Source organism: Equus asinus, chromosome 28 (assembly GCF_041296235.1).
Source record: "Equus asinus isolate D_3611 breed Donkey chromosome 28, EquAss-T2T_v2, whole genome shotgun sequence".
In the NCBI taxonomy this organism is placed as follows: domain Eukaryota; kingdom Metazoa; phylum Chordata; class Mammalia; order Perissodactyla; family Equidae; genus Equus; species Equus asinus.
In genome coordinates this window covers 37,147,286-37,208,233 of record NC_091817.1, presented here as the reverse complement: position 1 = coordinate 37,208,233, position 60,948 = coordinate 37,147,286, and the positions used below count along the sequence as shown (strand labels likewise).

Below are 60,948 nucleotides of genomic sequence, written 5' to 3'. Positions count from 1 at the left end.
CCCCTTATCTTGACTTGATCCTGATATTCTCCTCCACCCCTAAGGAACATTAACAGTCTCTTCAAACAACCCACTCTTCTGTTACTGAGACATACTTGTCACAGACCTTACCTCTGATTTCTATAGAGCAATACTGTGATGGCTGGAACATGGGCTCTGAAACCAGGCTGCCTGTATTGAATCCCTACTCTGCTACTTCCCATGTCCTCGGGCAACCTAATTAATCCTTCCTCAACTGTAACATGGAGCTAAGTACAGCACCTGCTTCATACAGTAGTTGTATTGAGTATGTGCAGTGATTAGGAGAGCTCAGCATACGGCGAGTGTCAAAAAATACTGCTGTGACGATCATTTATTAAAAGGCAGCTGATGCAGCAACATGTGAAACTAAGTCCCTGACCTTGGTTACTCTAACCAGTTTTTTTTTTTTCCTGAGTGACTTGTAGATTTTCTGCAGTCAAAATGATCCCTCTGGAAATAACTCAAATGCCCATCAACAGTAGGCAGTAAACTGTGGTATATTCATGTAATGGAATACCACGCAGCAATAATTAATCTATGCTGATGATTCCATTTACGTAAACCTGTGGTGATGGAATTTAGAATAGAGGGTACCATGAGAGAGAAGTAATGAGTGGAGTGGAGCACAGGGAGACTTACAGGATGCTGGTACATTCTATCTCCTGATCTTGGTACTGATTATAAGGCTATGTTCTTTGTAAAAATTCAAGTTGTACAACTATGACTTTGCATTTTTCTGTGTGTATATTATACTTCAATTAAAAAAGTTTACTTAAAAAGCTATCCCTGACGCCAGCCCAGTGGCTGAGTGGTTAAAATTCCATGCATTCCTCTTTGGTGCCTGGGTTTGCAGGTTTGGATCCTGGGCATGGACCTACTCCACTCATCAGCCATGCTGTGGAGGCATCCCACATGCAAAGTAGAGAAGGACTGACACAGATATTAGCTCAGGACTAGTCTTCTTCAAGCAAAAAAAAAAAAAAAAAAAGGAAGATTGGCAATGAATCTTAGCTCAGGGTGACTCCTACTCGCCAAAAAATGAAAAAATAAAAAGCTATCCCCCAGCTTATTATTCATTGATTGGTCCAAGCACATGATAGAACTGCTCATCCAACTAATGACAAGTAAGGAAGAGGTGGTGAAGCCACCAAGGTGCTAGGTTTCAAGGAGCAGGATTTCATGGAGCAGCTAGTCTGGAATTAGGAAGGGAGCCTGCCACACTGATTGGCAGCAGAAAGGCACATGGGAGAAAAGAGGGTGCATCCATCATCCAAAGAAAAGGGCCAGCTCTTTGTTTTCCTATTGAGACATCTCAGCAGTCTCTCTTATGAGAACCAGAGCATTTCCTTAACCCACTAACCAGATCAAAGGGCTGGGGGGGTGGGGGGGACACGACACATGCTATTCTAGACATTAAATAGGCAAATGCCAAGCTATAAAAGCTACCACAGCCTGGCATTTACCAGTTTAATGCCTAGAATAGCATCCATTCCAAACGAAAACTGAGTCAACAGAAAATGAAAGCTTTAAGAGTGATGGCTTTTGGTTTCATAGGTGAGACTTCTCTTGAGAATGGATTCAATGATGCAGACATACTAACACCAACTTTTGTTCTGTTCACTGGCATTCTGATGTAGCCTGGGCTCAAGTATTACAATGGGTTTCCCATTCTCTTCAGTCATGGGGTTTGGGGACTGCCAGGACTATAGCTAAAAACCTTCCCACACATCATACAAACAAAACATTTCTCCTTCATCAGGTCTGTTATCCCTGAAGACTTAAAATAACTGTTACACTGATAAGGTTCTGCATAAGTCAAGACTCTGTTCCAAGGAAAGAAAACCTAACTCAACTTCCTTGAGCAAAAAACCAAAACAAAAACAAAACTCGAATTTATTGGTTACTGGAATTCTAAAACCCAGATGTATTTCTAGGTTCAGATATGGTTTAATGTGGTTGTTCAAGCAGAATCTTCAAGGTTTGATTATTCTCCAACTCTGCTATCTCTTTTGCTGTGCTGACTATTCTCAGCCTCCACAAGAATCCAGGAGTTCCTATCAGCTTTAAGACCAAGGGGAAAAAAAGAGAGTATGTCTTCCTGTTAACTCTTGCCAAGTCCTGGGACTCTAAATGGACCATCTTGATTCACCTACTGACATGTGAACCAACAGCCATGGCTTGCGGGAAGGAATCTGCAGCTGAGCCAGGCCTGTGTCACACATTCCACTCCTGAGCAGAAGATGGAATCCAACAGGAAATTTAGTGTACTATCACCAGTAAAAGAGGGTAAAAAATTCTGGGAGGCCAAAACGACAAATGTCCAGCACAGGCTTCTCTCCAGGATGGACATGACCTGGCTGGGAAGAAGTCCTGAAGGCTTTTTCATACTTCACACACTCATAGGGTTTCTCTCTAGTATAGATTCTTTGATGCTGAAGATTTCTTTTCCTAGTGAAGACTTTTCCACACTTACCACATACATAGGAAGACTCCTGAATATGGATTCGTAGATGCCTTTTCAATTGTTCCTTAGCACTAAAGGCTTTTCCACAACCTACACAGTCAAAGGGTTTCTCCTCGCTGTGGACTCTCTGATGCCGAGTTAATTTTGTATGAAAATTGAAGGCTTGCCCACATATTTCACAAGTATAAGGCTTTTCCCCTGTGTGAATACGCTGATGTTGGCTAAGATGGGAATTCCTTCTGAAGCTTTTGCCACACTCATTACATTCATAGGGTTTCTCTCCAGTGTGGATTTTCTGATGTCGAAGTAGTGGTGAATTACGAACAAAAGCTTTTCCACACTCGTTACACTCGTAAGGTTTCTCTCCAGTGTGGATTCTCTGATGTATCACAAATTCAGAACTACTGGTGAAACTATTTCCACACTCTGTGCAGAGATAGGGTCTGTCCCCACTATGGATTCTCTGATGCCTGATGAGATTTGCATTATCATTGAAGGCTCTCCCACACTCCTCACACTGATAGGGTTTCTCTCCAGTGTGGATTCTCTGATGCCGAATTAATGAAGAATTGCCATTAAAGGCTTTTCCACACTCATTGCACTCAAAGGATTTCTCCCCAGTGTGGATTCGCTGGTGTCTAACATAGTAAGAAAGAAAGCTGAAGCATCTCCCACACTCCTGACATCTGAAGGGTTTCCTATCACAGTGGATTCTTGGAACCTTTCCTCTAATATTTTTCACTGTGGGGATTTCCTGGTGCTTCTCCAGCTTACATGTTTCTAGGAAGTTGGTTCTCTGAAGAACACTCTTCTGCAGACCATGTGACAACATCATGTCTCTTTCTTCAGAAATTCCCTGGGTTGATGTGGACTCATTGTCAATGTTGGCCTCAGTATCTGACATAATAGAGAGAAAATACAAATGTCACCTGAGAATTATACTAGAAACAAAAGAGCACCAAAATTATAGGGCTTTTAGAGATTACTATTACAACCTCCACATCGGCCTGCTAGCAAGACAAGGCTATTAAAATGAAAGTGCCAAACATCACAGACAGAGAATAGTTGAGGTGGAACAACGTATTAGTGTACACATCGCACATCACATTGCTTCCTAAGCTTTTCCAGACTCTATATTTGAATGACTTCTCCCCGGTATGTTCTAGTATCTTTTGACCTTACGGTATTTACAGTTCTACAAAATACCAAAGAAGGCAAGGCTTTAAGAGCAAGTAGTGACACTGGGGCTGGCAAGACTCAGAGTCTGAAAGTAAAACAGAACGTCAGAATGTAAAGGCAATGAATGAATTGTTGTTCTTTTAAAAAATTCATACCCAGCAGATGTCCCAAAGACTGGAGACACTGGGCATTAAGGACACTAGGCTGTGGCAAGACAGAAAAGAAAATCACAGAGGCACTTAGAGGACATCACCCCCAAAGGTTCTTAACTGCAGCTCCACAGATGATGAGTGAACACCCTAAAATCGTTGGCAATTGCTGTCTTGTCATCACTCTTGAAAAAGTCTGAACCTCAGACATGCAGAAACTACTGTCCTAGCTCTCTTCCTGTTTGGAAAGAGAAGAACACAATTTACTTAGATACACCAAGACTGCAGAGTGTTCCTTCTCATATTAGCAAAAAGGAGACAAACAGTCACCCGGAAAATGGCATTTGCTCAGACTCTGGAGCAGGCCTTCTCAGTGGCCTGCTCTAGCCATCCACTTACACATTCTAAAGGAAACTCAGACTCTGCAGTTAGATCGGAATTCATATGAATTCGAAAAGCTCCTCCTATGTCATGACTTCCCAGTGTTATCTGACTTACCTCTCCATTTTTATGGCTGAGTTTTGATAAGATCTGGTCAATTCAAGCTCCACACACTCATTCCAATTCCATGTTCGCATTACCACTATCCCCTACCCAATTCACTCACTCAAAAGTCATTGCCTGATATATAATAACAGTTTAACAGAATTTTATGCCTTCAGTTTCCTTCAGACTGATGAAACCACATACTAAGTTGAGTTAATATTTTGCAAACAGACAATTATGGGCCTATGTCACTAGTAGCAAGGTCACTGTGGCAGGGGTTGCTGCTCTTGCTCCAACTTCTGTTTCGTCTGCTCTCTCATTTCCTGTTCCCATGCTGTAAGTTCTTTAGGATAGAGCCCTTAGGTCTACCACAAACTCTGCATTCTAGATTTTACACATGAGGCTGGGTGAGTAAGCTGTACCAACTATATTCATCTACACTGCTAGCTAGGTTAAGGAGATCAGGGTACACTGCAGACTCTGCCAGCCGCAGATTTGAGAAGTCAAGAATAGGAAGTCTTGCCAGCCCGGTGGCATAGTGGTTAAGTGCATGTGCTCCACTTTGGCGGCCAAGTTGCATGGGTTCAGATCCCAGGCGCAGACCTACACCACTCATCAAACCATGCTGTGGCAGCGTCCCACATACAAAGTGGAGGAAGACTGGCCCAGATGTTAGCTAAGGGACAATCTTCCTCAAGCAAAAAGAGGAAGATTGGCAACAGATGTTAGCTCAGGGCCAATTTTCCTCACCAAAAAAAAGAATAGGAAGTCTTGCTTGGGCTTTGAGTCCTAAGTCTCATGCTCTTGCACTGCTTACTACAAAAGACAGAAGAATACTTGCAGGTGGGCTCCAGAAATAACCATTTTTAAATATGCTCCCCAGGTGATTCTCCTGCACATTAAACTGCAAAGTTCTTCACAATGATTTATGGACCCTCTATTCCCTTCCTCAGGTCAGAAAATCTACCTTCTCTTTCTCCACATGAAATCCACTGTAATTTGTCAAATTTGGAGCTCACGGCCTGCCACTGAGCTTCTAAATAGGAACTCCTCTCACCCCTCTTTCTGTCGTGCTCCCACAGCCCACTGCCTATATACCAACAATAGCAATTAACACATTTTTATTTTTAGCTCCTTACATCTGTCTCCATAACTTGTATCCTCCAGAGCTTCTTCAACAAAGCTTGGAACATGGCAAGTGCTGAAAAACTGCTCCTGAATAAATCCATCCCGCCCAAGGAAGGAGGGCCACTGAAGCAGGCAATGCTGAAACTCAGAAAGGAGCAATGGATTCAAGAATTGCATATGAGATCTATTAAGTGGAAATATGTTATCTTGATAAGAGTTAAAACTGGTGGGAAAGGTTTCATATTTTACCTATTAGGAGAAATCATCTATTTTATTTAAATCCTTCTCAGCATGGTTCATTTTAAAATACACTGCTCTGTAAAGTTCTAGAGTTGCCAGTTCTAAACCTGCCTCGCTTACCTTTACAGATGTCTGTGGTCCTCTCGGCAGGTGGGTCATCCTGTGCCTCCAGGCCCCAGGACAAATCCCCTCCCTCCAGAAGTGAGATCAGGGCAGGTGTGGGAATTGGGTATCCTGAAGGGGGGAGAAAATGGCACCTTTCAGCCCTGGTCTGCTGGGTCAGAAGAAGGAAAACCCCAAGAGCCTCAGTAAAAATAACACCCACAGAAGCGGGCTCAGAACTGGGGACAGACAAGGATATTTTGATCAAGAAGAAACTGAGCATTTGTGACCTTTTGCTCATTAAGATTAGGTAAGAAAGATCCTGCAAGACATGTGTAAACACAGGGAAAGGGTCACACCCATCCCTAGACCATATGGGGAGAGCAACTTGGCTCTGCAACAGAAACTACTTATTCCTTACTGTGCAGGGGCCTTAGGAGGATGAGGCACACTCTTACCAGGGGACAGCCATACCCTACACTGGGACCAAACCGACCCAAGACCTCTCCCTACCCAGCAAACTCTGAAGTGGTTCGTTTGGCCTCAGCCCTGGAGCCACGCAGCAGAGGATACTAGAGACAACCCCTCCCTCTCCACACTGCACCCCCAGCCTATAAGGAGAAAAGAAAGAAAAAAAAGGGAAAGCACAGATCTGCGTCCCGGGAGGAAAGTGGCCTTACCCAGGGATGTCAAGTTCCCATAATTCTCCAACATCACACTTCTGTATAAGGCCCTCTGTGCGGGAGAAAGGCCAGCCCATTCTGCCTGGGTGAAGTACACAGCCACGTCCTCGAAGGTCATCACCTCCTAAAACAAGAGTTTCCTGTTGCCCCAAAGCCAATTCTCTGACTCAGGACCTGAGTGTGGGGTACAGGAGACAGTATGAGGAAGGGGTCCTATTAGGGATGGCTAATGAGAAAAGGTGAAACAACTCGGTGTTAGATCATTAAATGACTATTTCTACAACCAAAAATCTGGAACATCTTTCACTACCAGAAGACCTTCCACTACGACATAAAATTTAGTGTTATGAAACATGATAAAAACATCTCAAAAATCTTGGAAAGTCTCCCATTAATTAACCTTCCTAGAGAAAAATCTCTTTTATTTTGTAAATACTTCGTCTTTTACTGTTACACCTACAAGTGGACAATTAGCTTCAATCTGTGCAGATACCCACACTCATAGGTAGCATCTCAGGACCTACCTGTCCCCCTTCACTGCCCAGCCAATCCATTGGCTTCCCACATGTGCTCAGTCTGCCCTAAACCTCAAGCCCACATAACAAGAGCAGAGTCACAGGTTGCCCTGAGGAGCCCATCTCATCCATCGCCCACCTGTTGCTTGAAGGGCTGTGCTGCCTGCGCTCAAGAACGTCCAGCAGAGGGAGCTCAGTGCTGCCTGGGGCAGTCTATTCTGCTTCCTGATGGGTGTTCCTGGGAGAATATGCTTCTGGAAATCAAATCGCTGCTGGGTAGCTGTTTTAGCTGCTTTTCTTTATACCTCGAAGACCATCTGTAATGGCTTCTGCCATCCAAGCCTCATATTTTTGCAATAGCCACCCTTTCCCCTCCCTGACGGCCTCAGCTCTGCCTTCCTAGAAAGTTCCAGCATCTGGTGTAGACCCTCTACTCACTCCTTAGACTTTGGTGTGGAACTTGGCTACCTGAACAGGCAGTGACTATCCTCCCACCTTCTAACGCTCAACCAATTCTGCAGATCTCCACCTTCCACCGGTCCCAGCACTGCTGGGTGACCCAACACGTCTGACCCACCACCTCACACCAAACTCACCTTCCCCCCACGCTGGCTCCCTTCCTAATTCGTACAAACTAATTCGCACGGTGAGTGACAATCCTATTTCCCTGTCTCAGTGAATAGTGCCAATCTCAGCCCAGTCTCCTCTACTAGAAACTTGAGAGTCATCCTAGACTAACTCTCCAGCCGCTGCTCATTTCTCACATGCAGCCAGTGATCAAAGCCTACCGATTTTATTGCCTAATTATTTCTGGAATCAGACTCTTTACTACGGTATAATCAGTACACTAGTTCAACAGCTGGGGACACTTAAACAGCTCCAGTTCCAGGCACCCTGCACCGATCCATCCTCTGCTAGCATATACAATGGTCCATTTAAAATGACAACCTGACCCAGTCAACTGAATGACTTACTGAGTCACCACTAACTACAACAGCACTTCTGAAAGCGTGGTCCCCACAGCAGCAGCAGCATCACCTGAGAACTTGTTGGAAAGACAAACTGGTAGGCCCCACCTCAGAGCAATCTGTGCTTTAATGAGCCCTCCCGGTGATTCTGATGCACACCAGTTTGAGAACCCTGGACTAGAGGGTAAAATCCAAGCTCAGGGGGAGGCACAAGACTGTACGGGTTTAGGAATGAAAGGGAAGACTGGACACAGTAGCTTTAAGGCAATGTTTTGCAAACATCTTTTTACTAAAGTCATGTACCACATAACAGTGTTTCGGTCGACAGACCACATATATGACAGTGGTCCCATAAGGTTAGTACCATATAGCCTCGGTGTGTAATAGTCTTTACCATCTAGGTTCGTGTAAGTACACTCTATGTTCGCCCAACAACAAAATCGCCTAACGATGCCTTTCTCAGAACGCATCCCTGTCATTAAGCGACCCATGACTGTACAGAGAAACTAGCTGGGAAGCTCTGAAACAAAATTCCAGAGAAGGAATGACAAGCCCTGAATGAGGGCAATATAAAATACGGGACAAGTGGAAGAGATCGTAGGCAGAAGCAATCAGACTTGCTAACCCTCTGGAAGTGGTATCAACGGAGACCAGAGACAACAATTCCTCAGCAATCTAGAGACTGAGTGGTCAGGACTGCATATGGTGATACCAGTGACTTACCAATACGTACAGAAGATCATAAGAGGTAGGAACTATAAGGAAGACAACGTATCGGTGAAATAGGTAGAGGGACTTGCCAGATGTCAGAAATCTGGGATGGGACGTGGGATTTGGTTCATGGATGCTAAGTTACTAGATAAATAACTCCCAGAAAGAAGGAAATGGTAAAGCAACACCTAGCAATGGATGAGTCTCAAAAGTGCAACACCACTCAAGAAATCAATTTCTGGGGCCGGCTCCGTGGCCGAGTGGTTAAGTTTGCGCACTCCGCCGCGGTGGCCCACGGTTCGGATCCTGGGCGCGGACATGGCACCGCTCATCAGGCCACGTTGAGGCGGCATCCCATATCCCACAACTAGAAGGACCTGCAACTAAGATATACAACTATGCACCAGGGGGGTTTGGGAAATAAAGCAGAAAAAAAAAAAGATTGGCAACAGTTGTTAGCCCAGGTGCCAATCTTTAAAAAAAAAAAATCAATTTCTCTGTTCCACAAACGTAAAGTACTCAATGTTTACTTTACAAAGGAAGTCAGCTAAGATGCAAAAAGGTTAAGTGACTGGCTCAAGGCCACTGAGTCCTGATGGGATCTCTAACTTCAGACGTCCTGTCCTAGAGCGTATTTTTCGTACCATAGGCTGCTGCCTCACCTTAGCCAGCAGCACTCACCTCAAGGAGGATATATTTCCCTGATTCTGAAGCCCAAACTTCTTTCTCTAGGAGAACAAATGGTATAAGCCCCCTTTTTCTTGTCTTCTTCCTGCCATCCCTCTACCCTCACTTCCCAAGAACCTTTCGACCTTGCTGATCTCAGTCACTCCCACTGACACTGGATGCCTACACCACCAGCCTGGGTTCCTCACCCTCACAGATCCCTCTGTGGGGGGAGGTACTGAACCTGGGGACCCTCCAGCTCAGTAGAGATCCTCAGAGTGCAAGAGGGTGCACCTCTGCTCCCCAGGACACCCTCTCCAGCCATTGCTTGCTGGACTTCGGGCTGCTCAGCCCCTCACCACCAGCTTTTCACCCAGCATCCAGTCCTACTGGAGAGAATCAGCAGGGATCTTCCTACTGGTTTGGCTCTAAGACTTTTGCCAGAACCAGCCCTCTCATCCCCCATATCCTTCAAATCAGATCTCTCGAAGGCTGACCTGAGGGATCCAGAGCTCACCTGGTGCCGGGCTTCCAGGGGCATGGCTGCCATCACCTGGGCTCCCTCAGTGAAGGGCAGGGGCTGAGGGAAGAAGCAAAGGAAACCATGAGTGAGCCTGGCCCAATCAAAGGCTCTCCTTGAAACCAACAGACCTGCCAATTACAATAGCAGCAATCATTTACTAAATGCCCACTGGGTAAGAGATGAATAAATATTTCCTCCTTTAATCCACACCATTCCATGAAGTTTGGATGCTGAGGAAACAGATTTTGGAAGGGTGAATAACTTGCCCAAGGGCACCAGAGCCTGTTCTCACCAACATCAAGCAATGCCACCTGTCTTGGGTAAGGCACGAGTGCAGGGGGAACATGACTACACAAAAACCAAAACAAGCAAAAGACACCAAAAAACTTGAAGTAAAACCTAACAAGAGGAAACTCGGACCTTTTTTTTTTTGAGGAAGATTAGCCCTGAGCTAACATCTGCTGCCAATCCTCCTCTTTTTGCTGAGGAAGACTGCCGCTGAGCTAACATCTGTGCCCATCTTCCTCTACTTTATATGTGGGACGCCTGCCACAGCATGGCTTGCTGAGCGGTGCCACGTCCACACCCGGGATCCGAACTGGTGAACCCGGGGCTGCCAAAGCAGAACATGTGAACTTAACTGCTGTGCCACTGGGCCGGCCCCTCAGACCTTTATTTTTAAAAATAAAATTTTACTTCAAAACATAAAAGGGTAAAAAAAAATATGTTTTTGGATGAAAAATACATATCCTTTCACTCAGTCCCTACAAAAATCCTCTGAACCTTTTATTTTCCCCAAATGAGAAAACAAGGCTAAGACAATAATTTTCTCTACCAAGTTCACTCAGCTGGTGGATGGATGAACTTGGACCCCAAACAAGATCTGCCAGACTCCAAAGGTCATGCTTTAAATAACTACACGAAAATGCTTCCAATCATAATCGCAACAGGTTTTCTTGTAGAACTTGATAAAGTGATTCTAAAGTCAATAAGGAAAAATAGATAAGAGTAGCCAGGAAAATTCAGAAAACAAATCTCAAAGTAAGTCTTCCCTTTTTTAGACCTTGGGGCAGACATCTTCTTTGTTTATCACCCCATTCTAGGACCCAGGGATAACGAAAACTATTAGCAATGGACCCTGAAAGGCACCTCAACATGCCAAAATTCTATAATCCTCTACAGACACTTTGTATTCTTGTTAAGCAGTCATATTTTACGAAAAAGCCAGCGTGCTCCCTAAAGAAATTCATGGCATGCTGTAATTTCCTGTGCCACTTTCCTCCCTTCTCTTAGTTTAGCCACTGTGGCCTTCTTTCAGTTTGCTCTACCACACCAGTTCAGGACCTTAGTACCTGCTGTTCTGTCTGTCTGAACCATTCTCCACCCCAAGGACCCTTATAACTGATCCTCTCTGCCTGCAATACTCTCCAGCGGCCTGACCTCTCTCCACCTAGGTAATGGCAGCTCATCTTTCAGATCATCCTCTACAGACCAGGTCAGGTCCCCATGTTACACACTCCACTAGCACAGTATTCCCTTTCCTGTATGCCACACCTCCCAGTCCAAGATTATACACTGATGTATGCTTTTTTCATTCAACAGACATTCATCACATACTTATTTCGTTCCAGGCCAAGTGTGAGATACAGTAGAGTGAGAATAAAAGGTGTGATTTCTTCCATCACGGAACTTAGTCTAGACTCAAGGAAAGACATACGTTAATCATACTCTCATAAATAACTTTAAGATCACAATTGTGATTAGCGCCAAGGAGAATCTATCCTAGATGGGAAGACTTAAGAATAGGAATTAAGGGGCTGGCCCTGTGGCACAGTAGTTAAGTTCCAAGCCTCTGCTTTGGCACCTGGGTTCTGGGTTCAGATCCCAGCTGACTTACACCACTAGCCAGCCATGCTGTAGTGGCGACCCTCGTAGGAAACAGAGGAAAACTGGCGCAGATGTTAACTCAGGGGAATCTTCCTCAGCAAAAAAAAAAAAAAAAAAAAGGAAAAACGGAATTAACTAAAGTAAAAGGAAAAATCTTTACAAAAGTAACAGCAAAGGTAAAAGCATGTTCTAGAAGTGAACGGCCAAGAAGACTGTAGCAGAACCAACGGGAGTGTGCTGCAAACGAGGGGGAAGAAGTTGCAAGAGATCCAGCCACGCAGGTCCTTGTGCACATTGAGAATTTGGTCCTCGACCTAAAAGCAACAGGCCGCAGCTACCCAGTAACGAGCAGGTGGAGTGAAACGATCAGATTTGATTAATACGTGGCTTTCCCATTAAGACTGAAAGCTCCCTGAGGGCCGGGTCTGCGCCCCGTCTCCCTCAAAAGTGCATTCCGGGAACCTAGAACGGCAACGGGCATTTAGCAGCTCAATAAGTAGTTGCTGGCCCAACGAGCAATGGGGCTTGGTGGCTGTGTCAGGACACAGGGCGTCTCCTTTCCATCCACGGCCTACATTTCCCCAAGCGGCCGCCACGGGCTGGGGCGCGCAAAGGCGCACGAGAGAGGGGGGCCAGGACTAACCATGGGCCGCCTCCGACTCCCTCCACCGCGGCACCAGGGACAAAAGCAACAGCCTACTCTACGGTTGAACGGACCGCTCCTGGCAGAGACTCCTGGGCAACAAAACCCAGCACTCACCTCTGTAAAAGTGCAACGTGTGGCGAGACCGGAAATGCGTCACTACGTCGGCGCGTCGCCTAAGCCTCACGTGCTTCTTCTCTAGGATGCCAGAACGCACCTCTCAGTGGTTCTCTGGCTTTACTCCCCAGGGTGGGGCTTTTTAACGTGGGAGCCTCAGAGATCTTGTATAGGAAAGTTTATCGTTGTTTTCGCTAATTTCTAGCTGACATTTAGCATTTTCTTCAATTACGTGTTGGTAGCAAACCACACTACCGTCAGCAGTACCTGTGCCTTTGTCACCAATAGAAATCACAGATATTTTCATATCACATTACAGTTGTCACAGATATCTCAAAATACGGGCTATTCTCGTCGCTAACTGAAAATATTGTTGTTATTAGGCTCACCTTTAGATATTGTCATTTTATTTCATCACATTGGTAAAGATGCGCGTATTTTAATGTATCACAAATTTATTTTTTAAACTACTTAACCGTATTTTAATATAATTGGTTTCGGAGGGGTCCACAGGTGTTGTTACACTGCCAAAGAGGTCGTTGGGCACAAAAAGCTGTCCCCCCTAGAGGTAAAGATCCAGTCACATTAAGAAAGAGCAAGACTGAGAAGGGATATCCTAAAGAACTATTTAGGACGTGAAAACAGTGGACGTTAAAAAAAAAAGATTGAATAAAAGATGTGAAGGGGGAGCACTCTTGGTAGCCATAAAGTATGGATGATCTGATAGATGAAGGTGTCATTAACTGAGGTCAGGAACTCAGGAAGAGGAGCTGGTTTCAGGCAGGAAGATTACAGAATTTGGTTCAAGAAATACTGAATACAATCCCACAACTAGAAGGACATGCAACTAAGATATACAACTGTGTACAGGGTGGGGTTGGGGAGATAAAGCAGAAAAAAAAAAAAAAAAGATTGGCGACAGTTGTTAGGCCAGGTGCCAATCTTGAAAAAAAAAAAGAAAGAAAATGCCATCTTTAAAAAAAAAAGAAATACTGACTACACACACACACTTGCTTTATTAAAATATAATTCACATTCCATATAATTCATCCACTTAATGTGCACAGTTCAGTACTTTTTGGTATATTCACAGAATTGTGCAACCCTCACCACAATCAATTTTAGAACATTTTCATCATCCCCAAAAGAAACCCCATAGCCATCAGCAGTCGCTCCCCATTTTCCCTGCCATGGGCAGAACAATGTTCCCGTCAACGATGTCTATGTCCCAATCTCTGGAACCTGTGAGTATGTTAGGTTACATACCAAAGAGGAATTAATGTTGCAGATAGAGTTAAGGTTGCTAATCTGCTGGTTTTAAAATAAGACTATCCTGGATTATCCAGATGGGCCCAATGTAATCATAACCTTAAAAGTGGAAAACGACATTGAAAGAGAGAACTAGAGAGATGACAGCATGAGAGAAACCTGTCCCAGTGTTGCTGGATTTGAAGCTGGAGGAAGGCAGCCATGAGTCAAGAAAAGTGGGTGGCCTCTAAAAGCTGGAAAAGGCAAGGGAACAGATTCTGTTCTTAGCTACAACTTTGAATTTAGCACATTTCGCACTTCTGACTTCGAGAACTGTAAGATATTAAGTTTGTGTTGCTTTAAGCCACTGTTCGTGGTCATTTGTTACGGCAGCAATAGAAAATTATTACAACCCCTGACTCAGGCCTTCCTCCAAGCCTAGAAAACCACCAGTCTATTTTCTGACTCTACAGACTTGCCTATTCTAGACATTTACGTGATATAAATGTCCATTAAATCTGGACATAAAACAAAAAAAAAGGAGTTTTTATCATTGGTAATTGTATTCGTCTTTGGAATGATGGAAACCTATGTGTTTATTTAGTGGCAAGACTTGGGCTGAGCTTGATGTTTTCCCAGGGGGTAGGGGAGATGCCATACTTTCAATCTGCCAAACTCTCAACAAAAAACACAGGCTACTCCAATAAGAAGAAATGTTTCAATTATCCCTGGTGAATGGCCACTCCAAGCAGAGAAGCAGTGCGATTTGAGTTGTACTTTAGGCAAAGCACACCGTGAACTGCCCTTCAACCCTGGCCACTGTGAGCATTCGCAGATGCCCTCTAGCAAGGTCTGGATTTAGGCACCCTGTTTCTCCATAATTATTTTATTGATTTTTATGCAAGTCTCTTTTTCTTCAAATCATTTAGTAATTCTATCTAGATTATTGTAGCGGGTGACTCATGGGGAGAATTAGAAGTTAAACAGCATTGCTTGTTTCCTGCAGTCATGTTTTTTATGAATCCGTGCATATTCCTCTTTTTCTTTAGATTTAGAAATAAATTCACCCTAGGACTTTGCAATCTGGATTTCCCTGACCAAGACTCTAATCCAATGTCCTTTGGACACTTTGAGTGGGGAAAAGCCCAGGCATCCTGAAATCCTTTTTGCTGAAATGGTTAGTAAGTAATTTCCACTCAAACAGGCAGTCTGGCTTCAGATTCAACTGTATGTCAACCATACAATAAAGCTGGAAAAAAGCAGTGGAGAAACAGGCTGTCTAAACAGCCTACCTGTGAGTCTTCAGGATTATAAATAACAGCTAATTGGCGCTATTCTATGTACTACCTCTAAGAAAAGGTATACTCATACTCTTTTCTAAGGTGATCTTTATCATCAAACATAATTATTTTAAAGCCTCGGCCACTCCTTAGATTCCATTGGGAGCGGCCTTCTCTCCTCCCAGTTACTCCATGACCTGAATGACTACTTCTCCCTCTAATTCCTACGTTATCTATTGAGTTAGATTGTGAGTAATGAAAGATCATGGGACCCATGATGTAGTATGTGATCATGACACATTTGCTGTTATTCCTGACTTGAAAATGGTTGGGAAAATATCACCTTCTCTCCCAGCTCTCTGAAAAGCCTAGCCACAAATGGATTGAAGTTCTGGTGGAACTTAAGTTTCATGCACAAGGTCAGTTTTTCCTTTGCTGCCAAAAAATGTGCAGTTAAACTAAATGTTTTGTTGCAGTAGCTACACTGACATAGGATTTGATGTGATTATCTCCTTGCAGCTGAAAACATACTTAATAGTCATCAACAATGTCTTCCCTCCCAAGACTGGGAACGAGGCAGGTATGTCCACTCTTACCACTACCATTCAACGTCATATTGGGAGTCCTAGCAAGTGCAAGAAGGCCAGAAAAACAAATAAAAGGCACACAGATTGGGAAACTGCTACTATTTGCAGAGGGCATGATTGCCTACATAGAAAATCCCAAAGAATCTACAATCTCCTAGAACTAACAAGTGAGTTTAGCAAGGTCACAGAACTAAAGTCAGAGTACAAAAAAAATCAGTTGTTGGAAACCAAAATTTCCTATGATACAATACAATTTTAATAAGTTTTAAAAAATAGTGCCACTTACAACAGCACAAGAAAACATGAAATACTTAGGTATAAATCTAACAAAATATGTCCAAGATATGCATGCTGAAAACTACAAAATAATGACCAAAGAAATGAAAGAATACCTAAAAAAATGGAGATACTGTGTTCATTGACTGAAAAACAATACGAAGATGTCACTTCTTCCCAAATTGATCTATATATTCAAAGCAATCCAATAAAGACCCAGCAAGACCTTTTGTAGAAATCAATAAGCTGATTCAACTGTATGTCAACCATACAATAAAGCTGGAAAAAAGCAGTGGAGAAAGAAGGGCAATACTGCGTGATGGTTAGAGCATGGGCTCTGAAACCAGACTGCCTGGGTTTGAATCTTTGCTCTTCCACTTACTAGCAGTATTGCTGGGCAACCTACTTAACCTCTCTGTTCCTCAACTTCCTAAACGAAACGAGATAACACTATCTACTTCAAAGGCTGTTGGGAGGATTGAGTTAACGCAAGTGGAGTACCTAGCATAAGTAAGCACTACACAATGTTACTGGTTACTAGTATTTATTACAGAACAGCTATGGCAAATTAAGCCCTATGTTCTGTTGGGGAAGCAACAACTGGAACTAACAAACCTCAGCTCAAGTAACTTCAACCATTTCTTTGCCTGAATCACTTTGGTGTCTGCAGAATTATAAGTCAATTACTAAAAGCGATCCCCCAGTGTCCTCCCCCGGGGTGGATTGCTGTCAAGTAAGGAGGGATTGAAGCCGTCTTCTCAGGGCCCAATTTCAGACAGCAGATTAAGTCTAGAACTGAGAATTATCATGACAGTAGATGACAGTACAAGGCAGCATGGGAAGTAACAAAACACAGATTTCCAGGCATCCAAAGAAGAAAAGGACTTGCTCCTTATTTTTACAAAAACATATCCTCAGTATCTCTTTAGATCAGTGGAGACAATTTTGATTTTCATGACTTGGGGGAGGGGAGAGTGTTACAAATAGTATCTAGTGGGTAGAGGTCAGTGGGTGGACTAAACATCCTCCACTGCACAGGAGAGCCCCAACAAAAAATTATCAGGTTCCAAATGTCGATAGCACTGAGTTTGAAAAACCCTGCATCAGACTGAGAACCAAGGCCATTTCCCTGGTTATGAAAGCCCCCTAGCCAGATCAAAGGTCATGGCAGACATGCTATTCTAGGCCTTACAATGATGAATGTCAAGTTTTTGCATGCCAATATATGAGTAATAAAAACTCTTCATATAGGTGTTGTAGACCAACAAATTTAGGAATGACAAGGGGCATATATTGAAAATATTTTTTTAAAATAGGAAAAATAATCTGGGTATAATGCTTGGCTAATGATTTGTAAATGTCAGTCGTTGTTAGTGTCAGTCAAGTGGATTCAGCCTCCTGGTGACCCTGAGCAGAACCCTGCCCAGTCTTTTTGCACCATCCTCTCACCTTCTGGCGCTACATCAGACAATGCTCTACTGCTATTCACAGGGTCTTCAGGGTCAATTTTTCCAGAAATGGGTGGCCAGGTCCTTCTTCCTAGTCTGTCTTAGTCTGGAAGCTCTGCTGAAACCTGTCCACCATGGGTCACCCTGCTGGTATTTGAAATATCGGTGGCATAGCTTTCAGCATCACAGCAACATACAGCTGTCACAAGATGACGATCAACAGACAGGTGGTGTGGTTCCCTGACCAGGAAATGAACTCAGGCTGTGGCGGTGAGAGCCCTGAATCTTAACCACTAGACCACCAGGGCTGGCCACATGACACTTCCCAATGTTGGTAGGAAATTATAAATTACCACCCTTGGTTCAAGAAGAAATAGACAATGTAATTGATCAATGGCATAGAAGGAATCAATCAAGTCGTCAAAGTTCTACTCTCCTCTACACTACCCCCAGCAAAAGCAACTGGCCCAGGCAGCTTTATAGGTAGACTTTTTTCAAATTTCCAAGGAACATGTAACTGCTAAGCTTCTGAAACTGTTCCAGAGCACAAAGAACAGCCTCCTAACTATTTTTATCCATCTGGTATAATTCAGTTCCCAAATCTTGACAGAGATGGAAAAAATTACAGGACAATCACTTACAAACATAGATGAAAATATCCTAATCATATTAATACTATCCAGCAGGATTTAAAGAAATTCACAACACTGTATCCAACTAAGATTGTGAGCACATAATATGATTCAATGCTAGGAAAAATATTATTTTAATTAATTATATACATTGGTCAAAAAAGAAACATCATCTTGCAAGATCTAAAATAAGATATAAAATTCAGCATCCATTTCTATTAGAAACTGAGTAAGAAATAAACACTTCTTTTAAAGTCTTTCTATTTAATACATTCATCTTCCCTACAGAATATTCATTAATAGAGATTTAGTTTTATAATAACTTGAAATTTTCACCACAGTGCTTAAATTGCTGTAACTCTGTAACTTCCATCCATTTGGAATACCTGAATGTTGACCTGGCTTAACTGAGGGTTAATGGCTTTTCCACCTTCACAATATTTGAGTGTTTGCCTCTGTGTGAACCATCAGAATCATGGCTACAACCTTTCTAACATATCACTCATATGAAAGGTTTCTTCATAGTATGGACTCAAAGATGCCAAATCAAGTTTATGTTAACTCTGAAGGCTTTAAAACATATAAGACATTGCAATGGCTCCATATCAGTAAAGAAAGAAAATCCAACTCAAAACTACTTAAGCAACAAAATGGAATTTATTGATTCATGTCACTGAAAAACCCAGAGGTAGATTTAGTTCTCTCCATTTCTCAGTCTGTCACCTGCAGGGTTGGCTTTCTTCTCAGCCTTCATGATGGATCAAGGCTAACATCTATGTCCAGCAGAAAAGAATGGCACTTCCTGGTAGGTTTTGCAGTGTGAGGGTCCATTCTGATTGGATGAATTGGGTCACCTGAACCCATCATTGTGGCTAGTGGAAGGAATAGCGTAGATGGGCCAGACCAGACCACAAGATCCACCCTAGCACTGGGGAATAGAGTCCCACCTAAACCACATGAACTGTTGAGTGGGGGCAGGTGGCTTTCCAAAAGAGGGTAGGGCAGTAATTACCATGAAATTGGGGTAAAAAATGCTGGGAGGCCAAAAGAACCAAGGTGCAGGACAGGCTTCTCTCTAGGGTGGGCATACTCATGATGATGTAGCTGGGAGGAAGTCCTAAAGGTTTTCCCACACTTGATGCACTCATACAGCTTCTCTCCACCATGGAGTCTCTGATGCCGACTTAATGTTGACTTAACAGTGAAAGCTTTTCCACACTCATTACACTCATAAGGTTTCTCCTCAGTGTGGATTCTCTGATGTACAGCCAACTCAGAACTACTGGGGAAGCCATTTCCACACTCCTTGCAGAGATAGGGTCTAACCCCATGTGGATGCTCTGATGCCTGATCAGATTTGCACTATTATTAAAGGCTCTCCAACATTCCTCACACTGATAGGGTTTCTCTCCAGTGTGGATTCTCTGATGCTGAATTAATGAAGAATTGCCACTAAAGGCTTTTCCACACTCATTGCACTCAAAGGATTTCTCCCCAGTGTGGATTCGCTGGTGTCTAACATAGTAAGAAAGAAAACTGAAGCATCTCCCACACTCCTCACATCTGAAGGGTTTCCTTGCATAGTGGGTTCTCTCATCCTTTCTTTTAACAATTTTCACTGTGGGGATTTCCTGGTACTTCTCCAGTTCACATTTCTGGGAAGTCAGTTTCCTGAAAATCACTCTTTGGCAGCCCACGTGACAATATCACATCTTTTTCTTCAGAAATTCACTGTGTTATGTGGATTCATGGTCAATGTTGATCTCAGCACCTGATATAAGAAATGGAAGACAGATGCCACCTGAGAATTATACTAGAAAAAATGGAGCACTGAAATTATACAGCCTTTAGAGATTACTATTCCAGCCTCCATGTAGCCTGCCAGAAATATAAAGCTATTCAACTGGAAGTGCCAAATATGACAGAGGCAGAAAATAGTAGCGGTGGAACAGAAAATGAGATTTTTGAACCCAGGTCATGATACTTTCCAACACAGATGATTGCTTCCTAAGCTTTCCCAGACCTATGTATCCCTAATAACTTGTGACTTCACAGTACTTAAATGCTTGAAAATGCTCACTGGAGGAAGAGGCACAGGGTCTAAGAGCAAGAGGCAACCCCTGATGGATAACAAGAGTAGAGTGTATGCCCTATAACTGTTAGAAACTGTTGAGTCGACGTGCTGTTGTCAGATTCAAACATGTCTGCTCGACTGCCTAGAAAGGGGAGAGCGTAGTTTGCTGCAACCCCAGGAGACTGCACAGTACCCCTCTGCATGGTGAGGAAAAAGTAGCCTAAGGTGAGAAACAGCCAATAGAAACAGACTGTCCGGTGGCATTTATATTTGCAAAGACTAGATGACATTTTAACTAAGTTTGTTTAAATTCAATTCAGTTTTTTAAAACTTTGAGTTCAATTTCATACTCAAACATTGATCTTTATCAATTTGTACTCTTTTGTTAATTAAACATTTCTATGCTAAAACCAGATATTAACATTTTTATGCTTTTTGCAAAGTAAAACTGTGTGCTCAATATCTGTTTATTTTTCCTTTTCTTTACAAACTAGCTGCCCTTGCTCTTTAACCACTAGAACATAAGCTCCATGAGAACGAGGGCTTGGTTTTCTTTCCTGCTGTATCCTGGGTGTCTTGAACAATTCCTGGCACATGGTAGACACTAAATAAATATGACAAATAAATGATTTAATAATTATTTGTTACTCTGTATAAATGGCATACAACTTATATACTTCAATAATTAAATTATTTGGCTCAAAAATAACTGGATCCGTGTTATAACATCATGGCTGATAGGTTCTATTTTATTTTATTTTATTTATTCTTTTTTATGCTGGGCAAGATTCACCCTGAGCTAACATCTGTTGCCAGTCTTCCTCTTTTTGTTTGTTCCCCAAAGCCCCAGTACATGGTTGTATAGCCTAGTTGTAAGTCCTTCTAGTTCTTCTATGTGAGCCACCATCACAGCATGGCTACTGATAGACAAGTGGTGTGGTTCTGCACCTAGGAACTGAACCCATGCTGCCAAAGCAGAGTGCATTGAACTTTAACCATTAGGCCATCAGGGCTGGCCCAAGTTCTATATTGATAGTGGTGGGGTGTTATCTATTGGGATCTCCATGTGTGAATTAGGAGAGTGGGCTTGTTCAGAAGGAAAGTATTGGGAAACAGGAGCAAGGAGACAGGTGAAATTGTGAGTAAACAGAGTAAATAACAATCTGAAATAGTGACCAGAACAAGGGGGAGCTTGGAATTCAATTCTCATAGATCTTTTTCCTTGCTGTTTGGCAAGAAATATCACAAAATCCAGATTAGAATAATAGATGACAAGAAACCCCTTCTTTCCCTGCTGCCCTATATTCCTATTATTCACATTAATCAGGTTCCCCACGGCAGTTCTTCCAAGCAATTGTCACTTTTCCTAAACCCTCAAATGCCCCCCTCATCAATGGTCCACTCAGGATCACCTCTTCCTTGCTGTGAAAAGCAAGGCTGCCCAACAGGTGCTCCTTAACTCCTCGCTCTCCACTCCCACATGGTAGTATGCCATCTCCCCCCTTCCCTTTAGGGCTCACCCTCTCCTCACCATGATGCCAGCTCACCCATTCCTCCAGGGCGCAGCTCCATCAGGCACATCTCCTCCCTTCTCACCTTTAACTTTCTCTTACATTAGATATTCAGGTCCACTTGAGGATATTTATCTTTTCTATTTTTTTTCTTTTTAATTGTTTGAGAACCACTAGTGAGTCATGAAATAAATGTAGTGGATTGTGAGCAGAAATTTTTTAACAAGTGAAATAAATCAGACTAGATTTGAATAGATAATCAATAGAAAATTCCAGAGGGGAGCAAACAGGAAAGGTAAGCATTGAAACTTTGTTTTCAATTATTTATAGAAGCATATATATTGGGTTGTGACATAAACTGTATTTCTTACTGCGAGTTATAATAAAAAATGTTTGCAAAACATTGCCTTAAAGCTACTAATTTACAGTCTTTCCTTTCATTTTTTTTTTTTTAATGTGTTTTCCCTCTCTCCAAGTATTTCCTCCCCTTGGCTGGTTTGTTTTTTTTTAAGATTTTTATTTTTCCCTTTTCTCCCCAAAGCTCCCAGGTACAAAGCTGTATACTTTTAGTTGTGGGTCCTTCTGGTTGTGGCATGTGGGATGCCACCTCAGCATGGCTTGATGAGTGGTGCCATGTCCGCGCCCAGGATCCGAACTGGTGAAACCCTGGGCTGGCCGAAGCGGAGCACGTGAACTTAACCACCCAGCCACGGGGCTGGCCCTTTTTCCTTTCATTCTTAAACCTCGCAAAAAAAGGGTCTGTAAGTGTTTCCTTAACATGTTCACTTCCCATTTACCCCTCAAATTCTCCACTGCACACCATCTTCCTTGAAAATCTTCCCACCCTTAGCTTCAATTTCACCCATCTCTCTTCTGCTGCACCTGGTCTTAATTATCTCTACTTCCTTCTCCCTCTCTCTTTAACCCTAAGTAGTCCCTAAGATTCTGTTCCCCATCCTCTTCTCTTCTCTACTCAGGGGACATTTTGGCTGCATAGCGTCCTTTATGTAGAGCAAGGTTTCTCAATCTCAGCACTACTGACGTTTGGGGCCAGATAATCCTTCATTGTGGGGGGCTGTCCTGTGCAATGTAGGATATTTAGCACCATTCCTGATAAAGTAGCACCCACTTCCCCAGTCTGCACAACCGAAAATGTCACCAGACATTGCCAATGTCCCCTAGGGGACAAAAGTGACCCCAGGTGAGAACCACTGATGTAGAGGACTCCCACATATCAGGGTGACCATAAAGTCTGGAAACAGATATAATGTGTTTTTTAATAGACTGAAGATGTCCTTGACACCATTATGTATGACTGCCTATGTTTCCAGACTTTGACACCCTGTGTAATTCCAGACCCAACCGCGTCCCAACTTTAAAGAGCTGCATTCTCAACAGCCTGCTATACCCAGGGAGTTGTGTCCCAAAGAAACTCAAACCTCATGGGATAAGTCTAGAGTCATCTTCACCCTAAGAACTGTTTTTCTATCATGACTCTCCTATGTTATCTGACTCATTTATATGTTTACTGCTAAGCTTTGTCAATGCTACCATGACACTCTTCACAATCCTCACAACACTCTGTCCCCATCCTTGTGTAAGCCTTCAAAGTTAATAACTGCAATACAATTTAGAAGAACGTAACAGAGTTTTATGCCTTGTTTCTCCCCTCAGTGCAAACAAGTTACATACTATGTTGAGTGACTATTTCTAAAACATAGCAATTATGGGCTGATGTCACTAAGGGCAAGGTCACTGAGGTTGGGGTCACTGCTCTCTCATTTCCTGTCCCCAGGTTGTAAGTTCCCTAGGACAGAACTCTTCAGATTTCCCATAACCTCTGTGTTCTAGGCTTCGCACACACACTAATGATGGTTGTGCATGGTTGGCTAAGTAAGGTGGCTTAAGGGTAAGCTCTGTAGTAGAGCAAGTGAAAAAGAAAATGGTGAAATTAATTTTAGTAATTTATTTAACCAAATATACCAAATATTATCATTTCAACATGAAATCAACATAAAAATTATTAACGAGATCATTTTTTTTTTGTACTAAGTCTTCAAAAATCTGGTATGTTATCCCTACAGCACATCCCAATTTGAATCAGCCCCACTTCAAGTGCTTGAGAGTTTAATAAGCACATGTAGCTGGTAGCTACTATGTTAACATCACAGAGTAGAGAAAAGAGAGTCCTGCTAGGCTTCCAATCCTAAGCTTCATGTTCTTGAATGCTGACTAAAAAAGACAGAAAAATGAATGCTGGCAGGTGGGCCCCAGATATATCCATTTTAAAATATACTCCCAGGCAATTTTCCTACACACAAACCAAGAAGCTCTTCACAATTACATAGCAATATATATGATTAATGTGTAGTGATATCTCATTGTGGTTTTAAACTGCTTTCCCCTGATGGCTAATGATGTTGAATATCTTTTCATGTGCTTACTTGGAATCTGTGTATTCTCTTTGGTGAAATGTCTGTTCATGCGTTTTGCACATTTTCTAATTGGATTGTTTGTTTTTATCGAGTTTTGAGAGCTGTTTACATGTTCCAGATAGTTGTCTTTTGTTAGATATTATATTATGCAGAAATTATACTCGATCTTTTATTCCCTCCCTCCAGTCAGACTATCTTCCTTTTTTTCCTGTCTGCAATCCATTCTTATCTGTTGAACTCAGAACAAATGGCCTGCCACTGAAGGAGCATTACTGGATCCTCTAAATGGGAACTGTTCTCAGCCCTCCTTCTGGCGTGCTCCCACAGCCCATTGCCTATAAACCAACAACAGCACTTAACACATTCTCTCCTCTTTAGCTCTACATCTGTCTCTAGAGCTAGTATCCTCCAGAGCTTCTTAAACAAAGAAGTGCCGTTTTGGCACATGGCAAGTGCTCAAAAACTCGTAAACCATGTATCTAACAAAGGATTGTGGTTGCTGGTTCTAAACCTGCCTCACTTACCTTTTGAGACATCTGTGGTCCTCTTCACAGGTGGGTCACTCTGTGCCTCCAGGAGCCAAGGCAAATCCCCTCCCTCCAGAAGTGAGATCAGGGCAAGTCTGCAGACTGGGGATCCTGAAAAGGAGGAAGAACATGGCGCTGGAGGGGAGTCTCATGTTAGCATTCCTAGGGCACCTTGTAGCCCTGTGTCTGCACTGTCAGTGTCAGAGGAGGAAACCCCAAAGTAGCTCAGTAAAATATGGCCTGCAGTAGTGGGCTGGAGGATGGGGAAGCCCAAGGAGATTTTAATCAAGAGAAAACTGAGCATTTGTGACCTCTTCCTAAAAGGTCACTTGGAGTTTATTATTGAGATCCTATGACACACACAAGCACAGGGAAGGAATGATGAAAGTCTGCCTTAGACCACTGAGAGAGCTGAAAAAATGTGTAACTTAAACAGCAAGATACTTCTCTCCCACTGTGCCCTGCACAGAGCCCCTTATGGTGGGAAGTGTTCTCACCAGAACAGCTGAACCCACATTAGACCTGAACCAATCTCAGGCTTCTCCCTCCCTCCCTGCCTGATATCCTCTGGGACTGAGGAATTAGGAGTTTTTGCCCCTGGAAATACGCAGAAGGTTATGAAATTCATGCTACATGCCACCCCTACCCTTGTCCTATGAGTCTGAGTCCCAAAGGCAAAGTGGCCTTACCTAGGGAAGTCAAGTTTCCATAATTTGTCAGCATCACTTCCCTGTACAGGACCCTCTGTGCAGGAGAAAGGCCAGCCCATTCTGTCCGGGTGAAGTACACAGCCACATCCTTGAAGGTCACCACCTCCTAAAATAAGAGGTTCCTGCTGCCCCAGAGCCAATCTTCTGGCTCAGTGCCAGAGTGTGGGGCACAGAGGACAGTGTGAGGGCTGAGGAAGGGTCCTGTGACAAGAGGGAAATGAAGAAAGGGTGAACGGACATGGACTTGAAAGCCAGTGAATGACTACACGTATGACCATCAAATCTGACACTCCTTTCACTATCAGAGCAGCTTCTACTTGTACACAAGATTTTCTACTACAAAAGGAAAGGCCACATTATAGAAAAGTTGGAACAGGGAAGGTCTTTCATGAATTCACCTTCTTGAAGCAAACCCTCGTCATTTTTGCATGTGCCCTTCCAGTCTTTGAGACTCTCCATGAACAGATGACTGGCTTCTGACGGCCCTTCTCACTGGTGACATCTCAGGAACTAGCTGCTGCCTGTCCCCACTTCACTGACAAGGGCCTGGCCCATCCATTCTGCTCCCTGCACTAAAAGTAAGCCCTGCTATGTGTCCACATCTACCCGCCCTATCCCACTTACTGAGAACAGAGTCACAGTTTGTCCACATGGGCCTCTATCCCATGAAACCCTCATCTGATGCTTGAACTCTGTTGTGCCACCCGCCACTCCGCCCCAACAAAAGGGGCTGTGCTGCCTCGGCTCGAGCCCCTCCAGCAGAGGAAACTCTACTGCCTGAACCACCTACTCAACTCCAGATGGTCTTCTTAGGAGAAGGTGCTTCCTGATTCTAATGGCTGCTAGCAGCTCTCTGGCTGTGTCTCTTTCCACCTCCCAGATAATCTGTCTTCTGCAAACCAAACCTGCCTGCCAGCCCCAATTCTCCCTTCCCAGAAAGCACTATGATCCAGTCCCTCTCACCAACTTGGTGTCTTCCCTGGGCAGTGATGATCCTCCCGTCTCTTTACTCCAAGGTCTCACATGTTTCTAGCACCATCACATGGATGATCCAGAAGCCCTGGCAACCTTCATGCCAGTTATGTTCCTGACATGACTGAGCCACAATCCAATTCTGAACTCATCTCTCTACTTAAACTGACTCCTTGGCTCCTCCTAATTCATATGAACCTTAGTGCAAGGAGAAACAAATGGTAAGTGCTCAAACCTGATGTTGGCTGTTATTCTGATCCCTGTCTCAGTCAGTAGCACCACTTTCAGCCTGGTCTCCTGTGCTAGAAACCTGATAATCATTCTTACCCATCCCCCTAATCACTGCTCAGTTATGACAAGGAATCAGTAATCAAATCCTGCCAATTTTCTCTCTTGGGCCTTTCTCGGATCTGCCTCCTACTCACTATCATTTTAGGTCACCACATAGCTCAAGTCCTCAGCAACTGTCCTTTGGACCACTACAACAGTCCCTAACTCCAGGCTCATCTTCCAGTCTGCTTTCTGTCCAACACACAGAAAGATCTTTATAAAATGCCAACCTGACCTCAACTCTGTGGGGTAAAGCACATGGATGGTCCCCATACAACAACAAACTTACATCCAAGGACCTGAGCCTGAGCTCTATCAGCAACAAATGTCAGATGACAGGAAGGCCCAAGACTGGAGACAAAGGAAATAGCTGGGAGGCTCTGTTGACAATGTCCCAGAAGAGGGATGATAAAATTAGGAAAGCCATAAAAGGAAGGGGTAAATGGGCACTGAGACAGGAACAAAAGGACTTGGATTGAGGTGTCAAGGAGATTAAAGAGTCAATAATGATTGAGAAATCTAAAACCAGTGACCAGGATGGTGACATGGGGATACCAGCAATTGGTAGGAAGTGCAGGAGCCGGGGTCGGGGAGTGGTGTACAAGGACGACAATAAATTGTGTCTCTGATGTGTTGAGATTAGGCTTCCAAGCAGGGTGATATTAAGGGAGGGGAGTAGAGAGACATTGGACATTCTGAGATTCGTACTTGGGAGAAGATTGTGGATGCTGAGATGCAAGATAGAGAAGCCTCAAGACAGAGCCAAACAAGCAGCACTCAATGACCCAGCAGGCTGCAGAGCTGAAAGGCACTTGGCAAAATCTTTCTCTCTAACCTGGGAATGAACAGTACTGCTGCCATTTGACAGATGAAGTCAGCTGAGGCACAAAGAGGGTAAGTGACTGGCTCAAGGCCACAATATTACTGAGGGCTGATGGGAAATCTAATCTGAAATTAAATTTCCTGCCACCTAGTACCAAGTTTCATATTGCAGGATGCTGTTCCCCTCAACCAGAAGTAATAACTCTCAAAAAAGATATGTATGTACCCTTCCTGGACCAATTCTTTCCCTCATTGACCCTGAGCCCCCAACTTCTGCTCTCTTTTTTGGAAGACAAGTGATATAGGCCCCTTTTTTCTTGTCTTCTTCCTACTGTATCTCTGCCCCCACTTACCAAGAATCTTGTGACCTTGTTGATCTCGATCACTCCCACTGACACTAGATACCTACACCACCAGCCTGAGTCCCTCATCCTCACAGATCCCTCTGTGGGGGGAGCTACTGGACCTGGGGACCCTCCAGCTGAGCAGAGATCCTCAGAGTGCAAGAGGGTGCACCTCTGCTTCCCAGGACACTCTCTCCAGGTGTCACCTCCTGGGCCCTCCAGTCTCTGGCTGCTCAGTCACCATCAGCTCTCTCTCCCCAGCATCCAGTCCCACTGAGGGGGATGAACAGCTGCTTTGGCTCTAAGACTTTTGCCAGAATCACTCCTCTCATCCCCCATTTCCTTCAAATCAGATCTCTCGAAGGCTGACCTGAGGGATCCACAGCTCACCTGGTGCCAAGCTTCCAGGGGCATGGCTGCCATCACCGGGCTCCCTCTCAGTGAAGGGCAGGGGCTGAGGGAAGAAACAAAAACAAAGAGAACCAAGAGTGAGCTTGGCTCAGTCAATGACTTTCCTTTAAACCTGCAAATCTGTATTAACTGCTAATAAAAACAGCTGACATTCATTGAAGGCTTGCACAGTGCCAGCTTCAGAGCTCAGTGCTTTACGTTCATTATAATACTAGGAGATACATACTACTATTGTCCTCATTTTATCACAGCAAGGAAATGAGACTTAGAAAGTTTAAGTAATTATCTTAGGCCACAAGATCTGTATTAATAACCACTAGGCAGTGCTCTCTCTCCTGGGTAAACAATACAGTAGGGCAAAAATATATATAAACAAAAGCAAAATAAAACAAACAAAAAAAACAGGTAATAAATTTAATGAGAAACATACCAAGTCTATATAAAGAAAATTATAAAGTATTACTGAGAAACATAAATGAAAAGGCAAAACATGTTCCTGGATGTAAGGAACCAATATTAAATTTTTTGTTAATGTCGACTTTCCTCCAAACTAATCTACAAATTTAATAGTAATTTCCTTTTATTAAGAGTTTGTGCACGCTCAGCACTACGCTAAATGCTTTATACACATCTTCTCCTTTAGTCCTCACAACATTCCTTTAAACGAGATTTAGGTTTTTACTCCCTCACCCTACTCTCTAAACAGATGAGTAAAACGGAAGCTAAGAGTTTAAGAGACTTCACCAAGTTCACACAATGAGTCGATGGTCAAACTTGGATTTTAAGCCAAACTTGGATTTCAAGCCAAGTTGGCCAGATTCCAAAAGCCATACTCTTAACAAGTAACCAGTATTACTTTCAAGCAAATTCTGAAAAGAATTTACTTAGAAATCTGGTAACATGATTCAAAAGCTTATATGGAAGAATAACTAGTCAAAACAGCCATGAACATTTAAATAAAAAGGGAAAATAGGAAAGAAAAAACTGGCAATGCCAGATGCTAAATGTATAACAAATAAAGCAGACTGGTACAAGAACAGATCACTACAACAATAAAACAGAATCTAAAACCCAGGAGAGACTAAACTATCAAGTACATCATAAAGATGGCATTCCAAACAGGGGGGAAAAGGGACTGATTATTCAATGAATGACACTGGAACAACTGGTTAACTATTTAAGGACAAAATACGTAATTAGATTCTTTATCTCCTACCATACACTGAAATAAATTACATATGCTCTAAAATTTTAAATGTGAAAAACAAAACCAGAGAGAAATTAAAAGAAAACAAAGGTAACAAGTCTCCATCCCAGGGTGCAGAGACATCTAGCAAGAGCAGTTCCAGCCCAGTGGGGAGGCCACAAGCCAAAGGACAAAGAAGCAAAGAGAAAACACTCAGAATGACAAATTACTTTTAAACTCCTGGTTTAAAAGATTATGGAAAACTCAAAGGCAAACTAGGAAACCAAATCTATAACATATGCCAAAAATAGTTAATATCCCAAATCCTTACAAAATCAGTAAGAAAAAGCTGGACACCCTAGGAGAAAATATTATTAATAGGGAATTCACCTATAAATGGCCAATAAACACATGAAAAGCTGTTTACTCTCTAGTATATATAAGATGGCAAATTAAAACAATAAAATGTCATTTTTCTATCTGTCAAATTGGGAACTTAAAAAAATATTCTTTATACTGGAGAAAATATACTTTTAAAATCATACACTCCCAATATCTGCTGGTAGGAGTGTAAATTGTTACATCTTCTCCTGAGCACAAATACCTGCCTAAGTATATTCCTATCTATACCGTTAAGTATAAAATGCCAACTTCCGTTGTACATGATTTGCTCTCATACAGTAGAAAACTGTTACTGGCGGTTACCTCCGGATAATGGACACGAGGGTCCAAATAGAGAGAGATTTCTTTTTTTACCACACAGTCTTAGGTAATTCTTTTTCTTACCACTTACATATAGTTCTGTTTAAATTTGTTTAAGAACTTAAAATTTAAAACCAATTTTCAAAGATTCCAACTTAAGGAATTTATTGGAGACGTGCTCAAAGATTTCTGCTCATAAGCATTCATTGCCATTATTTCTAATATGAAAATGATGCAAACTTAAACATCCAACAGTTTGGTACAAATGAGAAAAAAATAAGGCAGCCATTAAAAATCATGTTGTAGAATGTTTCAAAACACAGGAAAATACTCAAATGCAGTAAGTGAAAAAATGATTATAAAACTACTTGTATTTCAACCTTCAATTACATGAAAATCACGTGTACTTAAAAATACCTACAAAACCACTTACTGGACGTAAATTTTTTAAAACTCAGTATTTATCTCTGAGTGGTAGTCTATTGATGACTTTTACTTTTTCTTTGTGGACATTTTGATATTTCTCCAATTTTCTTACTAGAAATATATTTACTAATTTTTGAATTAGAATAAATGTCACAGGGCAAGTATTAAATGGCTGGCTGGGTCCCAACTCAGGATCCCAGCACCTGCTATTCCCTCTGCCTCTAACAGCCTTTCCCAATTTGCCCCTTCTTTAACTGATTAACTCTTTTTCACCCTTCAGATCTCAAACTAGAAAACACATCCTGGAAGATTCAAGTAAAGTCAGAGTCTCTGTCCTTATACCAGGCAGCTCACACTGTAATTATAAACATATTTGCCTCTTCAGTCAATATTTATTGAGGTATACTCTGCAGGGCAATATGGTTGGCACTAGGGATTCAAACACCGAGGGGAAAAAATTCTTGTTCTCGTGTAATTTGCACTAAAGTAAGTGTGAGGTTACAACTGTGCTCAGTGCTGGAAAGACTTTGTGGTGGTCTGAAAACCCATCAAAAAGTAACCTGTGCCACAGAAAAGGGTGGGGGTGGGGGGGTTGACCTAGTCGAGGAAAACCTAAGAAATGGAATTAACTAGGCCAAAGGAGTATCTTTACCGAAGGAAGCACACGTTCTAGAAACACAATGCCAAGGTGGCTGAAGCAGAGCCAAGGGGAGTGCGCGGCAAGACGAAGGGTCAAGACACTGTAAGACGTCAGGCCTCAGAGGCCCGTGAACGTTTAGGACGTTGGTCTTCTGCCCTAAAACAATGGGTTACTATGTGCAGGGGCCGAGGTATGATCAGACTTGATTGATATCGACTTTCCCATTAGGCTGAAAGTTCCCTGCGTCATTCACAGTTGCATCTCCGTAACTTGCAACAACACTGCACTTAGCAGGCGCTCGATAGGGTAACAGACTAAACTGGGTCACCCGGGGCCACACCTTCCACCGGCGGCCCACATCCTCGGCCCCCACGTCCCAAAGCGGCCGCCCCGGGGGCGTGAAGGAATCTGGGAAGGGCGGGACTCTGCCCCCGGCAGACGGCCTCACTCTCCCGGGCCCCGGGCCGCGTCCCAGGGAGGCCCCAGGAATCAAAGGCGCCGCCCACCTGGGACGCGGAAGCCGGGCCTCCCAGCCCACACTCACCTCCAGCGGGGGCGCGGGGCGCTCCGGAAGTGCGTCACCGCCCGGCGCTCCCCGCGGGGAGCTGCGCGTCCTCTCCCCTAAGCCTCGCGCCCTTCCCCCGTCTTCTGCTCCTGGTCCCTGGCCGACCCCTGCGGGGAGGAGGCTGCCTGCTCTCCGAGGGGCCTACGGCGGCACCGACTTTCAGCCATGGCACGGGGCGGAGAAGGCCACAGGCCACCCTGGACGAGCGCTAGCACTGCGGGATTCTCTTAGGCGACTGCACTCGAGCTGGCTCTGCTCATTCCATCGGGGCAGAGTTCCTTGTGGATTAGTGACGTTGTAACTGCAGTGTGAGGAATGGATTTAAGTTGGGCAAGAGAGCGGTTAGGAGGCTATTCAGAAGGCCCAGTCACGATAGTGAAGATGTGGATCAAGGCGGTACCGTTTATAAGTCTGCCATTAATCTCTCTTACAAGCTTTTCTATAACAGCTGAAACTGTAGGTACGAGCTCATTTATATGAACCACGTATGCACTATTCTGCCTTGTGGATGGTACCGCTCTAGAAATTAATCTTTAAATATTCTTAATTTCCCATTACATGTAACTAGCATCCAAACTGCTTCAAAATCGCCTGTCTTTATTCTGTCTTAGTGCCCTTGGCTTGACAAAGAACAAAATGTTCAGAGATATGCCTTCTTCACTTCAAGATCACTCCATTCTTCCAATGAGGAAACTGAATCCTAGAAAGATGAGACATAGCCCAGATCTCACTGTGATGTAGGAGGCCACCCTTGCACCATGACCCCGGCTTTTATCTCTGTTCTTATTGCCTTGACTCAGTCACTGAGGACCTTAACGTCTCTTGGGGATCTGTGGAGGCTTGCAGTTCCACTTCTGCAGGCACAGATAAGGAACGAGCCCTGACGAAGTTGGACTGTAAGCTCTGTAATTCAGTACAAATTCAGCGAGGTAGGAGAAATACAAAGGAGACTTAGACTCTAGGCAGAATTCTTCTGCCTAGCTTATTGCTCTGGATACAGCCAGAAGGTCTCTCCTGGGGGGCTTCTGGCTGGACAGAGCTTCCATGGAGGCATTGTGGCACTCTGGCTTCCAGGGAAGGGCAGGTAACCTACTCATGTTCTTGGAATCTCAGGAGATGCAGTTGATGAGAAAGTGAAACAATACAGACACAGACTATAGCACAGTTTGACAAAGAGAAGGAAAATATAAGAGAGGCTAAGAAACAGGAAGGATAAAATGAAAATACCCAATATACAGCTAAAAGAGATCCAAAGGAAGAGAACAGTAAGAATGGGAACAAGTGACAAAGACATAGGGAAATGGGGACTCGTTCATTGTTCATGAGAGTGGGAATATACAAACACTTTGGAGAGCAACTGGGCAGCATCACATAAAACTCAAAACGCACATACCTTAGGACCCTGTAGGATATATTCCTATAACCTAATAAACTCTTGCACACATGCACAAGGAGTCATTCTGTGTAAATAAAAAATTATAGCCCCAAAACTTTGATTCAGTTATGGTTAAAACTTTGTTAATACCATAAGTCACAAGTCACAATGATATTTAATGAGAAACCTTGAAAGGTTTCTTATCGATGCTTTTGAGAAATCAATGTGTAAGTTTCTCTAAAGAAAAATTTTAAAATATTTACATACCAAGTCCCTAAAGGCATTAAAAAGGGGAGCATTAGCCAGACGGAAAACCAATCTAGCCTGAGTTCAGTCATCACGCACTCTGTGTGGTAGATACTGTGGAGTGGCTCACTCAACATCTTTTCCAAACTTCTAATGTGTCTTTATGTACTGCAAGGATGGAAAACTAAACACCAACTTTCCCATATTCCCTATGGCTGGGGGCTTCTGGATATAACTTAGGCTCCACTGATCAGATGTATTCATAAAAGACTAACTTATGTGACTGAAGTGGTGCAGCTCACCACAGAGGCAGCATGGTTCGGAAGCCCCCGGCTGTAATCTGGAAGGCAGTTTCATGACTATTGCAGAAATCATAGGTCCTTTGATGGTGCAGACCTGCAGTGTTGCTTTGGGAGTCATTCCCTGATGTTTAGTCAGAACCTATTTCTTCAACCTTCCCCATTATTTTGTAAGTTTCTAAAACCTTGTAATCTGGCTTACTTAAACTAGCCCCGGAAAAATGGACACTAGGTCATATAATGAGTTTGAGTTTCTGTCTAATGTGTTCATTAATAAAGAGAAAACACTACTGTTGACTACAAGGGTTTTATATTCACCTCCTAGGGAACTTAGTCTAAATGGCAAGATTATGATTACTGCAAACTGGTTTTACGTATTTGTTGTGGGAAATCATTTCAGCATGCTTTATTTGCTAATAGAAACCTTTGTTAGAATATGCATGTTGTAGGAAGTTGAGTTTGTTCACTTAATATGTTATGAGCTCTACCTCTATTGATTTCTTTTTCTTTTTAGATTTTTTTTTAAATGTTTCCTTCTTTTCTTCAAAGTCCCCCAGTACATAGTTGTATGTCCTTCTAGTTGTGGCATGTGGGATGCCACCTCAACATGGCCTGATGAGCAGTGCCATGTCCACGCCCAGGATTCGAACCGGTGAAACCCTGGGCTGCCGAAGCAGAGCACGAGAACTTAACCACTCAGCCATGGGGCTGGCCCCATGATTTCTTACTATCTATGAGTGACTGCCTTCATTCTCTAACTCTCCTATTATATAAGTAGCATGAGGTTACCCACTATTGAGCATTAAGACCCCTTTGCTTTGGCTTTCTCTCTATAGACCTGTTTGAGTTAGTTTCTTCAACACATACAAGGATATTCACCATGGCACTCCTTGAAATAGTAAGAGTAGGTAAGTAGGCTGTAGAAAATTCTTTTCATCAGTTAAAATGAACTAGAGCTACAAGCTTCAACATGGACAAATTTCATAAATACCATTGTTGAGTAAAAAAAAAGCACGTGAAAAAAGGATAGAGAGTAAACATTTTGTTCACTTAAAAAATACATAAATTGGGGCCGGCCTGGTGGCAGAGTGGTTAAGTTCACGCACTCTGCTTAGGTGGCCCTGGGTTCGCAGGTTCAGATCCTAGGCGTGGACCTATGCAGTGCTCATTATGCCATGCTATGGTGGCATCCCACATAAAATAGAGGAAGATTGACACAAATGTTAGCTCAGGGCCAATCTTCCTCAACCAAAAAGAGGAAGATTGGCAACAGATGTTAGCTCAGCGCCAATCTTCCTCACACACACACACAAAACCCATAAATTATAAATACATATAATATTCATGGATAATTTATGGAACACACATTTATAGTAAAAGCTCCAAAAGAAAAGCATGCATGATTCAGTGAAACACACTAACCCCAGCATAGGCGTTTTCACTGGTAGGAAGGGGAAGGGAAGGGGAAACAAGGAGGGATGGGGAAGTGAGGTTTTAGCTGTAAAAGAAACAGTTTTAAAATGTTGGCAAAATGCTAAATTGGTTTAACCTAGATGGTAGGTACATGAGAATTGGTCACTTTTACTAGTTTTCTATATTTATCAATTATTTCACATTAAAAATAAAAGGTTTAAAAGTAGAAATAAAGTCTTTATCACATTCATTATACTCTAGACTTTCATCCTGAAGTGGACTGTCTGATGATATATTAATTCTGCTTTAATGCTGAAGCCTTCCAGATATATTATTAGAACTTGTTTCCACTGGGTATACCCTAGGCTGTCTAAATTGGGAGTAGCTGTTGAAGATTTTCCCACATGCTTTACAGTCATTGGGTATCTCACCTCTGTAACACATAATACCATCAGAACTATAGTTAAAACCTTTCTAAACTTCATACATATGAAGAGTTTCTTCCTATCATGATGCCCATTTAATTTTGCATTAACAATATAGAAGACTCCTGTAGTACTTACACTGGTAGGGTTTTTCTCCAGTGTAGATACCCCGATGCATACCAAAGTGGAAAGTACTTTCAGAACTGCAGTTAAAACCCTTCTCATTCTACATACATTTGATAAGTTTCTTCCCATGGAAGGTTCCTTAATGCCCAATTAATGTTTCATTAACAATGTGGAGGGCTCTTCTCTAATGAAGCTATTCTGATGTTAACTCACTTGGGATCTACACCTGAAGGCCTTCCCACAATCACTTCATTCATAAGGTGTCTCTCCAGTGTGGATTTTCTGATGTTGACAAAGTCTGAAGTTATACCTAAGAGCTTTCTCATGCTTAATATATTCATGGCTTCTCCCCACTGAGGAGTTTTTGATGCTGAATTAGTCTTACATTGATGCTAAAGCCTTTTCCACACTCCTTACATTGAAGTGGTATATCTCCAGTATGAATAAGCTGATGCTTTCTACATTGGGAGCTACACCTGAAGGCTCTCCCATACTCGTTATACTCTTAAAGTTTCTTCTCAGTGTGGATTCTCTGATGTTGAAGATAGTCAGAATTATGGCTGGAACCATCCCCACATTCCATACACAAAATAAGATTCATCCCCATTATGGTTTCTTTGATGCCTGACTAGATTGCATTGACATTGAAAGCTTTCCCACATACATTACGTTCATAGGGCTTCTCTCCAGTATGGATTATGACGTCTAAGATAGTGAGAACTATATGTGAAATCTTTTCCACACTCTATATAGTTGAAGGATTTCTCCCTAATGTGGTTTCTTTGATGCCAGATTAGTTTTGCACTCACATTGAAGGCTTTCCCACATTCCTTACATTGATATAACTTCAACTCTCTAGTGTGGACTTTCTGGTGCTAAGTTGGGAGTTATATCCAAAGGTTTTCTCATACTCTATACATTTGAAGGGTCTCACCCCAGTGTGCATTCTTTGGTGCTGAATCAGTTTTTTGGGTTTTTTTTAAAGATTTTATTTTTTCCTTTTTCTCCCCAAAGCCCCCCGGTACATAGTTGTATATTCTTCGTTGTGGGTCCTTCTAGTTGTGGTATGTGGGACGCTGCCTCAGTGTGGTTTGATGAGCAGTGCCATGTCCGCGCCCAGGATTCGAACCAACGAAACACTGGGCCGCCTGCAGTGGAGCGCGCGAACTTAACCACTCGGCCACGGGGCCAGCCCCCGGTGCTGAATCAGTTTTGAATTAAAACTGAAGCCCTTCCCACTTATCTTACATTCATGGGACCTCTCTTTAGTGGAGGAAATGCTCTGAGATGATGTTTGTACATTGATTAAAATGACCTCTCCAGTGGAGACTCTCTCATCCTCCCCACACCTATTGGAAAAGAATTTTATTCCCTTCATACTACCCACTATGGATATTTCCTATAGCCTCTTCAGTTCATAGTCTTCTGGAAAGGTAGTTCTTTGAAAAATGTCTCTCTGGAGCTTACTAGATATCATAATCTCTTCCTTTGATATATCTTTTGTTGTTATGAATTCATTAGCAGTCTTGGTTACATCATCTATATTATGAAATAGAAAACAAAATTGCACTTAAGAAGTGTTCCTGAAAAGGCAACAGGATCATAAAATCATAAGACTATTAAATATCATTGGTCCAATCACCTCAACTAACCAATGACAAGCTGAGGCTATTATAAAGAAAATGTGTAGTATCTCAAAAAAGGAAAACAGCCAAGGTAGAATAATAAACCAGTTCTTGTCCCCAGTTACGTGTTCTTTCCTTCATCAGCAATGTACTTTCCCTCACTCTACATTTGACCCGCAATTCTATTTCTAAGTATGTCAAAGAAAGCATGTCATAGAAAAGTTATTTCACATGTGCACAAGTAAACATGTCCAACAATGTTCACTGCATCACTTTGTCCAAATGAAAACTCAAGGCAACCTAAATGTCCATTATTAAGACAACAGCTAAATCAACTACAGTATATCCCACACAATGAACTACTATACTAAACATCAATGAAAATGAATGAACTTGAGCTATGTAGTTAAATCTCAGTTCCATAATGCTGAATTTAAAAAGTAAGCTGCAGAAGAACACATCAAGTACACCATTTATACAGACTTAAAACATGCAAAATAATGTTATGATGTTTATGGAAATAACCATGTATTACAAATTTAAAAGCATCTATGGGCATGACTAACACCAAATGCAGATGGTAACTACCTCTGGAGCCATAGAGAAGGAAATGCAATTCAAGAGAGCTATACAGGGGACTTCAATTCTATCTGTAATCCTTTAGTTCTCAAAAACCTATGAAACAACCATGCAAAATGTTCACATATGAAAAAGCTAATGAGAGGTATATAGGTGTTTATCATTCTCTATATTTTTCTACACCCTAAATATTTCTAAGAATTATTTTTTAATCTAAATAGTACCACTAGTAGAATAAAAACTGAAGAAATATACTCCAAAATAACAAAGAATGATAAAAGAGCAAAGAAAGCAGAGTCCATATTGCAAAAGGGACAAAATAGGACACAAGTAATCATTAAAAACTAAAAGCACTTAAGAAGACAGATGTCGGACCAAAATTTATCACAATAAATGTAAACAGGTTAAAACATTCTTTAAAGCATCAATACAGCAAATGGATGAGACATGCTCTGCTGAGATGATTAGATTACTTTCCATAAGTCCAAGGGTGAATAAGCCTGTGAATAGGGCAAGTGCCTTTACTGAAATAGTCCTCACAGATGGAAGATCTTGTTTCTAAGACCTGGAGCCCTTGCTCTTTTGACTGAGAACAAGGCCCCATGTACCCATGAAGTACACTATCCTAAACAGAAATTCCTAAATTACTAATGCAACAAATTAAATATAAGTGAGATCTCTTCTCACTAATCATTCTCCTATAGTTCATATACAATACTTGTTTTCCTGATATTTCTTGCCAAAGCACAGGAATCAGTAAAGACGGTGGAAACAATAACTTCTTTGTGTTACATGTGGCTTCTTGTACCAAACTGGTGGATTTGGGGGCTCCAAAACAACTGGACACTACAACAGCCTTCGTTGAAGCCTCAGCCTTCAGGTGATGGAACCCAGGAGGCTGTTCAGTCTCCCAGGGCCAGGAAGTCTCCCCATTCTAAAAGTGACGGAGGCTTCTTAGGAGGAGGGGATCAGCTGAGCTCCCCACCTCCTGCCCGAGCAGCGCCAGGTATAGACACTTCCCTCATGCTCCCCATCCCTGGGCTGCTCTCTTTCCAGCTCCGGTTGGCGGTTGGCGTAGCGGAGCTTGCAGCTGTAAGGCCTCAGGAGAGAAGCAAGCACAGGTCCGAGGCAGAGACCCTGAGGCAGAAACCCTACACAGGGACGCCCTTCACCCTGAAGGCGCCCTCCCTCATGTCTTCTCTCAAGCTTGGCCCCAAGCAGTACCGGGCAAAGGAGATGTAGAATGAATCATAAACAAGAGAAAACCAAGGTTCAAGGAGTTTCAATAGGGCCACAGAAATCATATTCTGGCTTCAAGAGGGGGGAAAAATAATCTTCAAACCCTTGAAGAGGCTGACCCTGTCCCGAATATTAAATAGCACTCCTTAGCGTCAGCTACATTTGCACAGCACAATGGTTACATCTAGTGTTAGCTAGATAAACCCAAGGGAGTTCTGCAGTTTACCTGAAATTTAGGGAGACAGGTCTTGGTGCCTCCCTTCCTCTCAGGATTCTCACCTCGGCTTCCTGCAGAACCAAGAAATTTGTTTTTGTTTTTGTCCAATTTGTAATTTGCCTTTTAATTTTCTTAGCAATTACTGTTTTATTTTTCACATTATTGAAATAAAACTGATGTACAATAAACTGGACATTTTAATTTTTATTGAAATATATTTGACATATAATATTGTGTAAATTTAAGGTGTACAACATGTTAATTTGATACATTTCTATATTGTAATAATTGCCATTGTAGCAATAATTAGCTCCTCTATCACATTACATAATTGTAATTTCTTTTTAGTGGTTAGAATACTTAAGCTCTAGTCTCTTAGCAAGTTTGATGATTATAATACAATATTATGGTCTATATTCACTACACTGTGCGTTAAATCTCTAGGACTTATTTAGTACTGGTTGCAAGTTTGTACCCTTACACAATAACTCTCTTATCCCCCCACCCAAACCGAACATTTTTAGAGTGTACAGTTTGGTGAGTTTTGATCAGCAGAGTACAAAATATACAAAAGTTTCTGTCCTCACAGAGCTTGCATTCTTAGTGGCCAAAATTATGTCACATGGCTCCTCCCAACAGCAGAGGAATCTGGAAAGCAAGTTTTTAGCTTTCTCCTTTCATAGTAGAAAGAGGATGGAAAGGGTGTTGTGTGAACCAACCTACAGTTCCTGCCACAATGGGACTGAGAATGGACTGAGAAGCATACTCAAAATGTGTAAATGCTATGTACAGTTAGGTTTAAAACATGTTTCAACACTTCAACAATACAGAAGCATTGGCATGACTATTCCTTAAGCTGGCCTTATTAATTATTATTATTATTATTATTACTATTAACTTGGATGTCTTCTTAGTTGATGACATGTAAATAGATCCCATAGTTCAAAACCTTGGACCACAGGGGACCTCCATTCAATGATAGATATTATCTTGGCACCAATAAGGTCCACACTGTGGGTTCTCCAGTATTGCATAGACCTTTCATTAGCTCCGGTCCCTTTCATTAGCTCACTGTAAAGATTCTCTGTAAGTTACAGGCTCAGCTGGCTTTACTGGCCTCTTGAGATGTTCACAGCCTCTTTATTTTCCAAAGTCCCCTTGATAGAAAGAAACAGACACTTACTAGAGAGGATGAGTGGAACTACTCCTCTGGCTTGGAATATATCCATTTTTACTGAAGCAATATTAAATCACAGTTTATACAAACCCACTCCAAAAGTCCCGGGACTTTCCACGAGGGTACACTTCCCAAAGGAAACTCCATCAGAGCACTGGCTCCCAAACTTGGCTGCACACTGGAATCACCTGGGAAGATTTAAAAACTATGATGCCTGGGTCCTGCCCCCTAGTGCAGTGATTCTTAATTGGGTGATTTGCTCCTTCTACCAGGAAACACTTAGCAATGTCTTCTGGTTGTTACAACTGGGGGAGGGACCCACTGGCATCTAGTGGGTATAGTCCAGGGATGCTGCTAAACATCCCATAGTACACAGGAAAGCCCTCCATAGTGAAGGACAGCTGGTCCCAAATGTCAATAGGGCCAAGGTTGAGAAACTCTGTTAGAGAGTCAACTCTCTAGGTACAGGTTCAGCCTGGGCATGAGAGTTTTAAAACCTTCCCAGGTGGTTCTAATTTGATGCAAAGTTTAAGTAGATAAAAGCTAGAGAATATCCAACTATATGGCTAAATTCCTTTCAACCCTGTACTATTGAGTTTGAACAGGAAAATTTCCATATCTTCTCATTTGACTGTGAGTTGACATGGGGGTTGAAGGTGATTGGAACGAGGAAGAGTTCACTGCTTTTGGGAGGAACTCTAGGTCACAACATGCTGGAATGGACATCTCCACAAATAGAGGTTTTGCCGCTCATTATTCACCTTACTTAAGAGTTGGCCTCCCTGGTATAGTGCAGGAGGATCGTTAACTACAATCACATCCCTGGGAACAAGCCGATAGGAGTCACAGATGGTAGAAGCAATTCCTTGGCAAGCGAACCCCTGCTGCTGCTCTGGAGGGTGATAGCTTCTTCTCTGGGGGGACCTCCAGGAAGGGCCACTGCAGTTGCACAACTCTAGGGGGCACTGTTCACATAAAACACAACATGAATGGTGCTCCCTGGCTCCATGGCCCCCACAGTAAAATTTTACATTCACCAGATTGCCTAGACTCTTAAATCAGACCCTTTTAAATATTTTTGCCAAATGAAAATATCCAACTAGTTCTATATATTTATTCTGATATTCATTTATATTGTCTCAAATAATGCTAAGGAGAATATATTTTGTATTATATATATAGAATATGAATATATAGAATATTTTAAAAATTTTAATGAAAATTGTGTCATATTATACATACCAACCTGCAACTTGCTTTTTTCATTTCTCTCTCTATATTGCCCACTTTAGAAGGTCCAGACATATGCATATTCCATTTAACAACTGCAGGGTATCACATTGTGTGGAACTGATGACCTTAAAGAACAGTTGCTTATTAAATACAAGTGGATTGAACACAGGCATTTCCTGAACCCCATAGCATGACACCAAGAGTACAAAAAGGATGAGAATCTACAAGGACAAGAGAATGAGAAAGGAGGTGAAAACAGATGAGAGATGTCAACACAGTCTGGGAAGATGGAAAGGAATAGAGAAGTGGTAACCAGAGAATACTGGAAGCCTTGCATGGGAGTCGGGTGGGGAGGGTGGCTGGGACACAGGATAATACCACGAAGCAAGCTGACTGACCCAGTGGAAAGGCTCAGAAATCAGGTGTTAGATACTTTGACAGGCAGACATGAGCTGTAGGACAGATGTATAAGGAGTAATTGGACCTGCAGATCCCCTCCCCATGTACACAGCCCAGAAAGTTCTACTCTAAAACCCGGCAACATAGGAGGTTTATTCTCTGGAAAAAAAATTGCAGAGGGTCAGACTGAAGCAGTGGATTTAAAACAAGGAGGTAAATGAAAGTCTGCATACTGAACAGAGAAACATCACAATACCTCACCACCACTCCCGGCTCTATTCTCCCACTTGGCTCTCCCACTATCTGCCAGGCTTAAACCCTCTGCACAGGAGCCTGGAAGAGCCAGTGAATAACCCCAGATAAACTTACAGACATCTAGGGTAGGGGGTCTATCAACAAAAAATTCAGCAGCCTCTCAAATTCTTCTTTACTACAAAGGATTGGATGTGATTCTAAGGTCCTAAGCATGGCCATGACTATGGGTAGCTCAAACGTAATAGAAGAAAAGAGAAAACAGAGGGAATACTCTAGAAATAACAATCAAGGATAGAGGGGCATTTTATGTGAAAACTGGGAATCCTAGGAACGCAGTAGTAAGGGTCATGGGGAGCTGTTGGGGATGTCAGACTGAGATGGACAGAAGTGAGCAAGGATCAGAAACAGCAACCAGGATGTCACCTTCCTCCTCCATTAAGGAGACAAGGGCGCTCAACAGTCATCACGGGACAGAGATCACCAGTGCACAGTCTGATCCAGTAAACATCCTGTGTGTACCTACTATGTGCCAGGTTCTGGGTTAGGGAACATAGACAGATATAGGACTAAGATGCTGTTCTTGCCCTCAATGAACTAACAATCTATCCAAGGGAGACTGCCAATGGTAAAGTTCCCCACCATCCTAGGGCAGACACGTGGGTCCTGAGACTCTCCTGTTACTTCCACAACTCCCTGCCTAGCCCCAACTTTGCCTGTGCAGATGCCTCCTAATTGCCTCAGTTTCCTCCAGCCTGACACAGAAATGTCCTTCCCAGAGCACCCCCACTCAGTCTGTTGAGAATCACAGTTCAGCACAGTAGAAGGTCCTTTCTGGCTGTCATGTCGAACCAACAAATAAGCACGGAAAAAGTTCACTATGGGCAAGGGGCTAGCCATCTTTGGTATTCAAATTTCATCATAGAGACTTGAAAGCTTAACATTTATAATAATGTCTTCAAAACACAGGAGGGCTAATTTAGCAGGTAACAAAGAAAGAAGATTTTGTTCTATAAGTTGTAGTTTCAGTCTGCACAGACTCTCAAGCCACCCCACTGAGAGGGAAGTTTTTCCTATTTAGTTCTGTACTTCTAGGAGGGAGAAGTGTCCCTCAGATAAATTCTCCCAAAGCCTCGGGGCTGTAGCAGGATGCTGCCAGAGAACAGTGGGGCAGTCTGGGCAAGATCTGCAGAAACACACGGGCTTACACCTAGAGCCACTGACCACAAATTTTTTGCTTGCACACCCCGTTAAATAATTTTGTAAAAACTAGGTAGTCACGGCCAACAAGCACATGAAAAGATGCTCAATGTCATTAGTCATTAGGAAAATGCAAATCAAAACCACAAGGAGATCCCACTTCATACCCACGAAGTTAGCCATCATTTTTAAAACATGGAAAATAACAAGAGTTGTTGAGGATGTGGAGGAACTGGAACCCTCGTATATTGCTGGTGGAAATGTAAAATGGTGCAGTGGCTGCGGAAAAGTTTGTCAGTTCCTCAAAAAGTTAAACAGAATTATCAGTAATTTCACTCCTAGCTTTAGACCCAAAAGAATTAGAGTTAGGGTTAGGCACATAGGTGTACATAGGATATTTACCTATGTGCACCTATGTTCATAGCAGTACTATTCATAATAGCCAAAAGGTAGAAACAGCCCAGAAGTCCGTCAGCTGACGAGTGAAAAAGCAGAATGTGGTGTATCCATACAATAGAATATTATTCAACCATAAAAGGCAATGAAGTACCGATGCATGCTACAACTTGATAACCTCAAAAACATTATGCTAAGGGAAAGAAGCCAGACACAAAAGGTCTCATATTGCATGATCCCATTTATATGAAACATCCAGAACAGGAAAATCCACAGAGACAGAAAACAGATTAGTGGTTGCCAGGGCCCTGGGGGGAGGGGGACGGGGGAGTTATTTCATAATAGGTACTGTTTCCTGGTGAGGCAATAAAAATGTCTCGGAAATAGAGGCAATGGTTGCACAACATTGTAAATGTAGTAAATGCCACGAATTGTACACTTTAATATGGTTAATGGCTCATTTTATGTTGTGTGAATTTTACTCAACAAAAAATCCATAAAAGAAAAAAACACTGAATAGTCCCCTTACATGTTCTTGGCTAATATTTAACTTTTTTTTTTTAAAGATTGGCACCTGAGCTAACATCTGTTGCCAATCTTCTTTTTTTTTTTCTTCTCCCCAAAGACCCCCAGTACATCATTGTTTATTCTAGCTGTAGTCCTTCTAGCTGTGGCATGTGGGACGCTCAGCATGGTTTGCTGAGCAGTGCCCTGTCTGCGTCCAGGATCCAAACTAGGGAAACCCCAGGCTGCCAAAGCGGAGCTCGGGAACTTAACCACCCGGCCACCGCCAGCCCCAGTATTTTTTAACATTAAGTTCAAAGAGTTGCAAAGGATGTAGTTTCTGGTATGCTGTATGACACTGATGCACTGCCGGCTCCGCCAAGAGGGCAGCTCTCCTTCCGTATATCATAAATAATATTTTTAAATAAAACTGTTACACCATTCTTTTACATGTAAAATATATATATAATATATCCATACAATTTTAATGCTCTAAAATTTGATACCCCTTCACCTATTTTTGAAAATACATGAACAACCTTTTCTTCTTTTTGTTTTTTGAGGTAACATTGGTTTATAACATTATATAAATTGCAGATATACAACATTATATTTCGATTTCTGTGTAGATTACATCATGTTCACCACCCAAAGACTAATTACCACCCATCAGCACACACATGTGCCCACATCACCCCTTTTGCGCTCCTCCCTCCCCCCTTCCCCTCTGGTAACCACCAATCCAGTCTCTATCTGTGCGTTTGTTGTGAAGAAACTCTTCTTTAACCGTCATGTATTTTATATCACTCCTTTTTCTCCTTGAAATTATATTTCCATTACATTTCCCTACAGATCTTTATCCTTGTGTAATTTTTAAAGGTTTTTTTTTTAGTGCCCTGTTACCGAAGGATCCAAATATTAAGAATTTCTTCGGGATTGGGTTGTTATAACTGGTATTAGTATATAATTGATCAAAACATCATAAATATCACAAATTTTGATAAATAATATAATTATTAAACACAAAAAGAAAAAAATTGTTGAAAATACAGATCTCTTAATAGAGTAGATAGGGCTTTTTTTTTTTCCTGTTTGTTCACACATTCATGGATAAATATTACCTCTTGCTAAAATGAAAGCGTTCAACATAAACTCTCATTTCTTGATTTTGTCTCTATACATTTAGGCACTGTTCTCACAAACATAAGTAGCTGGGAACGGAGAGTTTTGTTGTATCAATGTCAGTCACTCAATCCTTTCAAGGTATATGCCAAAAATCACACAGTGGTTAATCATCAAAAATTAGTTTTAGGGGTCGGCCCAGTGGCACAGCAGTTAAGTTCACACGCTCCGCTTCTCAGCGGCCCGGGGTCTGCTGGTTTGGATCCCAGGTGCAGACATGGCACCCCTTGGCAAGCCATGCTGTGGTAGGCGTCCCACACATAAAGTAGAGGAAGATGGGCACGGATGTTAGCTCAGGGCCAGTCTTCCTCAGCAAAAAGAAGAGCACTGGCAGCAGTTAGCTCAGAGCTAATCTTCCTCAAAAAAAAGGAAAAAAAATTAGTTTTAGGGATCTTTCCATTGACAGCTAGATTAGGTGCTTCTTCAATGAGTTTATTTTTTTAGATTTGTTTTTGATTTATCTTTTAATTTTTATTATTGAAAAGTTCAAGTCTACGCAAATGTAGAAGAAGAATAAAATGAATCTCTGTGTGACCACCATGCAGCTTCAACAATTTTGTCAACCCATGGCCAAGCTTGTTTCATCTCTACCCTTCCCCACCATCTGCCCTCTGCACCGACCCCTTCACTACTGCTGGATTATTTTGAAGCAAATCCCAGGTATCATAACACTTCATCTGTAAATACCTCTCTATATATCTCTAAAAAATAAGGATTTTTTTAAAACAAACCAGTACACCTCAAATGTGTAAACCATCCAACATCCAGTCAATGTTCAAATTCTCCTGGGTCGTCTCATACGTGCTGTTTTTTTGGTTTGGATTTTAGCGTTGGTTTTCAACCCAAGAGCCTATCAAGGTCCACAAATTGCGCTTGGCTGATATTTCCCTTAAGTCTCTTTTAATCCATAGATTTTTTCTTCCTTGTTTTTCTTTTCTCTTGCAATTGATTTGTTGAAAAACTGGGTCATTTGTTCTATAGAGTTTTTCACATTCTCGGATTTTGCTAATTACATCTCCTTGGCCTCTGTATTTCGTGAAAATTGATATTTAGATCTCAAGACTTGGTCAGATTCAGATTTGATACTGAGGCAAGAATCTTTCATAGGTGATGGGTGTGGGGCCTTCCTATTTCCCTACAGGTACATAAAGTTTGAATGTCTCCTTTTTGTGATAGGATTAATCAGTGGGCTGAGTATCATCTACTCATTATCAAGTTTCCTATCAGCTTTTCATCTAATGGTTTTAGCAGCCATTAATGATCACTGCCTAGATCCATCACTTCATTACAAGTTTCTCCTTCAATTTGATGAAAATAAATCATTGGAAATCCACAAAAGAATTTTGTTGCCTAGTTATTGGAGCCATTTACTTTCTCAATTTCTGAACACTAGTATACTCAAAAAACTTCCAAGAATTATCATTAATTATCTTATTACATACTTAGTAATGTTGAGAATTATATAATTATAATTAATTATACTTGATTCTCTTTCACTTAAGAGACACCTTGTTTAATCTGATATACTCAGAATATATTGGGAAAATCAAAATATTAATTCCAGGGGGCTGGCCCCGTGGCATAGTGGTTAAGTTCAGAGCTCCTCTTTGGCAGCCCAAGTTTGTGGGTTCCGATCCTGGCTGGGGATCTACACCACTTGTTAGCCCTGCTGTGGCGGTATCCCACATAAAAAATGGAGGAAGACTGGCACAGATGTTAGCTCAGAGCTAATCTTCCTTAAGCAAAAAGAGGAAGATTGGAACAGATGCTAGCTCAGGACAAATCTTTCTTAGCAAAATAAATAAATAAATTAATTAATTCCAATACACCATAGCCAATGCAGTCTTTTTTCAATAAAAATAACTTTATCTCATCCCATATTTTAAATACATTTTTGTTAAAAATTTTAGAGATTTATCTCATTCCATTCATGGAAAATACTCACCATGCGACCTAATTGGCAACTCTGATCCTCACTTTCAAACCAATAAACTAACTCAGAGCTAACTTCTTTCTGGCTTTTAAAATTCAAATAAATGTGTTATTAAGAATTTTTGAAGAATATTATAAAAATTACTCAGAAATAAATTATCGAACACATCTTGTAAGATACACTACTAAAAGTAGGAAAGAATCAAATAATGTAACTGTCATATAATTAAATTTATTCTCATTTAGAATAATTTATAAAAACAAGATAATTATTCAATTTGCCATCACTTAATCATAATACTCCAATATAATGTGCAGCTAACATTGTAAGTTATTTACAAAGCAAGAATATGAGGGAAGATATGTTATTCCTTTGATATGTGCATGTGCACATATCAATATCAGGTGTTCAGCTTTTGAAAATAATTAAATAAAATGAGGTATAAAAATCAGAATTAACTTTATTAATTTTGCTAGACATCCTGATTGAACTTTCCCTATGAAAGAGAAAGGTGTCTATTGCACTAATTGGTCCAGCATTTGCATCATTAAACATTTTGTAAAATAAAATGAGGATTGACTGCTACTAGAATAAACATTTCAGGATACACTTTGATTAAATGACCTTTAACTACCAGACTGATTAATGTACAGAAAATCTGAAAGAAATCACATAAAACTTTTGTTGGCAAGTTTATCCAGTAACTTATCCAGTAAGATATCTTGAATAAATTGTTAGTCCCAGACCACATCCAAGTTTCCTTGAAAAGAATCAGCTGTACAAACTTGTACCCCTTTGGAGGAACTTTTCTTTCCACAAGAGATATGTCCCGGGGTGAGGGGTGAGTAGTGAATGGAATGTACCGAATGGAATGGTTTACCTTAAAAATGGAGGGAGAAAGGCACTTTTAGGATGTGATGTTTGCTTCGCTTTCACGGGGTTGTTGCTAGGAGCAAAGCTTTCTTCAACAATAAACCAGAGGCAGAGGAGGCAAAGTCATTTCCACCCCACTTATCGCTCTCCACAGCATTCAAATTCAGAATATCCCAATGCAGGCCAATACTTCCTAATAAGAAAACGTACAAGACAATGGAAGACAAATGGTAGGCAGGTTTTTTTCCCCTTTGATTAATTATTAAAGGAAGCTTTTTAGAAATCCATATTTCAAAGTATCCCTTTGTTTGGTGACCTAGAGGTTTTGACTCCCCCAGGTAGTTCCGGCAGATTAAGAGCCTGCATTCCTTTTGTGAAAGCGAGAGAAGGGCAGATTATAAAAGGGGTTTAGGAAAGGAGAACCAGCAGGGGCAAGCTGGTCTGCTTTCCGAGAAGGAATATGAAGCTGAAGATCTAGAAACGGATTCCCTTAGAACTGTCTATGCTGCTGTTCCCAGTTTGAAGACCACTGACAGCTCACCTCTGGCTTCAAGGATATTTCCTTGGACTGGGAAAAGGCAGATATAGCACACTTGACCACTAATTTGCTTCAGAACTTGGAGAACATTCTTTAGCTTAATTGTTGTAATCTGGAAAGTGGAACCAATATCTGGTTTCCTGTTTCCTTCCCATGGTATTTTGAGAATTAATCATGAGTTAATAATACTACTTGGGTTTAAATAGTACTTTTAACTTTCCCAAAGACTTGTTGTCTGGGTCCTGTGTTTCCCTCCTAACTGTCCCTAAAAGCAAGACTTGCCCTTGTGTGACAGATGGGCATCATGGACACTTAGGGCAAGATTTGCCAAAGAGCTCACAACAACCAAGTGAGCTGGTTGGGAATGGCACCTACACTTGCCTCCTTTCTCCAAATGCATCAGCCTGGGAAAATACCAAGAAACCAACAAAAGCAGAGCACAAAGAAATGACTAAATTAAACGCCAGCAAATAAACAGAACGAGTGAGGGATAGCCAGTATGTATGCTATATGCAATACACAGTACGATCTAACTCTATAGTACATCCAGATTTTTTTTAAATCATCATTTTCATAAAGTAAAAGAATCCAATTAATGCTCTTTGTCTATTCCATAAAACTGTGACACAGTTAACTGAAGGAGGAAGAAACAAAAACCTGAAGCACCCAAAGGCAGTCTCCATCCTAAAATACACACTCATTCTTGACTGTCCAGTGATCTGTAACACACTTCCTACATCTGTGACCATGCTGCAAGATGATCCCCCTGCGTGGAACACTGCCAGCCAAACAAGGAAGTCCTTAGAAATAATCACAATTCAGGAAAGATGGGCTGTTTGCTTCATTTGAAGAAAGTTTCGTGGTTTTTGACTAGTAATATAAAAGCTGTTGCAAAAGAGTAAGTTTTCCTTCCACCCCTTCTCTCCTACCACTCCGTTCCTTTCCCCAGAGGTAATCAATGAGAAAGAATTCAAAACATGAAATGTGCTGTAATCCTGTACATACCATGGGCAACATGAAATAAACCATTGGGGTTAATCCGTAGTGCAGGAAGGGTTTGGATATTGTCAGACCTTTGTTACGGAAGACTAAGTATAGAAAGTTGGCAGCAGGGTCTACTCAAGGGTCAAGGTAAAAACTGACAGATCACATAAGCATTAAAAAAAGAGGATGAAGGAGAAACGAATGAAATAATGAGTCTCGGAGTACTCAATCATAACTGGGAGCCCAAGACAGGAAAAGAAGTTTCCGGAGGTCCATAGAGCAGTTAAGATCAGAATAAACCCAGGTAACCAGGACCAGTCAAACCATGCAAAACCTAGGCATGGGGTCAGGTCCCAGGCCTGCCCCTCTTTCTCAGCTGACCCAGAGACTGATTAATGATCCTGAGCCCCTGCCCCCGCTCTGTAAAAGTTCTATATGATCTAAACTGCTTCAGGAACAGAGAACTCTTACATTTCAGACTTCGGAAGAAACTTAAAATTTTATCTAATACATCTATACTCAAGCAATTTGATCTCAGGGCCCTTAATACTCTTAAAGATATTGAGAACCCTAAAGAGTTTTTGTTTATGTGGGCCATATCTATCAATATTTACCATATTGGAACTTGACCCTGATAAGTTTTTTTAAATATTGATTATTTTAAAGTAAGCATAATAAACATATTACTTGTTAATGTAAATAACATGTTTTATAAAAAATAACTATATTTTCGAAAACAGAAAAAAACTAAGTGAACAGATTGGCATTATTTTACATTTTTGAAATTAGTCTGGCTGAATACAAGACAGCTGGATTCTCATCTCTGCTTCCGCATCTGAGGTGTTTGAGATCACATGGCATGTGGCCTCGCGAAAACCATAGTATGCACACAAGAGTGGTTTTGCAGTACAGCCCCCCTGAAGGGTCTTGGGGACCCCAGTGGTTTCTGGACCACTCTTTGAGAACTGCCGATTTGATGTAATGTAGAATTGCACTTTGTTGTAATGCCACTTATTAGCAATGTGACTTTTGGTAAGTTACTTAACCTCTCTAGGCCTCAGCTTCTCTAGTTGAAAAGTGGGACTAATAATGGAAGGTCCCTTTTATGACTATGTGGATTCCTGCAAATGTTGTATTCTCACCGTCGTTTAAATATATGTGAGGTGATACTTATAAATGCTTAATACAGTGCTTGGCTAATAGCAATTACCCAAATGATGGCACTTCCTACTGTTGTTGTTAAGATTTATTATTAACTACATAGCAAGCATTGTGCTGGGCACCGAGGGTCATATCAAAGTGAGTAAGATGGCCTGAGTTGCTTAAGAGTAGGGAAGATAAACACATATCTAGAACAAAACAGATCATCTCAAGAATGATAGAAAAGAGGGAGAAGTTGCATTCATTCATTCATGCAACAAATATTTATCAATTGCCCCCCACGCGCCAGGAGCAATAGCCCGGAGGGGGCCAGTGTAGTGGAGCCAAGCGAGTGAATAGGAGGGAGGGAGGGCGGCAGGAGGTAAGTGGGGGATATGAAGAGATGGAGGCGGCCCATGCACACACTGTGCAGGCCTTTGTAGGCTAATGTGATTGGGGATACAAGGAAATGTTTCATGAGAAAGTGGCATTTGAGTTAGAACTTGAGAAGAGAAAGGATTTTGGAATAGGGCTGATGTACATATTCTTTTATTCACTCATTCAACAAACATTTTATTTTTCTGCTGAGTCTGCTCCATGTTACATGAACAAAGGATTCCTATTCGCAAAGAAGGTATTTTTGCATTTAATTGTTTTTATTATATAAGGAATACATGCTCATTTTAAAAAGTTACAACATACAGGTGAGCAAAAATGAGAAAATAAGTACCACAGTCCTCCTATCCAGAGAGAACAAGGTCAAGACCAGGATCAGGGTGAGGTGAAACAAGGCATTTGCCTCGGGTGCAAAATTTACGGGGGTGGGGGCGCTAAAATTTCAGTCATCAAGATAAATAATATTTGAATGTAATATTTTTTAAAAATCAAAATTATTTCCAAAAACCCAGGATGACACAATACCTAAATTTTAAATAAAGGCAGGATCCAACCCTGCACTCGCCCCATTCAGCCTCACTCGCCATCCCAATCTTGGCCCTGACTCTGCTTAGTTACGACCCTGTGTGTCCCCTCTCCCTTCCAGATCCATTCTCTGCCTACTCTGGGCCCTGGGAGGCTGATCCCTGAGGACCGCACCAATGGGCTCCTTTGCCTTCTGGCTTCCACCTGGGTTCAGCCGAGGTACAAGCCAATCTGCAGGAAACCAGAGAGTCAGGCACTTCTTTCCCTACTCCTTCCCTTCTCATCACCCAAGTTTCGGCAGTGGTTGCTTCCTCCACAAAGAGGCCCCTCTCCCACACCTTTGGCTGTCACAGAGGTCCCCTTCCCACTTCAGGCCTCGAGGTGCTAACGGCTTCCTGCTTTTGCGGGACCCTGGGTACCTCAGGTCTCTTGTTGATCCCCTGATGCTGCTCACATTTCTGTAAATTGATCGTTTGGAAGGAATTTCCTTCTGAATTCCAACTTAGGGAGTCTCCGTTTCTTATGGGAACCTTGACTGTTACTGTCACCGGCAACATTAGGTCTAAGATATTGGCGTTTTTTAAAGAAAGAAAAGTTTGTTAATTTCAAGGCTCCATATAGATGATATTAATACATGTTTTATGTGATTATATTATGTGTTTAGGAAAACTGTCCCTATACTAACTTAAAATATCCTACTGTGGAGATTTGCTAGAGAAAAATACAAGCAAAAATCATCATCTGTGCTTCTTTTCCCTTTGCTCCTTCCTCTGTTCCAAGGCACCAGTTACCTCTGCTTCGCTCTTTTCTCCCAGGCCAAACGCTCTTTCCACGCATTTCTAGCCTGGGGCCTGCTGCCTGCGGTGACTTTAACCTAAGTCATTCCCTGGATGGAATGCAGGGAGGGTGAGGGGCAGGGCCGGGCAATTACTGTGTCACCTGGGAAAGGGCTTGGAAGGACACCCTAGAGCTGGAGCAGTAGGACCACCTGGGTCCCCTCTTACTACACACTTGAAGAATTCAGGGGGGCAACGGCACAGCTCTGCCGGTGGTCTACCCTCAACCTCCCCTAACTGGCCCCTACCCGACCCCTGACCCACGCCTGCTCCTTCCTGGTTCTTTGGGCATCCTGAGGACTGGGCTGCGTGGTGAGCTTCAGGACTCCGTTTCCATAAGACGCAGCTGCCAGATTCAGCCCTAAGCCAGCGCGACCAGCTTTTCTGTCCACACGGAGCTAAAAAAAGCTGCAAGTGCCGGCCTGCCAGGGTAGACTTCCTCCTCACCTCCTAAATAAATAGTGGTCACGTTCATTCAGTCCTCACAGCCTGTTGATTACACTTCACGCCTGTCTGATGACAGATTTTAAACACTGGAAGGAACATTCACTGTGTAAAAGAAAACATCCCTGGGCCCAGAGGAGGAAGCCCCCTCCCGCCGCCACCGGCCCGCGCCTCTGGCCCGCTCTCCCTCTCCCGGAGGCCCGCGCTGGGAGGCAGGGGGTGGAGGAGGATGTGGCGGCCAAGGCGGATCTCAAAAGAAAAGTTCCTGGATGGAGGAAATGTGACAAAAGGAGGACAATGAAGTAGAGTGAGCATCCACGCACGCTACAAGAAGGCCAAGGCAGCCGCGCTCTGCCGGGCGCCCCGAGGGGTCAAGGTCTACGTGCTTGGCGCGCCCTGCCCGGAGAGCCCCAGGAATACCCAGGGGCGGCCGCGCTGACATTTCCTGGATGGATGGCCGCAGGAGGGCTGTGAAACCTCCTTTCCCACACATTTTAAAGCAAAGAAAGAATGAATCTAAGTTAGGATAGTTTTACATCTTGCCCCTTTATCTTTTGCTTGGACGATTAGCCGAGTTTAGAATTTCCTTCTTTGTGTTTAGATTCTTTCCCCTTGGATTCAACAACATTAAATGAACACCTGCTGTGTACCAGACACTATGCTTGGTGCTGGGACACAAAAGGGAAGACCCTCAAGGCCCCTACAGTCCAATAGGGGAGACAGACATGTAAAGGAATGTACATAATTACAGAAGTTTGTACAACCTGGAGGATGATTCTGTGGGTGGACAGGGAGGGAGAGGAGACAGAACTGAGCTTGGGGATAAGGGAAGGTTGCACAGACAAGGCATGTCTGAGCAGGGTTCAGAAAGCTAAATAGGAGTTTGTAAGGTGGAATGGGAGTACAGTGGAGAGGAGAACATTCTAGAAAATACAGGTATAGAGGAAGGCAGTGTGAAGACATGCTTCTATCGCCAACATGACGTGAGATTTTGGATATTTATCCTTCCTGACTCTAAGTTCCACTTGCATAAAAAGAAATAGTGGCACCACAAAGCAAATACAATTAGTGAATAATAAAACACTTTTCAAGGACAAAACGACACGACACCCTCACACCCGAAAGGTAAATGCTACTACAACTCAGGTGAGATATGCTCTTGGAAAGAGCGCTTAGAACAGTTTAACCAAATGTTGATTCTGGTTTGCGATACATGGAGTCTCATTCATTCTTCTGACCTCTACCCCCAGCTGTAATTAGTTTTTCACAGAACTAGACCAGCAGGAGAAAACTAGAAGAAAATGAGACAACCCAACAGCCAAAAAAAAAAAAACCCCAAATAATTTATAGACTCCCAATGGACAACAGGCTAAATGACTGTAACGAAGAGAATAGCAAACCTTATGATCCCAAAATAATTTCTTGGTCATTTGCATCCAGTAAAAATTTAGACTTTAATGAGACGTGATTTTCAAATAAATGCTAACATCATCTGCATAGTAGTATTTTGTTATTAAATGATTTGATATGACTTTTCAATGTGTTTCTGCAAAAACTATCCCACAGCATACGACTGTAGTCTAGCAGCTCAGATTGACCTAATGCTTCATTACTTTACTCCCTTGCTCAAAAGTTGTAACTGTCTCCTGCTGAGGAAAAGATAATGTTAAAATGACCCTAACCTTATATTCAAACCACAACTGGGCTTCTTCCCGCCCTCCTACTCTCAGCCTTTTTTACTGTTTCTCTACGGAAACCCTCTTCTTTGGCAAAACGAGATTGCTCAGTGTCTCCAAAACATGCCACACCATGCGATCATTGACCTTTTTTCATAAGGATGACATTCTCACCTTCCCAGCCCATACCTGACTAGGCTACTAGATATAATTTCCTCTGCAGATCCCTAGTGGAAATTCTCTCTTCCTCATTTTTTTTATATTGATACAAATAATGTTATACAATTTTAAGCAATGCAAGTTTCTTGACATGATTTAGGAAATATCAGTAGCACAATGGTTTGATATTGTGTACTGAAGATAATGGTAAGGATATCTAGACTGAGTCATAGCCACTTAGTTACACTCTGCCCTTTAAAGTGTATTTATAGAATTTAGATTATCTTTAAATTGTTCTATACAGTATAATAAAATATAAAATCAAGTGCCCAATGTTTAAGAAATGACCATTATACTTGAGGTAGAAAAGCACTTTAATCTGTGATGAGAGTTTATTTTTTATTGTAGCTTCACGTATCTTGTTGAACCAGGTTTTCTGTGGGTTTGTTGATTTGATTACATTGTTTAGTTATGGGGAATTTTGTACCTGTTGTGCACAGAGCATTAAGTTCCTTTATAAAGGTTGAACAAAGGTTCATTCATTCATTCCTTCCACAAGCTTTCACTGAGCACCTTCTATGCTCCAGGCATTGTGGCAAGTGCTAGACTTACACAGATAAAAGGTGGCCCTGTCCTAACAGAGCCCCCTAACATTAATACAGGAGACAGGGATAAGGCTTGTGACAGAGCTATGCTCAAGGGACTGTGTATCAATGATCCAATGCCACAATGATGCTGAGTAACAACCAACCACATAACTTCAGTGGATAGAACAATATCTGTTAATTTCTCACGCATCTGGGGGTGGTTGCCACGGCAGTTCTGCTGGTTTTGGTTGGGCTCACTGATGTGTTTAGGGTTAGCTGCTGTTGGCTGATCTAGGATGGCCTTACCATGATGATTCAGCTCTCCTTTGTGTGTCTCATCCTCCAGTAGGTATGTCCTCATGGCGGTGGCTTAGACACATAGGAAGAGCATGCCCAACTGCACAAGCGGTTTTTAAGCTTCTGCTTAAAAATATCCCATTGGTCAAAGCAAGTTGCATAGCTGAGACCTGAATCAGAGTTATATGGCACAGGGCGTGGGTACAGAGACAGGAGAATTGGGGTCATCACTATGATCTATCCAAGGCTCTGAACACACACACCAGAGGCATCTAACTCGGCCTAGGGAGATAAGGAATGGTTTCTCAGAGGTGATGCTGCTGACTGGAGTTGAATTTTGAAAGGGAAGATGGAAGATAGCTGGGTAATAAAGGAAGAATGTGCTTTAAACAGAACAACCCACAGTAGCTAAGAACTTCAGAGAGTGTAAGTACTTCTGCATCTTTGTCTCATGGGATGCATATACCCTTCACCTGTTAACCTTTTCCCCATTTCCTGTCTGGAATTTAGGTGTGACTCCTAGATGTGCATCAGCCTTCTTATGACAGTGAGGCAAAAAGCATTATGTTGAATGTCTACAGAAAGAAGGCACCTACCAACGTCACAGGGCCATTGTGACAGCCCCAACTGACTAGGCCCAGACTTCTTGTCACATGGGTGAGCACCCAGGAACTCCTGTAAAATCTCCTGGAGAACTACCCTGCCTTCAATGTTTCATGCTCCACCATTAATTCCCTTTCTTCCTTCAATCAAAACTCCCCTTCCTTCAGTCAAGCTGACTGCAGACGCTTTGCATCATTTACAGAAGCAGTGATACTATTTATCTCCAAGATGAGGTTTCTAAATTTCTAGAATTTTAGGTGCTCTGGATAAGACAACACCTCTCCCATGGCCTCCACATCATCATTGCCAAGAGTAAAGAGCGGGCACCTCAGACTCTCCTTCCCACCTCCCTTTCCTCAGTATTCACAGTTTGGCCACCACTATCTGCCTTGAGACCTTGTTATCTGTTATCACGATCCCCTTTATCCTGGTTTGTGCCAATCACACAAGAAGCCCAGGATCCTGGGTAGCTCCTTACCCCTTGCATTTCATCCCAAATGGCCCTGTCCATCCCGTTTTCTGACACCATATCCTACCCTCCTCATCTCCTGAAACTCTCAGGAATTCATTGTCAGGATCAGCAAAATCCCTCTTTCCTCAAAGTCTCTGAATTTTTCCTTCGTCTTCTTGTGCTAAAGGAAACCTAGGGCTCCTTTGAGGACACTGCTTCCTCTGCAGCCCTCTCAAGCAGTAGCTGTTTTTCTCCCACATGCCGCAGTGGAATAGGTGTCCACCTTGTTCCTCATTGCTGCTTCCAGACCATTCTGCCTCCCTCCTTCCTAAGACTACCCAGCTTTGATTCTGATGTTAGCCAGACTATGCTACCCTCATTGCAGGCGTATGTCCACTGTCACTCTCCAACCCCGCTCCTACATGATCTCAATATTTTTTTATTATTATTATTTTTTATTGAGTTATTGATAGGTTACAATCTTGTGAAATTTCAATTGTACATTAATGTTTGTCAGTCGTGTTGTAGGTGCACCACTTCACCCTTTGTGCCCACCCCCCACCCCACCTTTCCCCTGGTATCCCCTAAACTGTTCTTGGTCCATAGTTTTAAATTCCTCATATGAGTGGAGTCATACACAGATTATCTTTCTCTCGCTGGCTTATTTCACTTAACATAATTCTCTCAAGGTCCATCCATGTTATTGCAAATGGAATGATTTTGTTCTGTTTTGCAGCTGAGTAGTATTCCATTGTATATATGTACCACATCTTCTTTATCCATTCGTCTGTTGCTGGGCACTTAGGTTGCTTCCATGTCTTGGCTATTGTAAACAGTGCTGCAATGAACATTGGGGTGCACAGGACTTTTGGGATTGCTGACTTCAGGCTCTTTGGATAAATACCCAGTAGTGGGATGGCTGGACTACATGATCTCAATATTTTTATAGATGATCCTTCCAAGATGCCAATTTCTAAAATCCTTGACCTTCTCTTCTCCAAAAAGCTTGTCCTCTTAGCTCAGTTGTTCCCCTCATGTCCTTGTTTCACCTCTTGTCTGGCTTAGATTCCATGGCCCATTGTTATAATAACTCCTTCGATTACACCCTTGCTTCCCTTTCCCCCTCTCTCACTTCAATGTCCTTTCCTAACAGAAGACAAGCCTTAATTAAATTGAACTCTCCACCTATGCCTGCACAAGTGCAGCCACTGAACATGGCTGGAAAACTCACACACCTGTGCCAGCTGCTCTCATTTTAAGTTTATGACCACTTACCTCAGAAAGGTCTTCCATGTCACTGTCAGTCCCATTTACATTACCCTAGCATAGTCACTAACCTACCCTCACAGATGGCCGTTCTCTCCCTTCTCCTCTCTCTTCAAACTTTAACTTCCTTCCTTCAAACATAACTTCCTCCCCATCCTCAGACTCAGATGACAACCTTGTCAACTAGTTTGCTGAGAAAATAAAAACAATAAGAACAGAATGTCCACAAACTCCTAGAATATCATCGCTCCACCTAACTGTATCTGTACTCATATACTTTGCCTTCCCTCCCATTAGTAAAGATGATGTGAGGGCCAGCCCTGTGGCTGAGTGGTTAAGTTCGAGCGCTCTGCTATGGTGGCCCAGGGTTTCACCGGTTCGGATCTTGGGCACGGACATGGCGCTGCTCATCAGGCCACATTGAGGTGGCGTCCCACGTGCCACAACTAGAAGGACCTGCAACTAAGATATACAACTATGTATGGGGGGGCTTTGGGGAGAAAAAGCAGAAAGAAAAAGAAAAAAGATGATGTGTACGTGCTCCTAACTCAGGCCAACTCCTCCACTTGCGTACACCTGATTCCATCACTCCAACCTTTCTCCTCTCTCTCCTGGATCATTTCCATTAGCAAATAAAACAGCTGTTGTTTCTCCCATCTTTAAAGGAAAAAAAACCTGTCTCTTGACTTCACTTCCCCTCCCAACCACTGTCCCATTTCTCCTCCTCTTTAGATAATAAGAGTTGGTTATCCTCCATACCTCCAATTCCTTTCCTCCCATCAGATTTTCATGTTTATGACTCCACAGGATGTCCTCTTCTCAAGGTTGTTAATGACATCTATGTTGCTCTATCCAATGATCAATATACAGTCTCTATCCTTCCTAATCTTTCTGAAGCTTTTAACACAATTGATGACTCCTTTCTCCTTGAAACACTTTATTCTTTTGGCTTCCAGGACACCATATTCACCCTGTTTTCCTCCTACCTTGCTGGTTACTCCTTCATGGTTTCCTTTGTTCTCTTCTCCATCTTCTCACTCTTTCTGAGTGTTCTCATTCAGCCTTTTAGGTCTATATACCATCTCTATGTTGATGACTCTTAAATCTATATCTCCACCCTGGACCCCTCCTTTGAACTCTAGACTTATATATCCAACTACCTGCTCAACATTCCCACTTGGATATCCAATAGGCACTTTAACTTAACATATCCAAAATCAAACTCCTGATTTCCACCCCAAAACCTAATTCTTCCTGTTTTTTAAAATGGCAACCATATCTTTGAGCCAGCCTTGACTGCTCTCTTAATCTCATCCCCACATCTGATCCATCAGTGAGTTATTTGATCCTACCTTTAAAACACATGTTTTCGTAGATATTTTAGAATCCACTGCCTTCATGGCTACTACCGTGATCCAAGCCCCTGGTCTCTTGCCTAGCCAACTAGCTGATCTTCCAGCTTCTGCCCTTGACCCTCTTATGGTTTCTTCCCCTCACTGTATCTCAAATGATCTTTCTAGAATATGAATCATTCCTAAACTCTTACTCACCAGTAGCTTCCCAATTAGGGGAACTAGTAAGGACTTCCCAACTAGTAAGGACTAATGCATTCCTACACAATTTGTCCCACTCTGCCCTTTGTTATCTCTGCACTTCCTCTTTTACTACTCTCCCTCTGACTCACTCTGACTCACTCTCACGCTACTTTCTTTGCAATTCCTGGCTTAGTGCCTCTATAGCTGCCTGTTCCCTTTGCATGAATGGTCTTTCCTCAGCTATTTTCTTGGGGGTTTTCCCCCCTCACGTCTTTCAGGTCCAGACTAGAATGTTGCTTTCCCTGACCCCTCTTTTTAAAATTGGAACAAAGTCCACCCCCAGCCACAATCTCCCTCTTCTTCTCTCCTTAGTTTCCTTCATAGCACTTACCACAATCTGATATACTACACATTTTATTTATATGTTTGTCTCCCATCCAATCGAATGCAAGCTCCACAAAGGCAGAGAATTTCGTCTGTTTTGTTCACTGATGTTGTCAGGGCCTAGAGCAGAGCCGAGTATGTAACAGACCCCCAACAAATATTTTTGGAATTTATTGCATGAAGGAGATTATGACGGAGAGTAGTGAAACACCAGCTCCTAAAAGGTACTTAAAGACACACCAAGCAGTTTTCATCCTGACTATAATGAGCTCCATTGCAGTACTGCCATCAGAGAAGCGATAGGGATCGGATCTAGACATTGAAAGCTCACTCTAACTGCAGGGTGGAGCAAAGACTGCAGGGGCTAGGACTGGAGGTACAGGGAAGAGTTGAGGGGTTGTTGGCAGAAATTCAAGAAAGAAAAATTGAGAGCCTAGTGAAGACAGTGGCTGTGGATATAAAGTGAAGGGGAGCAAATTTATTTAGGCTTAGAATAGACAGACCTTGGTGATCAATGTGATACCTCGGGTTCCAGCCCACCAGAAGACACCCTTTTATCTCCCCAGATTTCACCCCCAGACACTCTGTGACTGGGCCATCATGGATCGCCTGCAGCAGTCTCTGGAGATTTTTGAAAGCCTGGAGGAAAATTCTCAGATCCCATCCTGGCCCGATCCCAGATAAGGCATCCTTTGTCCAATAATGTCAAGCTCCTGAACTATCAAAGACACACAAGATTAGGCTTTATGAGAAACTCCTGGCTTTTTATTTCCCATTTTCTCACCCTCTCTGCCCTGTTTGGGAGCCTCAAGAAAGCAAGAACCAA

The 60,948-nt window shown here is 42.3% G+C and overlaps 1 protein-coding gene and 1 pseudogene across 7 annotated transcripts; both read right to left on the bottom strand.

Annotated features, from left to right (window-relative positions):
* Window positions 1-1,913: 1,913 nt before the first annotated feature.
* On the bottom strand, window positions 1,914-31,918 carry LOC106830910 (zinc finger protein 19). Of its 7 annotated transcripts, XM_044761053.2 has the most exons (8): window positions 31,588-31,918; window positions 28,069-28,132; window positions 25,190-25,411; window positions 24,498-24,611; window positions 9,830-9,892; window positions 6,450-6,576; window positions 5,788-5,901; window positions 1,914-3,382 (listed from the first exon to the last, which is right to left on the bottom strand). In XM_044761053.2, exons 4-8 carry the CDS (start codon window positions 24,507-24,509, stop codon window positions 2,292-2,294), a joined length of 1,407 nt encoding a protein of 468 aa, XP_044616988.1. In that variant the 5' UTR covers window positions 24,510-24,611; window positions 25,190-25,411; window positions 28,069-28,132; window positions 31,588-31,918; the 3' UTR covers window positions 1,914-2,291. The 7 variants fall into 7 exon arrangements, with proteins under 7 accessions (XP_044616988.1, XP_070356429.1, XP_070356428.1 ...); XM_070500328.1 differs by lacking the exons at window positions 24,498-24,611; window positions 25,190-25,411; window positions 28,069-28,132; window positions 31,588-31,918 and adding exons at window positions 5,439-5,565; window positions 12,483-12,523; XM_070500327.1 differs by lacking the exons at window positions 24,498-24,611; window positions 25,190-25,411; window positions 28,069-28,132; window positions 31,588-31,918 and adding exons at window positions 5,439-5,571; window positions 12,483-12,512.
* Window positions 18,597-19,656, bottom strand: LOC139042320 (zinc finger protein 19-like; annotated as a pseudogene).
* Window positions 31,919-60,948: the final 29,030 nt, after the last annotated feature.

What these genes read in the sequence shown, in the direction of transcription:
- LOC106830910 (XM_044761053.2), bottom strand. An exon ending in TGGGAACTTGACATCCCTGG is followed by an intron (nt 5,902 to 6,449) that starts GTAAGGCCACTT and finishes TCCCCCCTTCAG; the next exon opens with GATACCCAATTCCCACACCT. An exon ending in GACCACAGACATCTGTAAAG is followed by an intron (nt 3,383 to 5,787) that starts GTAAGCGAGGCA and finishes CTATTATGTCAG; the next exon opens with ATACTGAGGCCAACATTGAC.